This window comes from Cheilinus undulatus, linkage group 2 (genome assembly GCF_018320785.1).
Source record: "Cheilinus undulatus linkage group 2, ASM1832078v1, whole genome shotgun sequence".
NCBI lineage: Eukaryota > Metazoa > Chordata > Actinopteri > Labriformes > Labridae > Cheilinus > Cheilinus undulatus.
The window spans coordinates 55,795,576-55,851,415 of NC_054866.1; the positions used below are offsets into that span (position 1 = coordinate 55,795,576).

A 55,840-nucleotide genomic window follows, 5' to 3' on the forward strand; every position below is an offset into this window, starting at 1 on the left:
GTTATTCCATGTTTAATTCCCCTTTTTAACAAGTGCAATTTAAACTTCATATCTCTACAGAAGTGAAAGCGTTGTTATTCCAGCTGAAAAGTGCCGTCTTTTTAATAATTCCACCTTGATGATGTTCCCCCTGTCAGGTACAGATCCTCAGCTGATGGAATATATTCATAGAAATGTTTGGAGACGTAACGGTACGTTATTAAAGGCGACATATTTTGCAAAAATCACTTTTTTAGGCTTGTCTAACAGAAACGTGTCCCTGGTCTGTCCACAATTCCCTCAAGTACCAGGAAAATCCATCCCCTCCCCCACCTCTCTTTCTCCAACTTTCAGAAAATGTGTGCTGAATCAGGCCGTTCTCAGATTTTCCCCTCATGATGTCATGTGGGGAGTTAGCACCGCCCCCAGGTTCAGATGGCCCTCCCCGCTTGTAAGAACATTCTGCCCTCCTCTCATCCATAAGCCAAATCCATTTCCTGAGGGGGGCGGAGTCAGACAGCTCATTAACATTTAAAGCCACAGACACAGAAACAGCTCGTTCTGAGCAGGGCTGAAACAGAGGAGTTTTTGGACATGCAGAAATCAATACTGGAGTGTTTTCTGCAACAAACTTGACAGCCGTGTTTTGGGGACCTCTGAGACCAATATAAACTTGTTTTTAAAGGATAAAATATGTGACCTTTAAGAATTTATTTAGTCTGGGAAAAGGAGAATATAAAGCAGTGTTTGGATTCCTAAAAGAATCTGTTTTAAGGAACAGAATTTAATTTCATGTAATCATTCATTTACTTTCCTAAAGTGAACTGGGAACTTTGGCCACACTCCAGTATAGTGTAACATAGTGGTAAGACACCTTTATCATTGGATGCCACCGGCATTTAACCTTTAAAGATGGATTCACCTGTTTCCTGTTTCTCACTGGTGAATCCATCTTGCAAAGCTCCCGTCTGAACCGTTTGGGCCCGGTTAGAAAGTGACAAGACCAATCAGTGACGAGGGGTGGTACTTTCAGGCGCGGCGGAGTCGTGACATAAGCAAGCAGCGAGAAGAGGCCAGTGCAAGTATAGCGGAAGAGATTAGCGTGGATGCTGCTAAAGTGCCAATTTTATCAGAACTTGATGACATTTCTTCATTAAAAGAAGAACAAAGAACAGCAGTGAGTTGTTTTCTTTTCAAAAAAGAAAAAAAGAAGGCCTGTAAAGATGTGACAGACAGAACGTTCATCCAATCATCCTTGGAGTTTTTTTCAAAGACTCTGCCTTTTCCTAAATACTGTCTATGGGAGGTTTTCCAGATGAGTGTGTGAAAGCAAATGAATTGGCAGACAAGGCAGACAAACACACAGGTGCAGAGCTCTGACTGCAGCTCTGAGCAGAAAAGTTTTTCAATCTCTTGAGTTCTGAGCGGACATTCAGCAGCTCCAGACTGATCCACCCTCACATTCACATTTTGAAGAATGAAGTGAATGAATGTGCTTAAGCACAACACCGGCTCCCATTGGTCGTGGACGATAGTCACGTCCCTGAGAAATACAATTTGCATACGACCAGACCTACGACGATATCAAACACATTTGATCTTATCCTAACGCCAAGACTAAAGAAAGACCACCTTAAAACGGCTCAGATTGAGTCTTAAGACCACCTTACACCTAACAACTGAGACAACGGGAGCGAGCTGCAACTTTAGCAAGAGTCCCATGATTTTACTCCAACTTTGGAGTTGTCTGTGACTTTGCAATCAAAGGAAAAGTCATAAGGTGTAAGGTCAACTTTAGGCTTCAGAGCAGCCATGTAGGCAGAGTCTTTGTTCATTAGGTCCAAAACATTGAGTCCCAACAGGTGTGTGTGACCTAAAACCAATATTTGGAATTGTTAGGCAGTAATTGAAACACACCACTAGGTGGTGCTGTGGCATTGTATGGTGTTCTGCTAAGGTAAGCAATTTTAGGTGTTTGTCTTATCCTGGACACCGTAGTAGCAATTGTTCTGCAGGGGGTGCCATGTTTGGCTAAGTATTCTCTCTTTTTTTTTTTTTTTTTTTTTCTTTTTTACCGTTGTTGAAGGTAAGACACAGTGAATGAAAGGGTAATGCTATTATTTGCTGTTTTAAAGTATAAGCCAGTTTATTTACAGTGAAGAGAAACGATTTACAGTGTATGTCATCATAGACAAACAACAGTATTCTCTTTTTTCACTCTTGTTGAAGGTTGTACGAGCATGAACAGTTGGCAACAATTAAAACCAGAATCTCCATCACAACTACGACCCCTGCTGTCTGACCCTCTTCTCTCTGAATGACACCCTGCACCCAATACACCAAGAAACACAACACAGAGCTACGCAGGGTTTGTGGAGCGGCGCCCTCCATACACGCAGAGCCTTTGGGTTACAGAATCATGATGGATTTTTTATGACAAACAAAATGTACGGAATATGGCAAACATAAAACTGCAGGTTAAACATGTGCTGCCCAGGCCTCAGAGTTGATTGGCTGGTAGTTGTGTTAAATGGAGCCAGCCCGTCAGAGTTGTGGGCATGATCACTCAACCCTACCATCATCCCTCAACCCTTACAATTAGTCCTTCGTCCCTTAACACCTCCCCCCTTCCTGTCAGAAAAACACTTGAAAATCAGTCTACTTACAGCTCATCAACTACTTAACATCAAATAACCTCTTTGACACTTGTCAATCTGGCTTTCTTCTCTACTATAGCACTGAAACAGCCTTAATCAAAGTAATAAATGACCTGCACTTTAACACAGACTCCAACAAACTATCTGATCTAATTCTTCGTGACCTCTCTGCAGCCTTCAATACAGTGGACCGCAATATTTAAATCAACAGATTAGAGGAGTGGGTGGGGCTGTTTGGTACAGCCCTACTTTGGGTCAAAACCTATCTGCAAGACAGAGATTTCTTTGTGTATATAGATGATTTTAAATCAAATACAGTAGGTTTTAAGTGCTGACTACCTCAAGGATCAATTCTCGCACCATTATAATTTCACATTTACATGCTACTACTACATATCATTCAGCAATACAGAATAAACGACCACAATTATGCAGACGATACACAACTGTACATTTCACTATCCTCAGACCATCCTGATCCCATAAACTCATCCACCAATGTTTAAATGAAATACACCTGTGGATGTCTGAAAACTTTTACAATTCAACAAAGACAAAACAGAAATTCTCATATTTGTTTCCAAAACTCAGAGACATAAAATCACAGCTCATCTCAGTTCAGTAACCTTAAAATGCAATACAGAAGCAAAGACTCTTGGTGTTATCATGGACAGTGATCTAAACTTCAAAGGTCACATAAATCAGATCACAAAATCAGCGTTTTATCATCTAAAAACATCTGAAAAATAAGGAACCTTCTGCCAACACCCAACGCAGAAAAATGAGTACATGCATTTATTACAAGCAGGTTAGACTACTGCAATGGTTTATTCACCGGCCTTCCTAAATCATCTGTTCAGAGATTACAACTCATTCAAAATGCTGCTGCAAGACTTCTTAACAGAACCAAAACATCTGAACATATCACGCCAGTCCTCAAATCTCTCGGCTCCCGGTTCAACCTAGGATGGATTTTAAGATTTAGTCGCTGTTTCACAAAGCACTGAATGTCCTGGTGCCTCAGTACAGTAAAGATAAGCTAATAAGCTATGCTCCAGCCAGAACTCTCAGGTCTACAGGCAGCGGTCTTCTGACCGTTCCACGATTTAATTCCAAAGCAGGGGACGCTGCTTTTGGCTTCTATGCACCGAGTAAATGGAAGGCCCTGCCTGCAGACCTAAGAGCGGCTCCAACAGTAAACCTTGGCATCATCCCTTCATCTATCAACTCTTACGCTCAAGTTGAAATGTTTGTCCATCTGCAGGCCTTGGAGAAAAGTCAGAACAACAGCAGCACACAAATCTAACCTGTTTATCCAATCAGATCACTTCCAGTCAACAGTGGTGATAGTTCCTCTTAACCTTCTGACTGGGGAGCCAAACGTGTTTTCCACTGATCTGAATGAATCATCACAGCTCTGTACAGAGACATTTACTGATGTGGGTCGTCTCCACAGTGTCTCACTCATTTGAATGTTTGCGTTTGCACTTACAAAATAAAGTCAAAACAATGGTAAAGGAGATACATCCTCAGCTGGTCCAGTGACAAACATCCAAATGATGGATTAAGACAAGGCTGGAAGAAAGGCTGCAGCAGCAACACACCTTCCCTCTCCTGTTGTATCTGTCTTCATTTTTGTTCCAGTAATTAGGTCTGAAAATGTTTATTTGAACAGACAAATCACATAAATGTTCACTTCACAATGATTTAAAGAGAGAGAAGAAACACATAGATATGGCTAAGAGCTAAAAACCAAAGATTATCTTTTGAAAATAACTAAAATCATTTCTAATTCCACTGTTTATTCTGTTATCTGTTATAACGTCTGTAATGAAATGTTGGCATATGCAGCAGCAGCAGCTGATGTATTAATCTTCATAGTATCTCTCATGTGTAGAGCTGGGAAACCCTCCTTCTACCCCTAAAACAAATCTGTGGCCAAGGTCAAGCTAGGCAGCACCCTTCCTCTGGGCCTTTTCACCCCTAGTAATACACCCAGAGACCGCCAGGGGTTTTCAGCCCTTAGGACATCTAGGGACTTGTGGCAACCCTATTACACGCCCGAATGGTACCCTAGCTGGGCTTACTCTGCCCTAAAGATGTGGACTTCTGTTATTGTTTTGACCTTTATCCCCCATACCCCTGGTAATATGCAAGGACATCCAGAAAATGGACAATTGGTCAATTCTCCTTCCCGCCTGATGGTGCTCTCACGCTGCTTACTTGTCACATTTACGCCTTCCTGCAGCCTTAATTTTTGGCCCTAAAAAAACTTAAACGTTGTGCACAGCACAATGACTGTCAATCATTTTGAGTGCCTTTACATCAACTTTTTTTTTAACTGTAAAGTTACCTTCTTTAACCTTCCTATTATCCTTGGGGTCCTTTTGACCTCATTCAATGTTTATCATTCAAAAAATAATAGTTGACTTTTTGGTTTTGGCTTCAAATTTCATGAGTTTTCCTAGAGAAGCCCCTCAGTGCAGCGTGCAATAGAGGGCGGAGCCCAATGTGGGTGATGCTGAAAGTTGGGCATCGCCCACTTTAGCTGCCTTACCCTTTCTATGAAATCTGTGGGGTAAGAGGACAAAAGATAGTTTGCGATAAAAAAACCAATAAAACAATACTTAGAAGTGCTAAATGGAACAATGAGTACCTGACAAAAATCATTATAATTGAAGGCTTAACAAAAATATAAGTGGGATAGATTGACATTTAAACTTACTGTGATAAGAAAACATTTATATCCGTATACTGTAAAATACCAAATAATAAGTGGGTTCCCTTTAATCGCCAGGTCCCAATTAACCGCCAGGTGTAGCAGAACATTTTGATAAATACCCGCCTGTTCCAAATAAACGCTGAGTGTAATTTATTTAAAGCTCAGGTATGTGACGTTCAATGAGAACCGTATAGAATCAACTCTCAACTCCCCTCCATTCCTGTTCGTCTCTGTGTTTGACTCATGGTTTGACTGTTTGAGCTCCGTAGCTCCGCCCCTCTCTTTACATACCTCCTCACAGACAAGAATGTCCGCTGAATTGAACACTGACGGTGGTAAAGCGCTCCTGGAGTGATTCTGCTCTGCTTTTCCACTGAAATCAACGGCCGAATCACAGGCAAGAAAACACTTCATCTCATCGTGAACATGTCCTACACAGGACCGAACACCGCTGTAATTCCACCATTGAATCACCCTCTCACTGAGCTGAGATACGGAAGCTACAGTGGCCAATAGGAACGCTCCCTCTTACCTGAGTCTGCCTGACTGGCTGCGAGTACTAGCCTCCTCGTTGGCTTGGGCATCCCTGTCCCTTGCTGGTTTTCTCAAGTGAGATAGAAGCACCATGGCCCATTGCAGCGAAAAAATAAAAAGTACTGGTATGACATGAACTTTAAACTGTCATCAAATATGCTGAAGAACACTCTGGAGAAGCGGCAGCTCCACACTTCTCTGTTGACCCCAAGAGAGTGAGAGATTGGCGAAAAGATAAAACCGAACTTCAACGTCTCTCTGAGGAGGACAGCAAAAGGGCCAGGCTGCGTGGTGGAGGTAGGAAGAAAACTAGTGAGGAGCTGGAGCTAAGCATGCGGGAATGGGTCATCAGCAAGCGGGCGCGCCATGAGAGTATCCTGAAAAATGATTGGGGCGAAGGCTAAAGAAATCTATGCCACTGTGAGCGACAGCAGAGAAGAGACGTTTGCTGCTAGTGCTGGCTGGCTCAACTGTTTCCTTCCTTCCTTTGCCTCCCTCGAATGATCGGGGGGCGTAGCCTGAGAGGAATTTTGTTGAAAAAATATAATAAAACACATTGTATTAAGAAATAAATGTTTAGTTATACAATGTATACCCTGCGTGTGCATGTCACATATTAGATATCACAGATTTCCATAAACCTTATATTTTACATTTTGTTGTATGAACAAATAATTCAAAATTCTATGCAAAGCCTTTACAATATGCTTATAAAGACAAAAAACATTCTCGGTATAAAAGTAGTAAACAAGCAGTAAACTACATCAGACGGCTCGGCTCGAGCTGCCACGGCTGGGTTCAGAGCGCTGCGACACTCATGCTTGACAGCTGATTGCAGCCATAGTGCACATGTGCGTTTTCAGAAAGTGTTGTTTTCCCTCTCTACATGGAGACTTCCACCCTGGAGCTTGTTCCCAAACTAGGATCAATTTTAAGATTTTGTTGCTGGTTCACAAAGCACTGAATGTCCTGGTGCCTCAGTACATTAAAGATAAGCTAATAAGCTATGCTCCAGTTAGAACTCTCAGGTCTACAGGCAGCGGTCGTCTGACCGTTCCACGCTTTAATTCCAAAGCGGCTCCAACAATAAACCTTACCATTAACCCTTTATCCATCAACTTTTATCATCATCCCTTCATCCATCAACTCTTACCCTCAAGTTGAAATGTTGCCTTGGAGAAAAATAAAAACAACAGCAGCACACAAATCTAACCTGTTTATCCAATCAGATCACTTCCAGTCAGCAGTGGTGATGGTTCCTCTTAACCTTCTGATTGGGGAGCCAAACGTGTTTTCCACTGATCTGAATGAATCATCACAGCTCTGTACAAAGACATTTACAGCTGTGAGTCATCTCCACAGTGTCTCACTCATTTGAATGTTTGTGTTTGCATTAACAAAGTAAGGTCAAAGCAATGGTAAAGGATATACTCATATCCTTGGTTGGTCCAGTGACAAACATCCAAATGACGGATTAAGATAAAGCTGGAAGAAAGGCTGCAGCAGCAACACACCTTCCCTCTCCTGTTGTATCGTCTTCATTGTTGTTCCAGTAATTAGGTCTGAAAATGTTGATTTCAACAGACAAATCACATAAATGTTCACTTCACAATGATTTAAAGAGAGAAAAGAAGCACATAGATATGGCTAAGAGCTAAAAACCAAAGGTTGTTTAACTTTTGAAAATAATTGAAATAATTTTGAATACCACTATTTATTCTGTTATCTGTTATAATGTCTGTAATGAAATGTTGGCATATGCAGCAGCAGCAGCTGATGTATTAATCTTCATAGTATCTCTCATGTGTAGAGCTGGGAAACCCTCCTTCTACCCCTAAAACAAATCTGTGGCCAAGGTCAAGCTAGGCGGCACCCTTTCTCTGGGCCTGAGGAGAAGGAGGAGAAGGATGATGGTGATGAGGAGGAGGAGGAGGAGGAGGATGAAGGTGATGAGGATGATGATGATGAGGAGGATGATGGTGATGAGGAGGAGGAGGAGGAGGATGGTGTTGAGGAGGAGCAGGAGGAGGGTGGTGATGGTGATGAGGAGGAGGATGGTGATGATGATGATGATGAGGAGGAGGATGATGGTGATGATGAGGAGGATGGTGATGATGATGAGGAGGAGGAGGAGGAGAATGGTAATGAGGAGGAAAAGGGTGGTGATGAGGAGGAGTGAGAGGATGGGCACGTATTTGGTCTGACAGGAAGGCTGGGCACATACCACAGGATTTTAAACCCGACTTGGGTCAAGATTTGCCTCCCCGACGATTGTGGGAGCGTATGCTGAGAGGAGCCTCGTTGCAAAAGACTGTTTGTCTGAGTAGTCTGCATGTGTGTGGTGTCAACACGATTGTTTTACTGCTCCATATCGCGTCGTAGCCTCCAAAATCCTGAAACATAGATATCACACATGTTTGATATTTATGATTCTAGGTCATAGTGCCGCTGACGGAGTACCCACAACAACCAATGAGAGCGAGCACACCAGGTAGAGTCACCAGACGAATCATACGTACTTTCACCACTCACAACCATAAACACAACAGTACCTTAATTCCAGCCAGGATTTCATCCTGAGTCTTTCCCTTGTTTTATGATTGTTGCTGCACCTGTAACACACGCCAGGACAGCCTGTTGTGGAGAGAAAGCAAGACGGTATCAACAGACATCCATGTCTTTTTTCTGAAGTCACATGATCACTTGAGGTCGTAGGCAGGTCGGCAGGTGTGTGGTCTCCGGTCATCTGACAGTCTGGCTAAGTCGTCTAGTGTGTGGTTCAGAGGATTAAAGATGAAAAATCTTTTTCCTGAAATCTGTGGTCTCCCACAGTTTAAATCATTTCACATTAAATGATACACAACTGTACTGAAAGATTAAGATTTCAGATCATACAGTTTTGCTGAAAAAATATAATAAAACACATTGTGTTAAGAAATAAATGTTTAGTTATACAATGTATATCCTGTGTGTGTATGTCACACATTAGATATCACAGATTTCCATAAACCTTGTATTTTACATTTTGTTGTGTGAACAAATAACTCAAAATTCTATGCAAAGCCTTTACAATATGCTTATAAAGACAAAAAAAAACATTCTCGGTATAAAAGTTATACACATACCCGTCAGAAAAAACACAAAACTCAGTGTTGGTGGTGGTGAATCTTACAGTACAGCTCCAGCCCCTACACATCAGAATAAAAATACAATTACACACTGAACAGATGCCATTTTTTTATCAACCATGCAGTTAGTCTGCAAACACGAGTGCATGAGGCTGAGTAGCTAGCGGCTACGAAGCTAATACACTTAACAGACAAACTTTACTCAGCAAAACAATAGAAACTTCAAATAACTGCTAGCAAAAATCACAAAATGCGATGTCACTATTAATGTTGCTTAATGTGCATTTTAATTTGAGTAAATTTCCTTTTGGACTATAATATTTGAAACAAACCACGGAGCTGTTTTCAGTTCGTATCGTTTATGAGATCGTTAGCAAGCAAAGGGGAGCTGAGGATCTCAGTCTGTACTGTTACCACCACCACCACACGAGGGCGCTGTTACCACATAAATTAAGGGAGCCTTGCATGGATGAGGATAGAAAATATCCCAGATCTGTTTATACGTATTTTCTTCAGATAACAGAATAAGGTAACATTTATCAGAAACATTAAAAGAACACTGAATGAACAAAAAAATGAATTTTTAAACAGTACCTAAACAGTATTTACTGTAATTCAAATAGAAAATGAACACATTATCTAAGGTTAAAAGAAACTAAATCACTAATAGGCTACAAGAAGCTTAAAACCTAAGACATGCAGGATCAAATTCTACCCAGCAGGATTATGGTTTCTTATGGATTATAAACTGGATTTTTGTTTAACTGTCTTGTTTTTGCTAAGAGCTGGGTTGAGGCTGGGAGCCTCCAGGAGCTGATTCTCCTGATCTCTCCTGAAGAGCCTGGCTCATTTCAACCTATTAGCACATTCTGCCATCTAGTGGTGATTCATAGGAAATGCAGATGTCGTGTGCCCTCATCATGGTGCTATGTGGATAATAATAAATGTAGTTGAAAATTATTTTAAAAGGATCTCTGAGAGTCTCTGTGACTACCAGGCACCCTTTCCCTAATTTTATAGTTTATGTTTCACACACACAACAATATTTGTTCTATTAATATTTGCCTAATTTTAATTCTATTGGATGCACTCTTAAATACATGTATAATTTTAACCCTTTTTGTCCCTCTTTTAAATACTAACAGATTAAACACACACTTTATTGGATGCTTTACACATGTAAATCTTAGGAACTGTAACCAGAACAGAGAGAACAAACAGCCCTAGACTACAGACCTGTGCCGTTTTAGTCACTCCTCATAGAGGATTGGTGAATTTCCCCTAACCTAACTTAGAAAGTCATTTTATCCTGACATTGTTTATAGGTCAGGCTCTGTTGTTGAGTCTGAGACTTCTTAAGTCAGAGTCTTTGGAGGAGATCTCAGCCCCAGGAGAAGACTTCAGAGACTCCAGAGAGAGACCTCTCCAGTGCTGGATGGTGAGCCATTGATCCAGTGACCTGCTGTAAGGAGACGGTTGGCTAAGGAAGACTCACATATTCCACTCCATCATGGCGCACGGTAGAACTGAACTGTACACACAAGTACAGCTCCAGAGACCTAGGATAACACTCCATTCATACCGGTCTGCTGCAGACTTGGAGCTAGAACTGTGGTGCTTAGAAAAACCTCACAAATACCTGATTGCTCTTTTATTTTAAAATGCTCACAGTTTATTATTTTGGCTTATTATTGCCAGTATGTTTTGATAAGTAGTGGGCATTTTAACTTGAATTTACCTTGGATCCCATAATCCTGTTCACCACAGTGTTCAACATTCCAGTAAGAGTCCTCTGCTCTGTTTCACTACTTCCTCTCTTGGCTCCGCTCATTTCTATGCTCTTCTGACTCTGGTCCAATCCTTAAATTTACTCTCTACAGTGTATTCCTCACCTTCTACTGAACAGTAGCCCAAAGTGGTTATAACAGGGTATGACCAGCTTCTGCTGGGTGAAAACTCTCATGAGAAAATGAACCACAAGTGTTACACTACATTTTTATTCTTTATTGAAGCCAAACTAAAAATGATCAACATCAGGACACACGTGATAAAACCCTGACCATTCTCTGCTCAGCCAAATCCTCTTTTTGCTGGTTTGGTTTACTTTGGTAAATGCTGCAACCCAGGTTTTCTCTAAATGACACATCACAGGTGTTTAAGCCAGCAGCTCATTTTTAGTGTCTAAGGCTCAGTCACCTTTCAACAAGATGAACTATGACCCCAGTCCCACCATGCACCAACAGACGTCAAGAAGTGTCAGTGGAGTTTTTCTAGTTGGTGTCCATGTCTGTTATCAGTTTGAAGCCCCAGGTCTATTTCCAAGTGTGACTTTACACATTCACTTTAAAACTCGTGTAAAGTCACAGATGAAGGTGCAGCAGAAGACGTAGCAGAGCAGAGGAGGCCTCACAATAAGCAAAATTTAACTGAATATACTGATGCATTGAAGAAACTTCCCTTTTAATCTACAAAAATATAGATATAAAAAATTAAGAGTAACTAAACCCCAGAGTTTCAGCTGAAATTCGTTAAACCCGAATTTTCAAAAATGCCTTTCAAACATCACGGACATTTGGAGGGAGGGGATAAGAAAGATAAGCCCGGCCAATCCTTTTTCACTGCTGAACTTTAAGAACATTTCCATCCATCAGTTTCTCTCTGGTGCCTAAAGAGGCTAAAACCAGAGAGATTTTTTAACCGATTTGTCCTCTAAATGTGGATTTTGACAAATCATGATGCAGTTGATGTTTCCATGTCTTAAGAACAATGAGATCATCCACAATGAGCTGACGTCACATTGGGTCTTTTTTAACCTCCCTCTTTGATTTGTCATGTTTTAGACTCTATGAGGTCCAATCTATTAGAGCTCCTGTTAGATAAATCTGATTAGTTGCAAAATATCAGAAGTTTCTAGAGGAGTTGATGGTGGGTCCTGAGGCTTGACCAGTTGAGAAGCACACAGTTTTGTATGTTATCCACTAGGGGTGTGACGAGATCTCGTGCCACAAGATCTTGCGAGATCAAAACGCCACGAGATTTCTCGTCGTAGAAAAATCAATCTTGCGAGATCAATATTGTGCGGACAGAAGGAGCAGCAGCTCTCCTTACAGAAAAAAATACCAAACTGGAAATTATAAAAGATCACAAAGATGCCATGGAGACTTTAAAACTGTTCATGAGTGAGCTAATGGAACGGAGCTGATCTGTGACCCATTAAGATCACCGCTCCAACCCCCACTCCCTCTGCGTGCCCAACATGGAGCCGCACATGATCATAACGGTCCGAGTTGATGAGATTCTGCTGCTGGTAACCTGTGCAGTCTCCATGAGGAGAATACAGCGTTTATTTGGCTCGTGTATGCGCGCAGACTCACTTTTAGTGCCGCTATCTGTGACTTTGTAACTTTGAAACAGTCGCTGCTTCCTCATGTCTCCTTCTGTCGTCTGTCAGTCACATCCATCACCTGTTGGCTGTGCATATCATCAATCAGAAGCTTATGGCATGTCTGCAGCGGTAAACTGAGCAAAACAAACTCTGTTTGAGCACCATAGAGTCCACTGTTAGCTCCAAAAAACGAAGTTTTAGCCCCAGTTAAACACGTCATGCTTGCTGTCGGATAGCAGACAGAGCAGAGACACACACACACTTACTCACCAACGCACACACATTAACACACACGCTCATCTGTGCGTGGTGTCCAACACTGTTAAAGCTCATATGAGAAAAAAGACCACAAAACTATAAAATAATCTATTTCTCTTAATAACAGCAAACGTGTTATTGACAGAAATATTTCTTTTGATTGTTTTAAATATGAAAGTCCTTAAAGAGGATGAGAAATAGTTTGATTTTACTGATGCAGCTCTTCAGATTTAGGCCTGTTGAAAATAGTGCTTAAAATACTTTAAAAATAATCTAAAAGCTTTTCTTATATATAATTAAATATTATATTAAAAAGTTATTGTAATTGTAGTGACGAGAGCGTAGTGTAGTAAATTAACGATTTTGTTGGCTGTTAAAATGAAAGGTTTGATTTGAAGGGCATGAAAATGTACAGTTTGAGTCAGAGTTAGACAAGACATACTGTTTGGAGGCATTGATAGCCTACTCAGTGCTTACTTCAAACTTTTTTGTATAGACCTGAATGCGTTGCAGTTATGGCTTTCAGTTGTTTAAAGGACATATTTTCCATCCTTGTATTTTTTTTTCCAAATTCAAAAAAGTGTAAAATCTCATCTTGTCTTGTGTCTCGTGAGGTAAGTGTCTCGTCACACCCCTATTATCCACCCTGTTTTAGGAAAAACGTGTTTTTAGATCATTTCAGTCAACAGCACTACATTTCCCCCGGCCTCTACTAATGAATTTAATGGTTGTTTTTCAACAAAAGATGCTTTCAATGAGGAAATAAAGATATAAGGTTATCTGGAAGACAAAAGAAGGGAAATTATTCACCTAGTTTTGTGGCTACAGCACTAAATTACCCACAATCCTACAGTGCTACAGTAACATCTCTGATTGGTGCAGCTTCACATTTTGGCTTTGGCTTCTACCGGTGAAGTGGGTGGTTGGGGGAAAAGTGGGCGGTTACTGTTGATCTCTGTGGTGTTGACAGACAGCACTAGATCAGCCAGTAGTAATGTGTCAAAATATTCAGTCACAGTGGACAGTTTCAGCCTGTAGAGGGCAGTCACTTTATTCATTTTTAACACAAAAGTAGAATTTAAACTTTGTGCTAAAAAGTCAACATGTGGACTCTTACTGATCAACAGCACTACTACCCATATACATGTTTATATCTGACTACAGTGGTCTGAGGGTTTAGTTACTCTTTAAATGAACAGAACAGTAAATGAGTAAATGAGTAGTAATAATGATTAAATGAATGATACATATCTCATATCAAAGAGGCAGAAGATTACACAAGACAGAGGAAAACACCAAACAAATACAGCAGCTGCACATATCTTACAGATCCTTCAAATCTAAAAGACAACTGCAGATGATCATTGTTTACATCACCAGGTAATAATTAACCCTCTGAACCCTGAAGTGTTTGGTCTCTCCTGGCCTTTGTTGGTATAAAAAGCTTCATCGACCCTGTGGTGCACAGTCAAGCTCTGAACATCCTTTCTTCAGGACAACCTGGGCTTTAAGAATATGTGTGCTGCAGTAATGTCATATGAATGTTAAACTTCTGAGACTATAGAGACAAAAGAGAACTAAACGGAATTTAAAACTCAAAGATTTTTAAGTGATTCATATGGGACGTGCTGATCAGGACCTCAGTATCAGATCAGAGCTGATTTTGGCATTTTAACTGATCCAGGATCAGCAACCTGAGCTGATTTCTCCACCCTGATCATTTACATCTGTCACATCTGGAGCAGAGCGTCAACACACCAGTAACATGGCAGCGTTAGCAACCCCATAGCTAACATGTCAGCAGTGTGGAGGAAGTTTTAATGTGACTAAAATAATAATGAACTTTTCCTTTCCAAGGTGATGATTAAACATTTAGTAATGTGTAAGCAGAAATTAGTGAACACCTTACTCAAAATAAGTGTGTCTTAGAGGAGAGAATGTGAATATATTGGTGGAAAATGACAGTCAAGTGTCAGATGTTCACTGTTTGAGCCAGATAATCAGAGAAGTTACCTCCGACAGTGAGAGAGAGAGTCTGACTCTCTGAGGAGAAGTTCTGGGAGAGAACATGGAGGTGATAAACACAGCCGTACTGCCCTCTGTGGCTCTGCCTTGCAGGAGGAAACAGGAAATGGGCAGAATGGTTGACAGCTGTCAGGGTGTAGCTCTGTGTTGTGATGGAGTCAGAGAAGATGAGCTGGAAATCTCCTCCTTCATACTGAGGTTTGATGAATGGTGATGTTTGGCTTTTCGAGCAAATCTGGAGAAACAAACAGACATAATGGAGGACATGTTACTTTATTACAGCTCCAACACTCATACAGGTGCCCAAAATCCTCATGCATTCAGGGTTTTTCTCCTTGTTATTCTGCTTTGATTGTGTTTGTTACTGCATGTCTGCTCCTTATCATTACATCTACATGATTATGTGTTCAGAGTTTTTCTGTGTTTTGTTGGTTCAGTAATATTTTAACATTATTTATTAAGCTCTTCCTGCCCATCATATTTATCTATGCCAGGGGTCTCAACCTCATTTAGGGTAGGGGCTGGATTTGCTCCAACGAGATGTCCTGCGGGCCGGTCATTTTGTTTGCAATATCAATACAACCAACAACTGATATACAGGCTGCTGTAACAAATAAAGAGAGATGATCCAATATTAAATGCGAGTACCATTTAATGAGTGCTGCATGTTTGCACACTAAAGGGTTAATTAACTAGAATTTATTTGCAAGTAATCTAAATAGGTGAGGCAAAAATATGCTGACCTTGTAACATATGACAATTTTTACAGTGAAAACTTGACTTAAGCACATGTATGAGCCCTACAGTCGTTCTTCTGCATGTCCACTCTATCTGAATCCCCCCGACATCCCTGCATGCGTCATGAACTAGGGCATCTCTGTGCGTATTTTAGCACTGCATCAAGACTAAACATGCCAACCTCTCATGTCATATGACAGCCTGTGTCCAGATTAGGATTGAATGTTCAGTTATAAAGTATTGTTTTTATCCTTATGAGAGGAATTTTTACCATTTGACAAAACCTGGAGTTAACTATGGCAGGATTTATAAGCGATGTCCTGTTTAAATGTAAGTGATCAAGACCACGATTTCACTTCTTGTTAACGTAAAATTGAATTGTATGTAAATAAATGAGTTGATATTAGTTTGGCGTTACAGATTGTAAAAATGGGAGATTAAATCAGTCAGGAGATTGAACTGAGTTGCTCACCAAAGCGAGATACGATGTCTGTGTTTGTGGCTGACGGGCCGATTACGCAGAGAAAATATTTGTCATCCTGAGCGCAGCTGTTTAAATCTCACTCAGGAGAAGTTTTGTTTACAAGGCAAAACCCTCTGGATGCCTTTATAGACTTATTTAAACTCCTACCCATATCTCTGACCCTTCCTGTCACATCAGTGAGCTGTGATGTCTGCGTCTTTAAAGAATGAGTTGAGGAAGAGCAGCGGAGACTCTCAGACCAGCACCCTGGTACTGCTGGCAATAAACTCAGACCTGGACCTGGACCTCAACCATAACAACCAGAAGACTGTTTGATTATGATGACATCAAAAGTGTATTTTTGGTTGCAGTGTGTTCATTAAATGCATTTGGGGATTAAGGCGCCTATTTTGAACTCTTGTTCTTATCTTTAAATGCTTTTTCATTTTGTGGATATAATATGAATTGAGCCTTTTGTTGGCTTTCAAGCTGCAGTGTTGTTGACTGGTGTAGCAGATGATAGGGTTGCAGCCTGTGAATTTCACCAAAACACTCATTTCTGGTCCTATTTTATGTTCAGAGTCTTTTTCTCTCCTCTCCTGCCGGTGTTTTTGGAACCTCAGTGTGCGTGTGAATGCGTAGCGACGTCGGTACATGCGCGCGCAGCACCCGCTCTGACCAAAGCTTTTACCAGCATGATCAGAGGTAGGTAGATTCTCAGCAAAACTCCAGCGATAAACTGTTTTAAAAGTTGTTTTTCATCATTTATTTACCTTAAAACTGCTGCGTTGAGTTTCATATGAACTCCGGTTTGTTCTGTGTCCGCTTTGTTGTTTTTGTGAGGTTGCTAACTTGAATTAAATCGAGTTTTGTTGTGAGGGTGGGAGCCGAAGCTGTTGGGATGCAGCATTCATGCTAGGTGGGGAAATCCCCCCCCCCCCGTTTTGACGTGTGTGTTTTTTTATCAGCCAGAATCACGCTGAGGATTTCTGTATTTTTCTCCTATGAACACAGAGAGCTTCCAAAAGTAAAGATCCAGAAAACACGCTTCAGTTCCCGTGTGGTTACTAAACAAGTGCAGAACACAACGCAGAGGACGGGCACTCACGCATGGGTTACACTGGCAGCAGAAACTGGTGGATTATTGTAATTGAGGCTGGAGTGTGCGTGCGTAATAAGCAACTAACACTACAATAATAACACTACACTTTGATGACCAGTAGGGCCACAAAATATCTTCCGCCCGTGGGCCAGTTGATTTCTTACATGCAGTTGTAGAAACTGAAATCATACATTCATAGTAGGACTCAGGATACCAAAATCAGATGTGATCTTTAGTATTACCTGAGCAGATCACCTCAAGGACCTCGTGGCTGGAAAAAAATCGATAATCTAAACACTCCAACAGAGAAGATGCTGTCTGGACACAGGAACCTCTGATCCCCCACACCGGTCTTATATCCTCATGTCTCACTGCTCTTGTTGAAACAGCAGAACCACATTTCAGAATTGTACACACTGCAGCTGCAGACCTCTGGTCCCAGTTAGAATCCCACTCTGCCAAAGGTCTCCACTCCTCCATGTATTTCACCTCCAGTGTTCCTGCACACCGGCTGGGCTCTCCCACCAACCTGATGTGATCTGGATCTAATCAGACAAGAACAGAATCATTAAAGGAAGTGAACTAGTGAGTCAAATCAAAGCTACGTCTGCTCTCTTACTTTCACAGGAGAGTCCGATAGCTTTACCAGGTGAGCAGGTGTTTCTACCTGAGCCAGATCCTCCACAATCCAGGAGAGCAGACTCGTTACCTTTACACTGGAACCTCTTAGTCCAGAACGGCGCCTCCACTCCTCCAAACATTCCCCCCTTGAAGACTGAAGGAGCCCCACAGCCCAGCTCCCTGCAGACCACCTGAGCACCCTGCAGGTCCAAGTCCTCCTCACACACTGGGGACCAGCGCTGGTCAGACTTCACCTCCAGTCTGCCTGAACACAGACCAGTCCCGTTCACCAGTCTGACAGAGTCTGTGGAGATTTAGGAGAGAGAGAGAGAGAGAGAACTTGATCACAATCTAAAAGCAGTCCTTTCTCTTCACTGGTTCCTGTCCAAGCTCAGCTGTAGGAGGATGGTAACAGGATGAGAAAAGCATCCTGTTCTTCACTGAACAAGATTCACAACAGAGCAGATGGTAGGAGGAAGTTATCCTAATGTACTAGTGAGTAAAACTGCCTACATTTATATCTTTATTTAAAATCCATTTAAAATAATTTTCTTTGAATTTGTTTCGTTACCTAAAAAAAGCAGTTTGAGCTCCACAATGATGGACTCCAGACCACCTGTTTGGTAATAAAATGTCTTTTTCTGAACAAGTGTTTCTGAATGAGCACAGCTCTTTGAATGTTTCTCTGTTTGAACTCTAACTCACAGTTTACCATTACAGAGGTAGAAACAAGGTCTGAAGGCAACAATAGTTAGCACTCATTCAAATGTCAATCTCTGGACAAGAGAACATAGAAGAGAAAATAAGCAGGACATGTTCAGATGAGACTCTGTTAACATAGTGATGTGAAGGAAAAACATCCAGAAAGATCTGGACACTAATGTGTTAATACTGATACCTGAGCAGGTGATTTCCAGATTATCAGAGCTGGACCGATCCACTGTTGTCACACATTCCTTTAATGTAGATTTAGACTCTACACAATCAGGGCTGATCCACCACACAGGTCTGTCAGAGGATTCCTCTATCAGTCTAGATGAAACAGCAGAGCCACAGTCGAGTCTTCTACAAATCACAGCTGCATCCTTTAGAGTCCAGGAGGAGTGTGAAGGATCCGCTGGTCTCCACTCTCCATGGTGTTTGATCTCTAGTTTACCAGAGCAGGTGCTGGATCCTCCCACCAACCGGACTTCATCAGGGTCTGACCAAAGACAAGGAAATAGTTGAGAACAGACAAAGGGGGTCTACTTCAGCTCTTCTCCAGCAGATCTACAGTAAGTTGTGGAGTCCCTCAGAAGTCAAAGCTCAGCCCCGTTCTCTTCTCAGCTTTACATTTTCACATCAAGTTCAATAATCCACACACACAATATCTTTACCACTGTAATGCTGAGGACTTCTAGCTACAACTACACACAAAAACTAAATCTGACTCGAGAGCAGGGTTGGACAACTGGCGGCCGGGGGGGCAAGGGTGGCCCGCCACCTCATTCAATGCAGCCCTGAAATCAATATCAATAACCAATAAATTATTAACCTTAGAAAACAATTCATTCAATTTCTATTCATTTAATTTTTTATTTGATTGATTTTTAGTTATTTCATTAAATATTTGAAATATTTGAAATTCCTCACATTTTTATATGTGTTATTGTAATACTGCTTTTAATTTATAATTTTATTTTATCTTAATTATTTATTTTTCTTCTTATTTTTTCATTTATTTTATTGATGTCAATATTTCTTCTTTTTGCTTTTTCGTAGATTCCATTGGCTGCCGTTGTTGCTGTAAAAGCTTTTATATGCATCAGTAATGCACTTGTAGAAACTGTGTGAGTTAAATACTAAAGCTGGATCCCAAGTCTCTTATGATTGGTCCTCGGTCCTAGGGATTCGCTCGAACTGGAAGTAGTTTCTGATCCACCGTCTTAAAGACCGTCCCAAAGACCCTTACGTGGTTTTAAGACCCAAGCCATAAGACCAAGGACTGCGATTTCAAGACAGATGAGCAAAGACACATGAGGTTCCTGGATCTCTTTTTACCCAAAGACACGCCCCCCTTATTGGATATCACTCTGATTGGACGCTGCTAAATGGTGGATGTCAGTGAAACTTCACAGCACCAGCAGAGATAAATAATGGAAGAGAAACAGAGTTTATAACAGACGATAAACGGACTCAACAGACTCTCAAGAGAATATAAACACCAGAAGTTTTAAAAGGCTCAATAACTGATGGGCTGGAATTTAAGAGAAGTGTTTGAATAAGCATTTACAGTGAAATATTGAGAATTAATTTAATGAAATCAATATTAAAGAGTGAATCAGTTTGGAGTTTAATCTTTGATTGGTTTTCTGATTCACCTTCAAACAAAAAACATGTTAAAATCTCATAAAATCAAAAGAATCAGATATAAATCTTCCCTTTCCCACCAAACACTCGACATCATTTAGAGGTTTTTTTCTACATTTGGTCCATCATAGCCTTAATTTAGACAGAAGATAGTCGTAGGAAATTGAGCCATGTTTTGACCGTCTGATTTAGTCTATATTTAGCCCAATAATAGTTGTTTAAAATATGACCATATTACAGTGAAGTCTTTACAGAGACGTCTTTTCAATGACATTAAAATTACATCTTTTAATCTTTCACTCTTCTATTAAATCTAGACGTTGTTTAGACAGAGTGGAGATAATTTTTAACGTCTTTTCAACTATACTTGTTGCTGGGTGATATAGTGGTCTATTTAGTAGTTATTTCTGTTTATTAAATTATGAAGAGAATTAAAGTCAGACAGCAGCAGTCTGTCTGTCTGTCTGTCAGAAGAAACCAGTTTTAAATCACAGCATGGTCAATAAAGTTTCTATCAGTCTGATCATTAGTGAGTGTCAGGTTTGATCATTAGCCTTCACACTGAATAATAAGGATAATAAATAATTTTGTAATATAGCATTAGCTGGTAAAAAGAGTCTGCATGTTTTTTTTTATATTCTGCAGGTTTCTCTTCATGCAGCTGTTTTCTGATCCCACACTGAGACCAAACACTGGAAATGTGGATATCTTATTAGAATAAATGAGAACAAATTTATAGTGACATAATCAGCTGTTTATGCCTCCTGACAGCTAGTTGATGATCAGCTGATTGATGATCAGCCGGCACTGTCGTCAAAAACTGACGTCGCCTCATGTGATGCTGCAGAGGGAAGGACGTCTCATGGACCGTTAAACATCAGTCGTCTGGCTTCAGACCTCCCGTCAATTCCTTAGTCTCTCTATGAGTCTCTGGTGGGCGGGACTAAGACTCAAGGAAAAGACTCACGCCAAAGACCCAAGCCCTACATTAGTGAAAGTGGGACGCAGCCCAAGTAAGGATCATGTTCACTGAAAAAGCAGCTGGAAATTGATTTAGTTCTGTGTATATCTCATAGAAAAACTATTTCTCTTTGCACTTGAGTTTAAAAACATGAACATTGGTATAATAAATCATCAGAAAAGCTACATCTTCTTCCTTTTGTTGAATGTTTAGGAATCACAGGGCTTAGATTGATGATAAATCCAACAGTCTGGAACAATCTGGCTCTTTGTCATTGACTTTAAAATGAATGCGGCCCTCCTGGTGACCAAAGTTGTCCATCCCTGCTCGTAAAAATCTCAAGCAGGACGCCATTAAACTTCCTCTAATTCAATCCAAGCAACACTGAAGCTGTTTGTAGCTTGATGACACCAAACAGAGCCCTAATAAATGGAACCATCAGTCCACGTTCTCACAATGATGAAGATATTTTTACACATCCTTCCTGATGTAAACCCTGGTCTAGGTTTCAGAAGCTCTAAAGTGGATACGACTGATCCAGATTTGGAAAGTTCGTTCAACTTCACCCAACAACTGGTCTGGTCTTCCTGGTCTTCCTGGTTTGGTCTCAGAATAAATGGTCCGTCTATATCAGAGTCTCCCTGTGCTCCTCCTCTCTCTTCCTGTTTCTTTCATATTCCTGTTCAGTCATGTTTTCATCTGTGTGTGTCTCAGCCAGCTGCTACACTTCCAAATGTGCTTTCAATCATTCATTCATTTCACTCATTCATACTTTCATTGGGACGACAAAGGAAAGTCAATCAAAGCTCCAGCTCTACCTGAGCAGGTGAGGCCAACAGCTGTAGCAGCTGGACAGGTGTTTCCAGTCAACCCTGAGTCTGGACAGTCCAGGAGAGCAGACTCGTGGCCTTCACACTGGAACCTCTTAGTCCAGAACGGAGCCTCCGATCCTCCAAACATTCCCCCCTTGAAGACTGAAGGAGCCCCACAGTCCAGCTCCCTGCAGACCACCTGAGCACCCTGCAGGTCCAAGTCCTCCTCACACACTGGGGACCAGCGCTGGTCAAACTTCACCTCCAGTCTGCCTGAACACAGACCAGTCCTGTTCACCAGTCTGACAGAGTCTGTGGAGATTTAGGAGAGAGAGAGAGAGAGAGCAAGAGAGAGAGATGGAGAGAGACAGAGAGAGAAAACTTAAACACAATCTAAAAGCAGTCCTTTCTCTTCACTGGTTCCTGTCCAAGCTCAGCTGTAGGAGGATGGTAAAAGGACGAGAAAAGCAGCACATTTACAAAGTCTCATGGTAGACAGTTGGAAAGAAAGGACACAGACATTGGAGCGCTGTGTTGCTGTGTTGATGTAGAAGAAACCAAAAACAAGGTCAAATGAGCAAAAATGCAGGGAATGACTGAAATGGTGACAAAGATCTCCATAGATTCACATAGAATCAGACAAGAGCTACAGAACTGACTGAAACAAAGTCACACTGGGCCTCATTCACCCACATCAACCTGACACTTTGTTCGATTTTTGTTCTTAGAGTTTTTCAGAGAAACTTTGGTGGGATTGATGTCACATTCCTAAGATGATGGATTGTTCTCACAGGTGTTCATAGACTGATGAATGCCAGGTGCTCATCAACTAGAAGAACCTGCATCTTTCTCCTAATGAGCATGGAGACACACCCCTTTTTGCCCATATAAGGCCATGAGACTGCAGAGCTGTGTGCAAACACAGATGGTAAGCAGGAGTGAGTGGAGAAGGGGTCAAATGTCACTGATTTCCACATGAAAATAAAGCGTGAAGGTAACTGCCCTCTGGACTGCAAATATCAGAAATACTTTGAGAGTTCTAAAGAGAAAGTAATGCTGCTCAAAATGTATGGAAGGCCAAACTATCCAAAATTAAAAATAAATAAAGAAATAAGTAAGAGTAAATATAAATATAAAAAAATAAAAAATAAAATTGAAAAAATTTAATACAAAAAATAAAAATAAATAGAAATAAATACAAAAAAAATACATAAATAAAAGTAAAAATAAATACAACAATAAAAAATACGATTCAAAAGTTAAATACAAATAAATAAATAAAGGTGGAAATAAGTACAAAAATGAATATATTAATAGAATGAAATATCAATAAATAAATAAAAGTGCTCTGCTCTCACATTTATTTTTCTATTTCATGCTGCAGACACTGTCAGCATGAAATGCAGCAAGAAATGAAATGCACATGAGGGGGTGGTCCTAAGTGTGTCTTGGGATGAACTGTTTGCCAATTGGTTAATCGACATGTGAGTGCAGGGATCGACTAGGCACGTCTGCCACTGCCACAGCACAAAGTCACTAAAGCCATGTTTTCATCAGGGGGTCCAGTTTGATTCAGTACAGTTTGGTATGGTTTGGTATACTAAACCCCACAATAGTTTGCATTTCCACAGACACCCATGCCCTCACTTGGTGGTTGGGCATGCATGTGAAGTCACCGACAGCGTGAGGCTGCTGGTCCACCCGCAGAGTTACAGAGAGGATGAGTGACAGAAATCAGTAAGGAATAACCATTAAACAGCTCTGTTTAAGCTGAAAGTGCTTTTCTAAAAAATAACTACATCTTAATGATGTTAACCGCTGTCAGTACAGATCCTCAGCTGATGGAATACAGAGACGGTTTGAGTCGTAACTCTTAATGTGTGAATATATCTAGTCTATAACAGTTTATACGACAATATATAAAGTTTAGAGCTGAGCTGTGAGAATGAGAATTCGCCGCCTTAAAAATAAAGTAAAAGTTCAACTGGTGTTAAAATCAAACTTGATTAAGTCAAAAATCCTGGGTGCGCTAATCTTGTTTTAAGATAGTCTGCAGCCTGAAGTTTGAGCACGTTCAACAACCACGGAGCGATGTTTTCACAGGTTTCCTAAAGTGAGAAGTGGATTGATAACTAGTTACAGTACAGATAATGAACTGTTCTAAGGCTTCATATTCACAAAACTTCAGCATTAATTTAGTTTCAAATCCATTGCAGATAGCCCGGGCTAATGTGAGCCTTCAGGCTCTGTGTTTGTAAAATCAGGTCCAGATAAACGTCAGAAAACTTGATTTGTGGCCAGATATCAATATCCACAGACTAGGAAACAGTTTGGATTGTCCGTCGAGTCCAAATATATCCCATTTAGGCAGATATTAGTCCGTTTTCCTCCCGTATTTGCTGCTCCTCACAAAGCAGACTTCCGTGTTCAGTGCAAAGTCACTACACCCGTTATACTTCCTCTAATTGTGGCAGTGGGAGGTCATGCCTAGTCGATCTCTGCAGTCACAGGCTGATCAACCAACAGGCGAACAGTTCAACCCACTTTGGACCACCCCCTCATTTGAACAGACATTTCCCGCTGCATTTCATGCTGACAGTGTCTGCAGCATGAAATAGATAAATGTGAGAGCAGAGCACTTTCCTTTATTGATTGATGTTTAATTCTATATATATATATATATATTTATTTATTTATTTATTTCCACATTTATTTATTTGTATTTATTTTTTGAATATATTTTCTATTGTTGTATTTATTTTTACTTTTATTTATTTATTTATGTACATATTTATTTATTTATTTATTTATTTATTTTTTGTATTTAATTTTTGATTTTTTTCCCTATTTCTTTATTTTTGCTTTTAATTTTATCTTTATTTATTTATTTATTTATTTTTACTTTTGGCAGGTTTGGTCCTCCATAAAAATGACCCTAAAGCCGCAATTCAGTTATATTTTTAGCAGCAGTCATGGATATCAATATAAGCTCCAAACACATGAATTTGGATGATAACACTGGTTCAGACAGCGCTTTTCATCAGACATTTCATCAACATTCAGAACTAGATAAAAATGCAATTTCAGCTGAAATTCTGTGGTCATGCTGAGAGCTGGACTGTGGAAGAAATGCTGAAAATAGCTGAAAAAGCAAAAAAAAAAAAAGAAAAAGAAAAAAGCTGAAAATAGCATAAAATGCCACAAAAGTAGCAGAAAATGGCATTCAGTAGCCAAAAAATTATTTTTAAAAAAATAGCTGAAAGTAGCCTAAAATTAGCTGCAAATAGCTCATGAATAAATGAAAGTAGCCTTAAAATAGCTGGAAATAGCATAAAAATAGCTGAAATTGGTATTCAATGGCTGAAAAAGCATAGACATAGCTAAAAATAGCTTGAAAATAACTGAAAATAGCTGAAATAGCATAAAAGCTGAAGAGTGCAATACCTGATTTGTGAAGAATTTGAAATCATTGCTCAAAATATAAAATTTAGTTAACACAAAAATTAAACCCTGTCTTACTGACAGAGTAGCCTCTTGAGTCTAAAGGCTGAAGGTGTGTGAGGCTGTGCTAAAGATGGCGGAGATATTGTTGACATCAGTGTTACTCAACTCTGCTCAACCAAAGAGCCAAATTGTTGAAAAATACCTTTGCAAGAGCCACAATCTAAGCGGTGAGGCAAAAACAGCTTGAAGTAGCAATAAAAACTACACAATTTCTACCAGCGGAAATCGCGAGAGGGGCTCGGGGACATGACCTTATCATTACAAGGTCATGTCCAAGTCCAGGCTGAAGCAGCATGCAGCTGGACAATGACACGGTGAAATGGTTGAGAAACACTGTACATGACAGGAGACTTTATTCACGTGTTTTAGTCATGTGTGGACTGATTAGCTGATGTTGATCACCTGGCACCTGAGCTCCAGCTGTCTTCTTGATATACCTGGTGGTGTTGGCCCTCCCTATGAGCTGAGGTAACATTATGACTACAAATGGACGTGGCTGTGATTCAAAGAAACAATGAAATCAATCTAATGAAACAGTGTGTCTGTCTCTCTTACTCACGTGGCCTGGTGATAGTTTAATAGCAGTTACTGGAACATGAGGCTGAGAAGTTTGTGCAGATTCACATATGTATGTAAGTTTTGCTAATGGATGCTCAAATAGAGTCCTTTGATTGAATTTTATACAGACATGCAGTTCCTGTCAAGGTCTTGATGAGAGCAGGTGCAGAAGAGATGAATTTTATCATTTCCAGCTCCATTTGAACACATTAAAAACTTTTCTTGAGAAAGGATTGTGGGTTCTAATTTTGGTTGACATCGCCAAAGACACCACACTTACACACACATAAACACACATGCGTGCTTCCGCGCTAACACACAAACGCACAATTTCTCTCATTCTCTTCATATGGGATATATGTGTGGCTGTCTTTGGCGACGTCAGTTGCCATAGACTTTATGGGGGACTGTATGTGGATGAGAAGCCACCCACAGTGTACCACCATCCTGTTAAAGCATTGTTTAAATGGGCTGCTTTATTGGAACAGCTCCATGTGTGTGTGTGTGTGTGTGTGATCAGAGCTCACTGAGGGCTGTATGTGTGTTAATCAGCGATGACATCATTAAAGCACCAGAGCTGCTGTTGCCATGGTAATTAATGCCTGCATGGTCACGCATCACTGATCACAGAGAGCAGTTACAGCTGTGACAGCAGAGAGAAGTTTTGGGAGATTTTGCTTGTAAACACAGTCTCTTGCTCCTCCCCGTGTGCCAAAACCATATATGCTATCATTAAACGGATTTCAGTGTGAGCATCTGCAGACTTTGAAGTAACAGTGATCTTATTTTGGTGTTGATTGTGCCAGAAATGAAGCCAGGGGAACTGTCTAAAAACGGGGCTCTTTCTGAGTCTGAAGACCGAAATCTCAGTACCCATAACATTGCAGCAGATCAGAGAGGTGTCAGCGTACTTGGGACAGTTGGTCCTCTCACGCCAAAACTGCACATGATATGGCTTTGGTTCTTGGTTCCACAGTAGCGGGACAAGATTTCCTCTGTTTTGATATATTTTTTATGTGTGTGGTGTTAGATTTGTTGCCGTAAACGTGAGTTGTTTGCAAAATTGTCAGTTCATCTGTTGGCTATCCCACAGTCTGGGGTGATGACATCACCCACTCTAGCAGGGCGATTTTTAATGATTTTCACTCAACGCACAGGAGTTTTGAAGACTTGCCTATCAAAAACTGTAAACCCCATTGTCATACAAAAGACATTCCTGAAGACAGGACAAAAATACCTGCGTTTTAAAGTTTGAATGATCTGTGTAGGTGAAATTATTGCAAAGTAGTAGGGGTGGTAAAAAACCCTATTTTTGTTGTTTCTCCGTCCCTCTCTCCATTCATTTCTTATGGGATTTTTAATCACAGTTTTTTGCAAATAACTTTGCGAAAAATTGGCAAATCTCTCAGAAAAGTCATAGCACACCGATCGGGAACAAATCACGTTTTGATGTATAATTCACAGGGGTTTTCTCAAAGACCTAGGAGGAGTAGCGCGGCGAAATTTTGTCTGGAAGACAAAGGAAAAAAAAAGAAACACAAGGAAGAACAGTAGTGGCTCGTGTCGTTGCCCAAGCCCCTAATAAGTTAAAGATGGCAAAAATGGTCAAAAAGCAACAAAATGGGTGAAAAGGGGTGAGAATCAATGTTCCCTCTAATTTTCAAAACTCTTGAGTGCCTATTTCATCAGCTGTGGGTGATACCTGACGCATGCGCTACATCCACATGGCAGCACCATGGCAGCACCTCTCAACCCCAAGTATCATCACAAGTGTCTATAACTATAATGATTAATAATCACCGTTCAAGTCATGAATTTCCCCATTCATTCACAAGCCACTCTCAGTTTTAGCTTGCCGAAATTATGATGCCTTGAAATCCCGTTTAATATACCATATTTTCTGGACTTTAAGTCGCTCCAGAGTATAAGTCGCATCAGTCAAAAATGCGTCATGAAGAGGAAAAAAACATATATAAGTCGCACTGGACTATAAGTCGCGTTTATTTAGAAACTGACACACCGTTGTCCGTGCTCTGATAGAGAGGCGGTTGCGTTGTGTGAAGCGGTAACACCAAGAGGGCCCGCCTGTAAAGTCATTTATATTCTTCTCCTTGGCAACTACCAGTGCGTGGATACGAAACTGCACCGTTGACAAGCCTCTCCCGGCAGCACGTTGTTCAAGCACCCATCTGTGTATTCGTTCCTCCAGCTCTGGCCATCTTCCTTACAGCCCGCGATTAGCTTTCTTTGTTTTCTTCATTGCAATAAGAGTAACCTCTGCTTTTTGCCAGTCCCTCACAAGTTTCTCACTCACTCTAAACTTTCTTTCTGCTGCTCAATTACCGTTTTCGTTCATTTTTTCAGTGGTACAGGAGCATACAGCATATAGTTGTCACCATGGTTGTCACAAGCCGAGAGCGCCCTCTTGGCTTGTGACAGAGTGGGGTTATTCATAGACAGCATTGACACACGTATGCACCACGGTCAGAGGAGTTTTAAAGCAGGAGAAAAGTTCAGTTCTGCGTTGAATCATTTTCTCCTAAGCAGAAAGAAGCCTCAGGTCTACACCACCAACATGTTAGCTTGTGTTTGTCTGTCTGTGAATGGCTTTAGTGTTTGCATCATTGTGTCAACGACATGAAGCCAAACGTGTCTGCGCAAATACGCATGACAGACGCATCAATAGACTTGGCCACATGGCTGTTATTTTGGAAAAAAATATCCCTTTATGTGTAAATCAGTCAGTGACACAAGCATCCAATTCACACACACACACACTGGCAGTAGGAGCCAGCCACAGTTAGAGGGAGGTGGAGTTTGTGACGCTGGTAAATTAAACTCGACAGTGTCTCACTGAGGGACCTTCTGTGGCTGGAATCCATCTGCATTTGGCGGCTGTCAGTTCATGCCCTGCCATCAGTGTGTCAGCTGTTGCATTATGTGATGGACGCACTTTACATCTCTCACTTATGTGGCACGCATGGAGGTAGAAACCCTAGGCTACAGTACCAGCTAGCCTGCACATTAATGCACTTTGATCACAGTGCATATTGGAAAATAACAGTGAAAAGTCATCTGGGATATTTGAGTGCACCATTTTTTTTCTTCTGTGCACAGAGATGGAGAGCAGTGTGCAATTGTGCAGAAAACCCCTTAGAGTAAACAGTGCCCCAAGGGTTCCTGGGAGCTGCAGTTCTGAAAGGGAATTACAGTCACACTTTTCAAGCTCACTGTAAGCAAGAGAGATGTGTAGGTACGTTTTGTTTTTATATTATAAATGTGGACCAGATATTTTCTTCAGGAGAGCAGTGTGTTCGGGAAGTAGTCGGCGAAGCAGAAAAATGGTAAAAAAAAAAAAAAAAAAAAAAAAAAATGGCCAATGCGAATATCAATAGTGTGGATGCTCAGCATCCCCCCTACTTAAACAATCTAAATATATTTCACTGTGTCATTCTGAAACACACTGGAGTGCTGATGAGAGCAAAACTAAACATTTGTTCCCCTCAGATCAGGGCCCCGTTCCTCGTATGAGGTTCAATTAATCAGAGCTAATGTCCTTTTAATTAACGTGATGGTTGAAGGCTGGCTATGTCCGTTCCTCCACGGCTGAATCGCGCTAAATCAGTGACGTTAATTGGAACCAGACATGAGGGATCAGGATACTTGCGTGTGCCCGTTCTACATAAAAAGGGAGCAGTGTAGATCACAGAAATCACGATTGTCTATCATAATTCATGGCACATAATAAGGAAAGCGCGACATTTTTCTCACAAACAGAGCAGCAAACAATCATGGACGAGTTTGAAAATTACAAAAACATTGTAACTGTGAAATCCAACACCTCAGCTGCAGCGAAGGAGAGACATGCAGTTTGGCAAAGGATTGTGGACAAGTTAAATGCACAAGTAAGGAATATGTGGGCCTATAGTTATGCATTGCTGTATAAGGCTATAGCCTAGGCTATTAATTTAAATGTGTAATGATATGAGCAGCAGATGTTTTGCCTCCCTTAAGAGCTGCCGTAGTTGTTGGAGCATGCGCAGTGTTTACGAGCCTGATGAGCTGTAAGCTTACAGACAGCCGTACCTGTAAGATGTGAATGAATGAAGTTACTGTTATTAAAGTATTTCTCTTCAAGTAAATCTGGCGTATTAACGAAGAATCCACTATACAAACATGACACCTCGTAGCATAATGACCTAGATTAATTACTTTCTATCATTAATGAACCTTGTGTATTTTCTAAAGGTACTAGAAAGCATACTAATATGAGACAGTATGTTTTATATAGCCTATAGGCCCAGCTATCTGTTTTTATATTTATATATTGTGCACTTTTTCGCCTCCTATCGCTTCATATAAAACAAACCCAAATGTCAAGCAAACTTGGGAACTAGTTAGAATAAAACACAAGAACATTATTCAGTGTGGTAAGGGAATATCATTTGCTCCATGGTGTTGAATTAGAAATGTTCCTTGTACGTGCCACTCGCAAAAAAAAAACACAAAGTCTGAGTGACAGTAAGTACACGGCTGCGCTGGGTAGTATTGGAGATGTATGGCCCTATCAGCTGTTGCAAATAAATAATGCCTTGGGGACTGAAACAGTAACGCTCATACAAAAAATCATCAGAAAATGATGAAGGATCTTGGCGATCTCGGATCGGTCTTTCCCTATGAAATGCAGCACAGATTATTATTGCTCCTATCGACTTGGTCTCTCAGGAATGAGCTTCCTCCTTTTTTTCTTTTGGGGGTGTGTCTTAAGATCCAGCTTCTTGATATAAACTGCCCTGGAGCAGGTTTAAGTTTATTGATCTGTTGCTATAGTGATTTAGCTTAACCTGCTTCGAGGCACGGAACAAGCCTGACATGACGTCAGGTTATCCTGAAATTATCCAGCTAACTGAGTTAGCCAGGTACGAGGAACGGGGCCCAGCACTCACATGTTCACAAGAGTGCTCTGGACTGTTCTTAGCTTTAATTCTTTGCTGACAACAAATCAGAGATGAGAAATATTTGGTAGAGGTCAGAATCTTGAAGAGCTCTGTGGGAGGGCTGAAAGAACAAACGTCTTCCTAAGAACGCTTGGTGGAGGAGGAATCAGAGCTTTCATGGATGATGATAGCAGAGCAGCTGATTTCCAGGCCTTCATCACTGAACCATCCCATGTTCCACATTCCTTTCATTAAAAAAAGCTGTTTGAGCTCCACAGTGATGGACCCCAGACCACCTGTTTGATGATCAAATGTCTTTTTCTCACGTTTGCTGTTATCAAAGTGTTTCTGAATGAGCACAGCTCTTTGAATAATGTTTCTCTTTTTCAACTCTAACTCACAGTTTACCATTACAGAGGTAGAAACAAGCTCTGAAGGCAACAACAGCTACCACTCATTCAAATGTCAATTTCTGGAAAGAGAACATAGAAGAGAAAATAAGCAGGACATGTTCAGATGAGACTCTGTTAACATAGTGATGTGAAGGAAGACATCCAGAAAGATTTGGACACGGATGTGTTAATACTGATACCTGAGCAGGTGATTTCCAGACCAGAATTGCTCGATCGATCCTCTGTGTCCACACATTCCTTTAACGTAGATTTAGATTCTACAAAATCAGGGTTGATGCACCACACAGGTCTGTCAGAGGATTCCTTTATCCGTCTAGATGAAACAGCAGAGCCACAGTCCAGTCTTCTACAAATCACAGCTGCATCCTTTAGAGTCCAGTAAGATGACAAAGGAACCGCTGGTCTCCACTCTCCATGGTGTTTGATCTCTAGTCTACCAGAGCAGGTGCTGGATCCTCCCACCAACCGGACTTCATCAGGGTCTGACAAAGGACAAGGAAATAGTTGAGAACAGACAAAGGGGGTCTACTTCAGCTCTTCTCCAGCAAATCTACAGTAAGTTGTGGAGTCCCTCAGAAGTCAAAGCTCAGCCCCGTTCTCTTCTCAGCTTTACATTTTCACATCAACTTCAAACGGCCTTCAAAAGCCAGACGCACTCTAAATTAAACAAAATAGCTTCTATAAGAAAAACGCTTCAACTTTAGAGACGAAATCAAAAGTCCAAACGAACTTCAAAAGGGGAAATGCGATGCAACTGACAAAATGCTCTCCAAGATTCAAAAAACAAATTCAAGAATGACAAACGCACTTCTAATACAGAAACGATTCCACATTCAAAACGATCCTAATCCAAAACGCTCTTCAAAACCAGAAATGTAAAAAAAACACCTCGTCTCCAGGGGGCGCTCTAGCAGGAATAATGAGAGAGGGAGCGAGACAGATGGAACAGAGAACAAGACGAGGATGGACTTATGATTAATCATTACGTGGTAATAATACTTGTTACCAGTTATGTGGTTACATCAGGGAGAGAATATTACCCCCCTTCTGGCCTTGATTCCCCCTCTGATGATACATTTTCATTTCCTGAGGGTATACGTTTTATCCCTGCCTCTGCTCAAACTGAATGCCTCCCACTTTGGTACTCTGTTATCAGCATTCACTATCTGATTGAATCTTTCATGACACATGATCAAAATGAAAGATTTATGTTCTTACACTGGGTCTGATTGTCGCAAATGGCCTGAGTTCTCACACTGGCGACTGAAACTTTGTCTGAGCCTAATTATATCAGAAGTTCAAACAAATTCCCCTCCTTATTGTAAATAAAATGCTGGAGATGTTTGAAACATTTTACCTATGAAAGAGAAGCTCTTTTGTTGAGTCATAATTTATTTATTGGAGGTAGTAAATCATACAGTTCTTACCGCCCAATCCATAAACATGATCATGTTCATTTTCTGCTATCCCAGAGACCAATAAATAAACCATTAGAAGACTATCCTTTAACTTCTATGTTGGACAATTTTCTCTTTTTTATGATAAGCATGAATTATTATTGAGAGCATAAACAGAGAGAGAGTCAGTGGGAACAGAGTGGAGCTCTGCTGTTAGTCTGAGAGTAGATCAATTTGATTTTAAGACAATATAAAGACAACTAGAGCAGACAGGAACATTCAGCTCTAACTCCTGTCTTCCCTAAGGCCATTTTTTCCGTGTCATAATGAAATATTAATCCAGCAGTTAAATCACGTGACTCTCAGCAGGTACAGTATTAGTAACAGGAAAGTCATTACGTGGTAAAATAACGTAATGTTTTCTACATTAATATACAGTGCTTAACAAATGTATTAGACCACCCTAACACTAACCAAAGTAAGGTTTCTGCCACAGCTGCCCTAAATTAACAGCATTGGTAATTACCAAAACCATTTTTGATGTTTCTGCAATGGTTAATACACCAATATGTAGAAGCTCTTTAACCCAGAGGATATTTTTAATGCTAAAATATAATTATTATTGTTATCCATGAATTTTCAAATTTACTGATTAACAAAAAACTGAAAAAATAGTAAAACACATTAATATTTCTTGATTAATATGTCATATTATACTTATTTACTTGCATTCCTGAACAGAAAAATGAGTTTTAGTGGTTGAATGTTATGCTTGATTCATTTCTGACTTCTCAGCGAAGCCCAGTGAGCCAGCTCAAATTTGGGTGAATTCAGTTTGAAATTCCTCATTCCTGTTCAAAATGGTAAAACGTGGAGAGCTGACTGAAAATGAAAGAGTCCGCATTAAAGCACTTCATGATGCTGGATGGTCTCTGAGACAAATATGACAGGTGGTCTAATACATTTGTTAAGCACCGTATATATTTACATTTTTTTCTTTTTTTACATGTGTGCGTACTTATTTATTTAATATAAGCTTAATTTTTCAGGTTTTCATGAAGCCTAGTTTATGACCATAGCTGCTGTAATGTAGGCGATCTTAAATCAGACGTGGTCTAACTTATAACGTTGTGACTCAGGGTGTGAATTGGTGAAAAACCAGAGTGGGGACATTTTCCTGGCCTTTAATCTATAACTGGGCATACACTGGGCTCTCTCGAGCCTATTCTCACCTGATGCTATTTTACTCCTGTAACTGGGCTGTGGTGTGTATGGTAAGGACACAACAGCTGACCTCGGCTTACTTAGCTACTCCTGACGTGGATGAATCCCTGACGTAAATACTCACAGATCCACGAGTACAGTCCCACATGTCAGGGCATTTTTTTTCCTGTGTAAACTGTCCTCAGCTGAGTAGCTGATGATCTATGATGGACAGAGAGCGATCTATGTGGAGGGGAGAAACTAAGTCTCAACAGATAATTCAGATAAAACTTATAACCCCGGAGATGAAAATGTGTCATCAGAGGGGGTAAATCAGAACCAGAAAGGGGGGAATCTCCCCCATCCCACATCAATTCACACCCTGACGTAAATACATAACTGGTAACGAGTATTATTACCATTATTACCAATGATAAATTACATTCTCTCTTCCATCTGTCTCTCTCCCCAGGTGCTTTTTGACGTTTCTGGTTTTGAAGCGCGTTTTAGATTAGGACCGTTCTGAGTGTGGAATCGTTTCTGTGTTAGAAGCACGTTTGTCGTTCATGAATTTGTTGTTGATTCTTGGAGAGCATTTTCTCAATTGCATCTAAAGTTGAAGGGTTTCTCTTACTGAAGCTGTTTTATTTCATTTAGAGCTCATCTGGCTTTTGCAGACCGTTTGCCCTTAGCGGCCACCATATCAATTCCAGAGAAAAACGAATGCTCTGAGATTCTGACTCTAAATGATCACAACTGTCCGAACAAATTTTCCTCCAAGTCTATCAAAAGAAAACTGAAGCTGTTTTTTTTTGGTCGTTTACAACAAAAAGATGTTTACTAAATGTGGACAGCCGTTCACATCCCTCAGAGGAATATTTGACACCTCCTTTCTAATGTAAACCCTGATCCTGGTTTTGGAAGATTTGTAGTGGGTATGAATGATCCAGGTTTATTTCCATCCAATGGATATTTACATATATGTTTTTATGTATATTGACATATATACAACCAATCAAAATGTGCCACCTCATCATCCCAACCTGACCACATCTGGAACCTACATCAGTTTAATCTGATCCTGCTCATTGGAGACTTTAAACTGAATGAGAGGTTAAAACAATGTTTAAAAACAGTTTGAACAGTCTGAACAAAGACTTCATCACAGAGACAGCTACATGTAGTAATCAAGGCTTCTGTGTGCTTTAAGATCACTTCCTGTGTACGCCACACCATTTTCAGGTCACTCTTCACAATTAAGGAGTGACATTAAAAATGTTATGCAGCTTAGATCCCTCAAAATTAGCTGACAGTGAATGCTCTTGTTGTCAGTAGAGTCTGTTGGCTTTAAAGAAAGCAGTGTGACAGTGGTTCATGGCTGACTCTTTAACAGGCACACCTGTGGTAGGACCACCAAGGGCACTGCCAGTGATAACTGTAAAATTGCCCACTGTAAGACCTCCCCGGGGCAGTCAGCTTTTCTATACGAGGCTCTCAAATTAGGAATGCATTACCAACTGATATGAAATTAACACAAGACACAAAGATGTTCAACAAAAATGTTAAAGAGTGGCTCAAACAAAATCAGAGATGAGAACTTTTTAATTACTCTATGTCTTGCTGTAATTTTATGTAACTATGATGTAAAATTTTAATATTTTGTCTTTTGATTTTGCTTTTTTAATTAAGTGTGACTGTCTTTATGCAATTTTTATGCAAACTTGATATCTACTTTTACCATCTTTCATTTTCTAAAAGCCTAACTGGGAACAGGAGATGGAAACTAGCAAAAGCTATAATCTCTATATGTGAAACATCAGTTACTTTTAGCTGGTTTGTAACAGGCTGAAGTTGCACTTTGCAATTTGCATTGTCCCTATCAAATAAACTTAATAAATAAATAAATAAAATCAAGAATGTGTCAAAGCTGCAGGCTGATGCAGTCTACGTGTTGAGATCACAATAAAATCATCTTATTTACTCCAAACACTTTTGATTTTGTCTTTCTCCACACTAAACAGATAAAATGGAATCATAGAAGTTTTAAAGTTCAAATCAACAGGAAGTCTAACTTACCTGAACAGGTGATCTGCAGGTTTCTAGAATATGACGGTGGGTCAGTCCTTGAGGAGTTCTCTGGTGGTCCCAGTGAAAGTACAGAACCACAGTCCAGCTGTCTGCACAGCGTCTCTGCAGACATCAGGTTCCACTCAGACAGAGAGACGTTTACTGCTCTCCAGTCGCCTCCATCTCTCCTCTCCAGGATCCCAGCACAGCGGCTGGCTCCGCCCACCAACCTGACATCATCAGGAACCGCTAAACAGAGACACACAGGGAATCGGTGCACAGAGTTACAGACAAAAGTGTCTTCAGCCCAGAGATCTGAAGAGAACAGAATAGAAATACAACTGCACACATGGAAAAACTGACCACAAGATTACTGAGAAGAAACGGCCTCTATCTGAAATCAATCTGCTCCTTCATTCTTTCATTTTCTGCTCTTTTATGCTGGTCCTCTCATCCCGATCCTGATCCTCCAAAATAATCAAACTGGCATTTAAAGGGTTAAAATCCTCGAAATGATTGAATGTCTGGTAGTTTTGAGCACAGCTGAAGTTGTTTAAGAGATTTTTGCAAAAAACAAAAAAAACTCTAAAAAAATATGAATCTGTTAAGTTTTATAGCAGTTTTTTGGAAATGGACATTTTTGTCCTTAATGGCTTCAAAGGATAGTAAATTAAAGAGGTGCCTGAGGGGTAAGAACATTGCTTTGGCCTTGTTGATGGTGTTTGGCTCAACATACCTCTGTGAGCAGATATTCTCACACATGAAGAGCATACCCAGCCCCTCCCACAGCCGCTGTTTGACAACTGATCACTCAGCAACTTAAAGTGACTAAGTATGACCCCAGATATTGGAGCTCAGCAAAAGTAAGCCGTGCCAGGGATCACGTTGACTGGTAGGCTTCTGTTGGTATGTGCAGCACTAAACATTTTAAATCGGGGGATGTTTCCGGTTTATATTTTCAAATGTCAGATGCCAATGTTTTCAAAAGGTGTCAGGATTTTTTTTTGTGCTCTGGATTTGTTTGTTACACTTTATTCACCCCTTTTGACATATGCTGCCATCATAACAAGTTGTAAATGAGGGAATGTTGTAAAGAAGTTTGAAATGTTACCTGCATAATTTGCAAACTTATGAGGAAATAGAGGGGCACTTTAAGTTTACTGCAGTTTAACATGATTCAAAATCCAACTCTGATGATAGGGATTTTTGCATTTATGTATGGATCTGATCTCAATTTTGACTCAAAATCATTAACAGCAACATTATTTTATTGCAATAGCAATGTTGATATTAAACTCAGCTAAGTAGTTTTCCTAAGAATTAGACATTTTTTCTAGTGCTCATACTTGTGTTTGACATTTTATGCACCCTTTGTGATTGTTTAACATAGAAGTGTGAAGATAATTGCTGATTTCCAAGAAGGGTTTAATGCTGGTCAAGATGTTGATGTTAACTCAGATGTGGATATTTTCATAAGAATGGCCTGTAGTGCATGTTCTGTTTGGAACACTTCTTATGGTTTCAATGCTCTTAAGAGAGAAAAGGAGAATGCTTAATGTTGTTTATGTTGTCTTTTAACAATGAATAAATAAATAACAGCCATTGTAGATTTGAATTTCGCTGTGGTGTTGAAATTAAATTTGACACTCCCATGTTGATGTGGGACACTGAACAAGAAAACATTTTTAAATGGCACTTCATATCCAAAAGGTTGCTGACCCCTGTTCTAGACCGTTCTGACCCGTGTAGCTCTCACCCTCCTCTACCTGTATAAAGAAAGTAAACTTGTTGTCAGTTCATAGTCACATTTATGAGCGTCATGATAGAAACTAAAGGAGCCAGAGCACAAAGCAGAGACATGCATCCATCACTGACAGCTGAGCTCAGTGATATCTAACACCATGAAAAGGGACAATAATCATCATGTATGACAGACAGTAGGGGTGTAAAGGTACGTGTATTCCTACTGTACCGATTCGGTATGGGCCTCTCGGTATGGTACAGATGTGTACCAAACAAATACATATGGAACGAAGCTCACATACAGACAGAAAACCTGGGCACAACTCACTGTCACACTGTCCTGGCAACCACACAACCACAGCAAACGACAGCAACAGCCTGAATATTCCCAGATCAAAGTGTCCTGTTTAGGAACACTTTGTTTCCCACTACAATACAACAGCGGACAAAGACAACAGCAGTAGCGCTGACATCATTCAGCAGTGTTTCTGACAGCACGTCATCCAGCGGACCAGTCGAAGCGTTTGAAAAAGCACCACTCAAACAAGAACGCCACTGAAACGAGGAGGAACAACAAAAGCCCTACAAGCCAGTTATGAGTTTTCTATTCTTTAAGATCGTTTTTATTATAACACTGGTGCTCTGGCTCTGTGATTCAAATGAATTCTACTTTCAACTGTCAGCCTCATCATGTCTGCCGCTGCGTCATAGGTAAAGTTATCCTCAGATTTCACACGGCTCTAAACTCTTTATCCACCAAGGTGGGCTGTGAAAAGTTCTCCCAAACATTGTAGTAGGTCCCATTGGTTAAAAAATGCAATCAAGCGCTTAAGTCTGTGGTGAAATCAGCAGGAAAGATGCTAATTAGCATACTTAACAAGCTAGCACGGTTGTATGATGATGCGTTCAAGTTGGCTGGGAAATTTTAGTGTTAAAAGAATGGGTATAAAAATGTCAATATATCAATTAAAAAAAACTAGTAAATCAACACTATATAAGGAGGAGTAGTTTTTAAAATAATTTAGATGTAATTTTTTCAGCCTATTTACTTTAATACAATTTAATTTAAAAAAAATTATATATATATATATATATATATATATACTGTATCTATTTATTCGCTTCAAATACCATACCAAAAATGTACCGAATCATGACTTAAAAACTGAGGTACATACCATGTATCATTACACCCCTAACAGACAGAAAACAAAGAGGCAGTTTTCATACAAACACAGGATATGTTAATTTGCACATGTTCCCTTTCCAGTACCGTATTTCCTACCTCAAATATGCCCCCGCCCCCCCCACACACACACACACACACACACAGCAGCAGATTCTCACAGACTCAGACACGCTAACAACAGGTGCTAGTTAGAGACTACAGAGCTTTTTTTGACGTGTAAATATGAAACAGCATTCTAGAGTTATTTATTAGCCCTTCTCAGGCTGTTTCAGCGTTCTGTTTAGTTCTGATAGACAAAGTTCAGAGCTGAGTGAATCCTGAGGACAGCTAGAGAATGAGCAGGTCATTTCATCAACACTCAGAGGGAAAATGGAGTTATGTGACAGTTTCAGGTCAGGATCAGTGAAACATCCACCCGTGGAAAAACCTCCAGGTGCAAAGAATAACACAGGAGCGGGCTTATTTTAGGGAAGATCAACAAACACACCAGGAGATGGCGCCACCTAATCTGGATTTAAGTGGTGGATAGAAGGATAGAAAAATCAGAGGATAGCATTCTTCATATGCAGAATGTTTAGAATTTATTCTTTTTAAGACATTTTTTTTTATCTTAACGTGAATCTGAAAAGTCAGTGCCTCTCAGCTGATCTCTATCACTCTTTAAGTGCTTTTTTCCCTTTATTTGACCGTTTCAGACCAATCAGAGGAGGGCGTGATGGTGATCTCATCAGGCAGGTAAAGGTGCTGATCTGAGGGAGGCAGGAAAACATAGGAACCTTATAATGATGATAACATGATGATTTTAAATTCTAAAAAAGCTAACTAGAGCTCGTCAGACTGCAGTGTCAGATGTAGTGAGCTTGACTTTGGTAATCGATTATGTGGGATTAATCTGATCAGTGAAAGCTACAAAAACAATCTGATTTTATTTCTCTCAGATTGTCTTACAACTTTCAGACTGATAAAACAGCCTTCATAGCCTTGGTTACATGAGTTTCACAATGCAGAAAATGCCATCTTTCTTAACTTTAGTCCAGAGATGGATCCTCATGACCCCACTCTAGCTTAGACCCCCCCCCAAAATTTTGGCCTTCATGACACCCTGAGTTGAAGTGACTTCAAAAACCAACATCTTTAACCCTCCTTAGTCCCTAGAGTCAGACATTTCAACATGCATCCAAGATAGTGGCGGTCAGCCATATACTAGGTTTTAACCTCATCTTGTTACTTTTATAAAGGAAATACAGTAAATGCAGATAGATGTGGAAACATACAAATACACATAAGCAATTAAATTCTGCTCTGAATGAATGATCGAATACAGAACCTGGCACAGAGAGAAGGTAGATGACCAATCCAGTCACTGCTGCTCTCACAGTCATGGCTGCTCCTCTTCTCCCTGTTTGACTTCAGAAATACAGAATAAGACCCGGCAGAAGGACTGAACATGACCTGAGTCAATAAATATTCATATCAATAACTACGTCTACTTACAACGGGGAGGAGACGTTTCCTCTGCAGCACAAGTTCCTCTGTGGTCTTCAGAAGCAGGGCCAGCCCAAGCTTACTTGGGGCCCTAAGCAAACTTTGATTGGGGGCTCCTCCAACAGCTGATCAGTGTTACTGATGCTGTCAATGCTAGATAATCTGCACATACAACTTATCTAAACCCCAGTGGAGAAAAAAATGAAGTAACAGAATCTGAGATTTTGTTCATGTTATTTCAAACCACATTATAGATATTGAGAGAAATTCAACATACAATGCCGCATACTTAACTTTAGTTAAACCTGAAGTGATTCATCTCAGTTGAGTCTTTAAAGCATCATAACAGAGATATGAGCCAGAAAACTGACTTTGCCTCTTCTTCTAAGGTCAACAAAAGGTCAAGAGACAGGCAAATGGCATGAGAGCTTTCCTCAATTCAGACTATAGCATTTTTTAAATCTGAGAGGATCTTATATCCCCTGAGTGGGCGTGGCTTAAACTCATTCAACAGACACACTCACACCATCCTGGAGCAGATTTTACTGCCTCATTTTTCATGATTTTGAAGCTTAATTTGATAAACTTAGAGATGTTTTATGTGACTGAAATTTGACCTGGGGGTTCATACAACAGTGAGCTGTCATACAACAAACCTAATACTGATTTATTTTCACTTTACAGGGTCTTGAAGGGCAGCAAAAATAAGAGCAGCTTGAGTTACAAGAGAAATTGCACAAGTTACAAGAAATGTATCTGTCAATATAAGTAATGAAAAGCCAGAAGATGGAAAATTCAGAGAACCAAGCTATGCTACATGTAGGTCCAACGTTTTATGAACATTGCTGTGCGTTTTCCGCTCTTACTATAGTTCTGTCCGATGTTTTTTGCCCCTGCTCATCCCTGGCATAAAAATTTATGCCATGTCACTACATAAGAGCAGCTTAAGTCCAGCTGGTGCACAGGTTTCTTTTGGCTCTTTTCTGATGATTTGTGGCTCTTTTAAGTCTTCATTTTAAATACTATTCCCCAAATAAACCTTAAAAAGGAGAAAATTGTTGCCATTTTTGCCACTTTACACCCATTTAAGCTATGTTTGGCATTAAACACTCCTTTTATTCCTATTTTTTTTTTTTCTGGCCATTTTGCAACTTCTTTTTTTCCACATTTTCCCATTTTTTCACTTTAATCCAATTTTTGCCCTTTTCACCATTTTTTGCCACTTTTTGTGCATTTTAGCTCATTTTGGCATTAAATACCCCTTTTTTCCTATTTTTTGCTCACGTCTGCAACCTTTTCCCCATTTTTGCCACCTTTTTCCAATTTTTGCCCATTTCTAACCATTTTTAGCCACTTTTCATCCAAATAAGCTACCTTTTCCCATTAAATACCACTTGTTTCCTTTTCCCCACATTTTTGCCTCTCCTTTTTGCCACTTTTTTTTACCCATTTTTTCCCTTTTTCACTATTCTTGGTCACGTTTTGCCCATTTAAGCTACCTTTTTCCATTACATACCATTTGTTTCCTATTTTTGCCAGTTTTTGTCTATCTTGACTGCTTTTTGTCCATTTTAGTCACTTTTCACTAATTTTTTGAGACACTGTTGCCACTTTTTTGACCATTTTTTGCCACCTGTAACTGATTTTTTGTCACTTCTCACACACTTTTGCTGCATTTTGACCATTTTTTGCCACCTTTAACTTATTTTTATTGCTACTTCAAGCTGCTCTTTGCCACTTTTCAATTAAACTATAATCAGCTGTTGTCACTTTTATTTTCATTAAAAATATGTATATATGGGAAAATACATGCACGCACAGTGCGTACAGGATTACGGCTGGCGGCGCCAATGAGGGGCAGTACTGTTGGGCGTGGCGGAGTTGTGAAGTAAGCAAACAGCAACAAGAGGCCGGTGCAATTATGTCAGAAGACGTTAGCGTGGATGCTGCTAAAGCGCCAGTTTTACCAGAACTTGTGAGTTGTTTTCTTTTCAAAAACGACAAAAGTCGTGTACTGACATGTCTACAGTCGCCATGGTTCGTGTTATGCAGTTCTCTATGGAGTTTATTCCTCGGTAGCGGCTACGTCATGTGTTTTGTTTCTCTGATTGGCCCGTAAAGATGTGACAGACAGAACGTTCATCCAATCACCCTCAAGGTTGTTTTTCAAAGGCTCTGCCCTTTTCCAAACGCTGTCTATGGGAGGTTTACCAGCTGGATGTGTGAAACCCATCCATCTGGTGTGTATCTATGCTAATATCTTCCACCATAATTGCACCGGCCTCTTGTTGCTGCTTGCTTACGTCACGACTCCACCGCGCCTGAAAGTACCACCTGAAAGTACCGCTGGAAGTACCGAATTTTTAAAAAGCGATGTATATGGGTCAGTGATGAATAAGGTTTCAAAAAGTGGAAAAATTAAAAGGAGTTAGAAAATGTTAATTAAAGTTCATGTTATGTATATATTTCAAAAGCTTGTGATCTCTTAAAATGACATTTATGCATTTTTATTGTCAACAATTTGATTTTTCCCATGAAAAATGTCATTCGGGATAACGTTAATGGATAGTCCATTATTTGGTTATTTGTTTTTATAAATATATAATATTTCATACATATCTGTAGTTTGGAATCAACAAACAAGTTCTGCTCAGGAAATCAAAATTGTATCACAATTAATATAAAATTTTAAGGCTTTTCTGCTGACACAGGCCCATTTGCCAAGATAGATCACCTACAACATAACGCTAAAAAGTGAAAAAGGCTTGAAAATGTTTAAAAATGCCATCGAGTAAAGGGGTTAAGATTCTTGTTGTATTCCTGACTGAAGAGAATTGAAATATGCAAATTTAAAGAAAAAATCTGCGCTATCCCACCTGACTGCCATTGTTATCCTGAATGACATACTGTGAGTTTCTGCATGGTATGATCACGAAGTTTAGTGTCAGCAACAAATGTGTCTCATTCTATGTTCAATACAAAGTGAGAGGCAAGGTAACTTATCAAATTAAATGTAAACAATGGTAAAGGATTTAAGCTTTTATAGTGCTTTTGTAGTTATGTAACTACTCAAAGCACCTTTACACCGCAGTACATACCTACTCATTCATACCCATAGACTCCACATTCATACACTGATGGCAGAGGTTGCTATGGAGATTAGCTAATCCCATTCAGTTGCATTCGTACACATTTACAGGTCACTGACGTAGCAGTGGGAGAAAACTGCAGTTAAGTGTCTCACCCAAAGACACATCGACATGTGACTGCAGGAACTTGGGATCAAATCTACGACATTTCGATTCAGAGACAACCGACTCTACCTACTGAGCCACAGTCACCCCCAGGAATCATTAGTGGGCAAATATTCATTACACATTTAACTGCATTAATGTTTTGCCCTTGTAAAACTTTTACCAAGCATACCGTTTTAAAGACATTAACATTATATCATATATAGTAAACAACTGCCATTGTAACAAGACCAGGATAAAACCCAGTATATGGCTGACTGTAACTATCTGGGATTCCTGTTGAAATACCTGACTGAAGTGTGTGTTCTGGCAGAGTGATTAGTGTTTGGAGTGTGTAATTGTGCTATCCCTTAAGTTTTAACAATTGAAGAATCCCAAAAGTATAAAACAATAAAGCTCTGATGGCAGTAAACAGCTAACCTGACACACCAGAAGGACGACTTTTCCAGAATTCTTGAAATTCTCTGCACTTGTTTAAATAAAGACATGGTTTCCATTTTGACAAAACTGCCGCTATGGCTCATGAGAGCTGACAAGTCTACAAGCAGCCATTGTATACAAGCATTCACACAACAACTAACTTTTCCCCATAGCTATCACACACTCAAGCAGAAGCAGGTCGTCAGAAAAGCTAAAACGTCTTTCACATCATTAAAAGCTTTTGGTGCTGTTTTTATTATTTATTTCATGCAGAAATGGGTCCTGTTTTAGTAAAACTGACGGTATGCTAAAGCTACATTCACAGTAATCACCGCAGTGGAGGCAGCCATTAGAAACGGCTGAGTATGACTAAACACCACCCATGGCGCAACTCTGGATATACGGCTCTGAGAATACGGTCAGTCAGTCAGTCAGTCAGTCAGACACACAGACCCGTGTGTAGGGCTGACCATAGCAGTTAGCCAAAAATATATATATACATATGGCAACTGTAGTGTAATTTATCATGTTTAAATTAGTATCAAATTACATTTTTAAACACTGAAAAGTAAAACATTTCAATTTAATTTAATTGTAAACATATTAGCTAAACATTATCCACATATCTCCACAGCTCAGTGTAAGTCTAACTGCACTTGTAACTGCTCCATCACTGATACCTTACTCTCTTTCTTGCTAGAAACTCCTCCCTAACTAATGGATCTTGGTTCTTCTTGGCCTTAAACCCTGCAGCTCTCTCCATGCCATCTAGGACACAATTTCCCTTAAAATGTCAAAGCTGTACTTTTTTTTTTTTTTAACTTTTATTAAAACAAATCCTTGACAAATAGTCACACACTTATAGATAGAACATCATTGCCTTGAATATACAAAAAAAATCTACATTGAAAGAGAAATAACATCACATGTTCAGGGATACATCATATAACCTGCACACTTAAATCTTCTCCAAATAGGAGATTACAGATCTTCTTCAAATAGTTATCTCTCCTCAGTCTCAATATTGATGTAATGTCCTCCATACAGCTCACTGACTTTAATCTTTGTTCAAGTGTTGGTGAATATGGTTTGAGCCAGTTAATGGTAATTAATTTGTGGGCAATTAACTGAAGAACTTTTAACATAAACCCCTTGTCCTTGTCCCAGGTTTCAGGCATTGCACCACACAAGACCACCTGATAGATATTGAACGGTGTATTGAAATTTAAAATTTTCTTTATTTCCACTGTTACTTTATCCCAATATTGTTTCACTACTGGACATTCCCAAAATATGTGGGAAAAATCACCAATTTGTCCACACTTTCTCCAGCAGAGGGCGCTGACATTATTGTTATAGCTACGGTGGCCCTGAGAGCTCACAGCACTGCAACTTAAGAAAACACATGCAAAAAGACAAAACACAAGCAAATTAAGAAAACATCTTCATCAATTTGACAACACATGCGCAGCATTTAGAAAACACGCTGCAAAGACCAACACAACACATTAGAAAAACGCGCTGCAAATAGACCGCAACACATTAGAAAAACGCGCTGCAAATAGACCGCAACACAACGGAAGTGTTTCCAGAGGACACTTAAAAGTGATGCACACAAACATCTTCATCAATTTGACAACACATGCACAGCATTTAGAAAACGCGCTGCAAAGACCAACACAACACATTAGAAAAATGCGCCGCAAATGACCGCAACACAAAGGAAGTGTTTCCAGAGGACACTTAAAAGTGATGCACACGTTCGGACACGCTTGTTGATGTTGTTGACGCAGATTTTGAGTCACAGTGGTGTTGGAAAATGAGATAAAAAGTAAGTGTTTTTGATTAATTTTAACATTGTGAATGTATGATTCAGATATTAGCCTATTGCAGTGATCTGCTGTTAAACTATCGTTAGCCTTTTGCTTTTAATTAGCCTGCCAATTCTGTATATCGTGTGAAACACGCTGTTAGCTGGCTATAGTTACTATCAGAACCCTTAATAGGGGACAAGTAAGTTAAACTACCGGTGGGTTTTGCTGACATGGTTTCACACTATATACAGTCTATGGTTTTACAGTGAATTAACCGTGTGTATTATTTCATCAGGTTATGAGAATTGGCAGGCTAATTACAAGCAAAAGGCTAACGATAGTTTAACAGCAGATCACTGCAATAGGCTAATATCTGAATCATGCGACCACAATGTTAAAATTTATCAAAAAACACTTTTTATCTAATTTTCCAACACCACTGTAACCCAAAATCCACGTCAACAACATAGATGTCAAGACGTAGATGACGCGTTCGCTATCTGATGGTACGTCTTTGGGGCTGCCATCTTGGCAAGGGCAAAAGAGTGAGAGTGCAACAGAGTTATATGGGCAGACAGCATTGAAAAAGCCAACTTCCTGTGCTGACGCCCACAGATACGGTGGGTTTCTCCCTCTGATGGTAGTGGTCTGGCTTTAAATATGTACAGGACTTCCGACCGGGTTGTTTATTAAAAGTTGTTACCTTATTTAAAGTACAATGCACCCGCTGTTTTGGAAGGAAATGTGGAATCTTTCACTAGGTGTAGTACTGACCGTCATCTGAATGCTAAAAGCCAGACTGGTCATTTTAATGTTGCTGGCAGAAAGCACCTCCTGGCTTTAAGTATTTATTTTTTTACTCAGTGTTATTTTAATGTCATTAAATACAATACTTAAAATATACAACTAGGTGATATAAAATTTTTTGGCGTTAGTAAAGCACGCAGTTCTTATCGCCCACTCCAAAAATATATTTGCCTTAATTTTCTGCTGTCCCACAAACCAATAAATCAGTCATCAGAAGACTGGTATTTGACTTAAATGCAGGAAAATTCTCTCGTTTTGACGATAAGCATTATTATCTGCACCGCAGAGAGAGAGAGTCAGTGTGCACCGCGCTGTACAGACAGTGTGAGTATCAGTTTGATTTAGGCTTTTTAGACAACATAAAGATGATCAAAGAAGCCAGGAACATTCAGCTTTAACTTTGCTCTCTCCTTCTTTGTTTTGCCACTTTTTGTTGTACCATAAAGAAGAAAATCATGAGAAATTAGAAATCACGTGACTCGTCGGGACTTTTACCTGTTGAGACTTTAGTTTTCCTCATGTAGCTCTCTCTCTCTCTCTCTGCCTCCCATCTGATGATCCACTCAGAAAATTTTACTGGAATCTGCTAGCTCTGTGGGTGTTTAAGTCAGAAATCCATCCCCTGCATGAGTAATTAAGCCGAGATCAGCCGTTGTGTCCTCACATGGCTAATATGCACTGCAAACTCAAAAATCATCAGGTGAGAAAGGGCGTGACGACTCCCAGTGTATGCCTGCATGCAGCCTAGATTAAAGACCAGTTGCAAGATGAGAGGGAGAGAAATTATCTATATAAATCTATTTGGGGAAACAAAAACTATCTAATTATAGATTCTAAATATTCAATTACACATGTTCCCTGTATACCTCATAGACATAATAGGATTTTTAATTTAAAGTTGATCAGACCCACAATAAGTACCTCGATTTAACTCCAGTAAGTAATCAGTATGATGTTCAAGCTTTCATCTATATAACAAAACAAATTTCATGTAGATTGGTTCAGGATTAAGCAAGGTAGGGCGGATTTTACAGGCGAAGTGGGCTTGTTTATATTGAGCTTTCACTAATCCCGCTAGTTCCAAGATGGCGGACCGGCAGATGCAGAGCGGCTACGTTTAATAGCTGTGGACGCGTCATCTACGTATCCTTATCTATGGTCAACATCATCAGTAAGCGTGTCCGAACGTGTGCACCACTTTTAAGTGTCCTCTGGAAACACTTCCGTTGTGTTGCGGTCTATTTGCAGCGCGTTTTTCTAATATGTTGTGGTCTATTTACAGCGCGTTTTTCTTATGTGTTGTGTTGGTCTTTGCAGTGTGTTTTCTAAATGCTGCACATGTGTTGTCAAATTGATGAAGATGTTTTCTTAATTTGCTTGTGTTTTGTCTTTTTGCATGTGTTTTCTTAAGTTGCAGTGCTGTGAGCTCTCAGGGCCACCATATATAGCTGGCCAAAATAATTGGTGTCTTAAAGAATCTCATTCTTAGTTTCCAGCTCTACTCTCTCCAATTTGGACTGTTAAGACATTTATGCCACTCTTCCCATGAGTCTTCCCAATCTGAATCATCTATTTCTGTGTTAAGTTCCAATTCCCATTTGTTCTTTATCTAATGTTCTTTCATCTTGTTCACTGCGTATTTATAAAACAGAGATTATCTTCCTTAATTCTTTTTTGTTCTCTACCACCTCTATCCAGTACTGTTCAAAGAAAGTTGTACTTTTAAAAGATTGATAAAGCATTATAACTGTTAATAATTGCTAAAAATACGAAAATAATAATGACCATGATACAATCTCCTTTGATGGACACACAAAACAAAATATGCCTTAAAACATAAAAATATGTATTAATATTGTTATAATATGTTAAATGTGTTATCAATAAGAAATAACAATATATTCTTTTTGCAAAGAAGCTTTGAAAAAGTTATTAAAACAATAAAATTATGCATATGTCACTCAAGCTAACGATGACATGGTGGATAACAGAAAGAACCCGTTATCCCGAATGACAAAAAAAATAAATAAATAAAAACAACTTCTGCTTATTTAACAGGCAGTTACCTAGCCACCTATAAAAACTACAACCTTGATCTTCAACATTTTAGTGTCATTTTTCTCATTAAATATGCCAATTTGAAATAAACAGTATTTATGTGTTTTTAGTGTTGTCCGGTACACTAGCGGCGCCAGGATGATTGTGGGTGGGCCTCCAGAAAACTGGATGGGCCAGTTAAAATAAGCCAAAAAAAGGGTTCCCCTTCATCTCCGTTTCAGTTCTTTTTCTGTGGTACTGAGGACAGCCACTCAGTAGCCTACCTGTGAGGCTCTTGTGTCGCTGTCCTCAGCTCAGTGCTGAAGCGGACAAAGACATGCACCATAACGCTATCATGAGTTACCTCTGCCTACTGCCAATATGTAGAAACCAAGCCAACAGTCAACCTGAGTAATTATTACCGTTATTACAGACTGGTAGACACATACACATGATGAGACCCTGGAAATGGCTGCACAGAGACTCTCTCCTTTTTTTCTTTGTGTAAGTGGTTTAAAGTATCAAAATGAAAGCTGCGCGCTTTTCCTGACACATGCAGTCAGTCACACAATATACGCCCACGTTAAACTCATAACAACAGTTAGCTTCATATTAGCACAGTTAGCCTGTTAGCACATCTAAGCTGGCTGCTGTCATAACTAAGCAGCTTAAAACAGCCAAATACCATCCTCCACCGACAACATCCAAACACATAACAAAAGTGCTCTGTTAACTGGACACTGCGTTAGAACTCTACATTTCAAATGAAGAATGAGTCTTACCGTCAGTTGCTAATATCAGTCCCAATGATGATATCACTGTAACCTCCAGTAAAGCAGTAAATCCAACCATCCTGGTTTATTTGGACTAGTCCCGAAAAGATAAAAGCTCCACAGCAGATAGTCCGGTCCAGTTTTTCTCTAATTAACGGTTTATCCAAGACTACTTCTGCTAATTAGCCGGCGTAGGCCTCTCTCTGTCTCTGCTGCTGCATCGGTGTTTACCACTCTCAGCAGTTCCCTTCATTTCAGCCTCATCATTACTCGCAGAGATGACATACTCAAAATCCCTCCATACCGCTGATGATATTCAGCCTTTGGTTAACCAGGAAAACCTCACTTAGTGTAAAATTCTGCTTCATGAAAAGCTCTGGTCAAACTTTCCCTGCAGAGTCTCCAGCAGTGATGAGCAGGCGCAGTAGAGAGATAGATTCGCTTTGACGTCATTGTGCATACATAATTAGCCATGTGCTTGCAGTCTGAGGAGATAAACAACCCCAGCACCGCAGGACAGTAGATGAGGTAAGATTAGGCAACTTTTAGTTTATATTAACGTATTCTCGCAACATATCTTCTAGGTTACACAAAATACAATACGCAAGTATTCACTATTTACTCATCTGGTCATTTTACATTTTTTCTGCCGGACATTTTGACCGGTTATATTTTTTTCCGCCGTACTTCCGCCCTTTTTACTGGCCAATGACCGGCAAAAGCCCGCTAACGGAAACTCAGCATACAGACAGCAAGAAACTAACGATAACATTAGCCTAACTGATACTTGGCTTGCTGGTGTGAGGGGGTGGCTACGAGGACATGATGGGGAGGGGGCGGCTGAGCTGGACGGTAACTCGTCACCCGTATCTTTACTTAAAATGGCAGGAGTTTCCTCCTCCTGCTCCTCGGAGCGTTTCTCAGTGAATTTAAATAAAACAAGCTGCTTTGCTTTGCCCTGTTGACGTTTCATATTAGCTAACAGCTAAAGTTACCGTCTGTGTCAGTCTCGTTGAGCTTGCAGCTTGAAGAGGTTGCGCATCATTATCATTCATTTCATTGGATCACTTGCTGGTGACGATGCAGCCTGTGGGCAGGCTTAAGAGTCCACACGTGGGGTACAATCCTCTGATTGGCTGAGAAGCTTTCACTCGAAGCTTTCCTCAGGCTGCTTATTGGATGAACAGCCAGAATGAAAACTAATGCTGTGTCCGAAATTACTATGGGCCTGGGTAAAAATGGGTGGGCCCAGGCCCACCCGGGCCCAATAGAAGCGCCGCAGGTGGTCCGGTATGACATACAATTTTGTGACACATTGTACCAGTCACCAAAAAGGTCAATTAATCAATATTGTGGCGCGCTGGTAGTCGAGTGGTTAAGACGCGCGCCATATACGCAGGCGACCCGGGCTTGAATCCGGCCCGTGGCACTGTGTCCTGCATGTCTCTCCCTGCTCTCTTCACCGTTTCTGACTCTATCCACTGTCCTATCGAAAAAAGGTTAAAATAAATCTACAAAAAAATATTTTAAAGAGCTTTACTGACCATTTTTTCACAGTCACAAGGGTCTTAAGAAAAACTTTGTTGATGTAACTTCCTGTCACATGACTACGAGAATACTGTATGATGGAAATTTGATCCAAAATGTCTGTTATCCCGAATGACATTGGCTAAAATCCCAAAGTTGGGATAAAAGCATTTCACACATAAAAATGAAATGAAGTGGAGAATTCAAACATTATGTTTACACATATTTCTAAACGACCACATGATTATGCCCAATGGATAAATTTAACATTTTATCAAGATTTGAAATGTTTTTGGAGCATTTTTGCACCTTGATTTAAGGTCCAGACAGTTATCCCCAATGACATTTTGACATTTTTTAGCTCCAGAGATCTTCAAATTTCTGTTATTCATAATATAATCTTCAAAAAAGAGGGGGGGATGAAATCATATAATGTACTTTTAGTTTAGAAGTATGTATTTCAATATGTAAAAAATGCATCAGACACCAAAATGGACACGTCACGTCATTGACCCATAAAACAATCAATATGGTGCGCATGTGTAACTTGTCAAAATTATGAGGGATAAAAAGGGATACAATTATACATGTGCATGTCAAAAAAATCAGAATATCATAAAAAAAAGTTCAAAATATTTTGTTACTCATTTCAGAAAGGTAAACCCATTTATTATACAGACTCATTACACACAGAGTGAAATATTTCAAGCCTTTATTTCTTAAAATGTTGATGATTATGGCTTACAGATAATGAAAACCCAAAATTCAGTGTCTCAGAAAATTAGAATACTGTGAAAAAAATCTATATTGTAAAGTCATGGTGTCACATCCTAATCAGCTAATGAACTCCAAACCCCTGCAAAGGTTTCCTGAGCCTTTAAATGGTCTCTCAGTCTGGGTCAGTAGCTACACAATCATGGGGAAGACTGCACACTTGACCGATGTCCAGAAGACAGTCATTGACACCCTCCACAAGGAGGGTAAGCCACAAAAGTCATTGCTAAAGAAGCTGCTTGTTCACAGAGTGCTGTATCCAAGCATATTCATAGAAAGTTGAGTGGAAGGAAAAAGTGTGGTAGGAAAAGGAGCACCAGCATAAGGGAGAACTGCAGCCTTGAGAGGATTGTCAAGCAAAATCCATTCAAGAATTTGGGGGAGCTTCACAAGGAGTGGACTGAGGCTGGAGTCAGCGCATCAAGGGCCACTACACACAGACCAATCCTAGACATGGGCTACAAATGTGGCATTCCTCGTGTCAAGCCACTCCTGAACCAGAGACAACGTCAGAAGCATCTTACCTGGGCTGTGGAGAAAAAGAACTGGACGGTTGTGGTCTCAGTGGTCCAAGGTCCTCTTTCAGATGAAAGTAAATTTTGCATGTCATTTGGAAATCAAGGTCCCAGAGTCTGGAGGAAGAGTGGAGAGGAACAGAATCCACGTTGCTTGAAGTCCAGTGTGAAGTTTCCACAGTCAGTGATGATTTGGGCTGCCATGGCATCTGCTGGTGTTGGTCCACTGTGTTTTCTGAGGTCCACAGTCAACGCAGCCATCTACCAGGACATTTTAGAGACCTTCATGCTTCCTTCTGCTGACAATTTTGGGTGTTCATTATCTGTAAGCCATAATATCAACATTTCAAGACATAAGGGCTTGAAATATTTCATCCTATGTGTAATGAGTCTACATAATATATGGGTTTCACTTTCTGAAATGAGTGACAAAAAATCTTGAACTTTTTTATGATATTCTAATTTGTTGAGATGTTCCTGTACATGTGTTTGAGAGTGCATCTAATTTAAATTAGGCAAAAGTTAACAGAACAGATATTTTGTGTGTAAGACATAAAATATAAATAGATGGAGACGTGCCTGGTAGTCACAGAGGCTCTTTTACATCCTTTTGGACGTTGTTACCAACTTTTAATGTGAATTGACATAGCACAGTGACACAGGTACACCACATATGAAGTGCCTGAAAGTGTCCACTAGAGGTCAGCATGCACTAATAGATGGAGATGGGCCAAGCTCCTGCACACTCGAGAAAGCACAAGGAGCAACACAGGTGAAACTGGTGAGCTGGTAACCCTAACCAACAGATTCATATAGAGGACCCTCTCACATGCATCATAGTCAAAGAACATTTCAAAACTAAAATGGGGGGGAAAAGAAAAAAAACAAAACAAAACAAAACAGGAGGCCCCTGACAGTTTTTTGCTCGACCTTGACTATTTAAGACAGTCACAGGACTCTGAAAAATTGCACCATGATTACCCTTGATCCCAGGATGGACATATTGAAATTTGGGCCCTCCAGGTTAAAGAATTTTCAAATGACAAAAAAAACAACAACAACAAAAAAAAACGATTCATTTTGCGGCCTCTGCATGCAGATAAAAACATCAGGCTTGACCTTTGACCCTTAGCAAGGTGGCAGGACTCTGAAAAATTGCACCATGATTCCACATGATCCCAGGATGAACATGTGAAAATTTTCGCCCTCTTGATGAAAGTATTTTCAAGTGGACTTAACACACACATATCGTCCGTACCTCGGGAAAGGAGGGCTGCAGAGACACGGGACCAAGACCGGCAGGTTCAGCGTCCCCAAATTAGATGTGACACCATGAACTCCAAAGTCTGTCCGTCCGTCTGCCTATCTATCTAGCTATCCGTCTATCTATCTATCTAGCTGTCTAGCTTTCTAGCTGGAGATCAGATGAAGTTTCTCGCTTTTCTCTATCAATGACACAGACGAGCGCCCTTTTTCTCCCCTCCTCCCAGAGGTTAGATGAGAAGTGTTATTCCAAAACTAGTTTATCAGAATCTGGGAATGTGAAGCAATGTTCTGTGTGCTTTTAAACAGATAAAGACTGGACTTTAATATTATTTATTTATTTTTGTGCTTAAGTGGTGAGCTTCGTCCTGCCGAGTGTTTACTTAACGACTATGGCGTCACATTCATGTCCAAAAGGGCGAGCGAGATTAAAAACATGCTCACAAGCAGATTATATACTATTTCACACCTGTAGGTTTTAAATCCAAAGAATATCTTTGGGAAAATAAATATTCCTACACACAACTGCTAGGTCAGTCCCACTTTAAATGATTGTAGTAAAACAAAAATTCAAAGTCAAGTTCAGAACTGTGTCTTTCTTGCACACACCTGATGGAAATTTGCAGACAAAAACCTAAAGGTTGAAAGTTAAATGTGACATTTAGCCTGCTGTATAAGCGTGGAAAACAAAATGACTGACGTGACTTGCAATACATCATTTCTGAGGTCCAAATTTTCCGTTTTAACCCTTGTGCGTATTTTACTAGCTTTTCACTTGTCATTTTTCTTTTTTCGGTAATTTTGGCTGAGTTCATGCATGTGGCAGGAATTTTGGTAAAATTGTGTCTTTTTGTTTGATCTTTATATTTCCAGCTCAGCTACTACAGTTAGTCTAAAATACATTGTGTACAAGCAGTTGTTACACTTGAGACCTTTAGGGCATAATACGTGCTCCTCATATGGTAGCTATTAAAAAATATTATACATTTATATTTTATTCTGCTTTCATGGAGCTCATTTTTTTTTCAGCTACATCACATATACTTGTATATTCAACTGACTTTATCAGCTCCTTAGCAGTATTTACAGAGCAATAAGGATGACTGTGTTTAGCTCAAGGAGGAGGAAATGACCTTCTGTACTTTCAATCAGATGTAGAGCCCAGTCAGAGCCTTAACATGTCTCTCTTTAGTTTGAGGATGTTTTGAAATTCTCATTTTTTTTCACAGACTAGTCCCTCTTTAATATTTGTTCTTATTAATATCCATGATTTCTGTTATCACCTGTTCAGGTAGATCCAGCTCATCCAGAAAGTATTCAGACCCCCGTCACTTTTTCAGCTTTCTGTTTCATCCTGATGCTACAGTCGATTAAATTCATGTTTATTCTCATTCAGCTACACTCAGGACCCATCATGACAAAGTAAAAAAAAACAATTTTAGATTTTCTTCTTCAGATTAATTACTAATAAAAACATAAATCTGACATCTACATCAGTATTCTGAGCCTTTAAACCAGGGGCGGCACTGGACCCCCCTGAAATCTGATTGGACCCCCCAGGTGCCACCCCAGATGATTGACATGTCATAGCACCGCACGTCTTGTCAAAAGGAGCCAGTTGCATTTTGAGATCGGTGATACCTATTAACTGCTAAGTCCCTGCTGTACAGTAGTTGGCGCTATGTACCAGAAAGAGTTGTAATACACTTTACTAAGAAGAAGAATCGCCACAGAAGAAGAGGATGCTAGGGGAAATAACGGCACCGTGTGAACAAATCCCGGCTGATGCCCGCCAAACTTGAATTCCTTTAACCGAAAGAATGGACTTTTCTCGTGAATTACTTCATGTGTAGATTTAGAAGTCAAGTGGAGAGCAGCGGGAGGCTGTTTGAGCCAAACTGTCTGACTTTTTCACCCCATGTCGTCTTTTCCTTCACCGGAGAGTCTGTGAGCTATGGAAGCGGGTATTTTACCGGTAATCGACGGCCTTTTTCAGCAGTCTGCGCACCATTTTCTTTCAGCATCTAGTTTTAAGATGTAAAATCTAAGTAGCTGTCAGTGTCAAGGAGATTTAACCGGTTATCGACCCGCAGCTCGCTATGTCTCCCACTCGGATGCAGCGGACTCCGCCCCGGTGAAGCCGCGCCAGGTATCGCAGGTGTGGGGTACAAGAGTTCCAGCCGGCGGGCAGAACAGCAGGCTTTCCGGAGTCCGTTTATCGGAGATTTTCACCCGTCAGCCAAAAGCTGGTTGTGCCTTTCACATCATTGTAGCGGACACCGCCACAGCTGGACCCCCGCGAGAAGTCGCAGCAGCGGGGGAGAAAATTGCCGTGGCCCACTGAACAGCCTGGGCCCCACGGAGTGAAAAGAACCGTCAGGAGGACGCTTTACCGCGGCAGAAAGAGTCTGGTGAGTACCGTTAGG

The 55,840-nt window shown here is 40.1% G+C and overlaps 2 protein-coding genes across 4 annotated transcripts in view; both read right to left on the reverse strand.

Annotated features, from left to right (window-relative positions):
• The window catches only part of LOC121518442 (macrophage mannose receptor 1-like), a 14,582-nt gene extending 10,295 nt beyond the window's left edge, over positions 1–4,287 (reverse strand). Inside the window, exon 1 of one of the 2 annotated variants that reach the window (XM_041800753.1) lies at positions 4,162–4,287. The gene's annotated coding sequence lies outside the window, so the exon portion shown is untranslated. The remainder of the gene's footprint in view (positions 1–4,161) is intronic. The other variant, XM_041800761.1, reaches the window with a different exon arrangement.
• An 8,474-nt stretch (positions 4,288–12,761) lies between these two features.
• LOC121521781 (scavenger receptor cysteine-rich type 1 protein M130-like) lies at positions 12,762–53,673 on the reverse strand. 2 transcript variants are annotated; one of them, XM_041805947.1, is made up of 10 exons: positions 53,410–53,673; positions 40,240–40,409; positions 40,073–40,152; positions 35,823–36,062; positions 31,326–31,628; positions 21,741–22,046; positions 18,511–18,813; positions 17,611–17,916; positions 17,234–17,536; positions 12,762–14,923 (listed from the first exon to the last, which is right to left on the reverse strand). In XM_041805947.1, exons 3-10 carry the CDS (start codon positions 40,125–40,127, stop codon positions 14,877–14,879), a joined length of 1,863 nt encoding a protein of 620 aa, XP_041661881.1. In that variant the 5' UTR covers positions 40,128–40,152; positions 40,240–40,409; positions 53,410–53,673; the 3' UTR covers positions 12,762–14,876. The 2 variants fall into 2 exon arrangements, with proteins under 2 accessions (XP_041661881.1, XP_041661888.1); XM_041805954.1 differs by lacking the exons at positions 40,073–40,152; positions 40,240–40,409.
• Positions 53,674–55,840: the final 2,167 nt, after the last annotated feature.

Excerpts from the sequence above, each read along its gene's own strand:
- LOC121521781 (XM_041805947.1), bottom strand. The coding sequence starts at position 40,127 with ATGACTGTGAGAGCAGCAGTGACTGGATTGGTCATCTACCTTCTCTCT. Across the intron at positions 36,063-40,072 it reads CTACCTTCTCTCTGTGCCAG|CGGTTCCTGATGATGTCAGG; the intron begins GTTCTGTATTCG and ends GTCTCTGTTTAG. Across the intron at positions 22,047-31,325 it reads TCTGGAAATCACCTGCTCAG|ACTCTGTCAGACTGGTGAAC; the intron begins GTATCAGTATTA and ends AAATCTCCACAG.